At 41.2% G+C, this 72089-nt stretch overlaps 2 protein-coding genes and 1 pseudogene across 8 annotated transcripts in view; 2 read left to right on the plus strand and 1 right to left on the minus strand.

Annotated features, from left to right (window-relative positions):
• The first annotated feature begins 35446 nt into the window (after positions 1-35446).
• Positions 35447-37264, plus strand: LOC148878119 (stress-response A/B barrel domain-containing protein UP3 pseudogene; annotated as a pseudogene).
• A 15165-nt stretch (positions 37265-52429) lies between these two features.
• Positions 52430-56560, plus strand: LOC148878120 (cysteine-rich receptor-like protein kinase 10). The gene is made up of 7 exons (XM_088949119.1): positions 52430-53842; positions 54214-54342; positions 54537-54658; positions 54795-55005; positions 55240-55477; positions 55722-55872; positions 55991-56560. The coding sequence occupies exons 1-7, from the start codon at positions 53014-53016 to the stop codon at positions 56336-56338; spliced, it is 2028 nt and encodes a 675-aa protein (XP_088805245.1). The 5' UTR covers positions 52430-53013; the 3' UTR covers positions 56339-56560.
• Positions 56561-63426: 6866 nt separating this feature from the next.
• The window catches only part of LOC148878121 (phosphoenolpyruvate carboxykinase (ATP) 1-like), a 23161-nt gene continuing 14498 nt past the window's right edge, over positions 63427-72089 (minus strand). For 4 of the 7 annotated variants that reach the window (XR_016100599.1, XR_016100604.1, XR_016100600.1 and 1 more), the window contains one exon: positions 71145-71754. Coding sequence is in view for 1 of the 7 variants with exons in the window: in XM_088949131.1 (XP_088805257.1) it covers positions 64196-64220; positions 65985-66141; positions 66579-66757; positions 66839-66867 (390 nt within the window). In the remaining 6 variants the exon portion in view is untranslated. Of the gene's footprint in view, positions 64221-65984; positions 66142-66578; positions 66758-66838; positions 66998-71144; positions 71755-72089 lie in introns of those variants that run through there. The other 3 variants (XR_016100601.1, XR_016100603.1, XM_088949131.1) reach the window with 2 other exon arrangements.

The following is a 72089-nucleotide window of genomic DNA, read 5'->3' on the forward strand; positions in this document are numbered from 1 at the left end:
AAGGTATGTTTAAGTAAATATGTAAAACCATAAGATGTGTTCTAGTAAATGACCCTAGTAAAATCACATAAAATATACAATTGTTTTATATTTTTAACTTTTTAAATAATTAATAATTTTTCATATTTTATATACTATTTTTGAAAATACAAAAATAATAATAATTAATTTCAGTTAGGTTTATTCATCAAACTGATTAAACTAACTATTTTCTAGTATTTTAGGTCGTCTTTGGTTCAAAATTTTCCTAATTCGATCAAATTGGATCAATTTAACTTTTGCCATTTGTAAACCAACCAAAATCGAACGACCTAACCATGGATATATATTAACATTTAGTATTTTAAATATAAATTTTAATATGGAAAAGTGGAAAATTTCCCATACTTCTTAATCTAAAATGTTTTATACCATATATCTAATTTTTAAATTTATTTTTTAATAATTGCACTATAATTTTTAAAATTAAATTAAATTTTAAAGTTTAAATCTTTTGAACCAATTAACAAAATAAAAAAATGACCCAAACCGATACAACGAAAAGCTCTATTGATGCGCTGATAAGAAGATGAGAAGAAACGACAACAAAACCAATGAAAAACTCTACTGATGCACTGATGAGAAGATGAAAAGAAACGACGGTAGCAATGGATAGAGAGGGAGAGGGACAACGGATTTGACTTTGAGTTCAAAGGTTGCTTTGAACTATGAGTTCAAAGGTTGCTTTGAATTTCAGAGTTAGGTTTCGATTCTGGCTTTGAATCAAATCTGTAGGATTTGAAATTTGGCGAGATGGTGATTCAACAGATTTTGGTTTTAGACCTACTCTACAGTGTATTATTAGGAACATCTTCGGTAGGAATGTGCCGTGGGAGGCTGATTTGAACTTTTTAACCGCTACTCTTTGAAGCGACCACCTTACACATAAAGAGGCTAAAGGCTAAAAGCGTGCGCCCTAGCGAACATGGTTGAGGCTACTGAGGCCAAGCGTTTTTGAACCGCCTCGCATCGAGGTGTACGCCTTTAGCCTCGCCTCAGTTCAGTTGCCTATTAAAACTATGATATTGCTGCTCCAAATCCTCGTTTCAACTAGACTAGTGTCAAATTCGGGGGAGGGACGAAAGGATTCTGCCCATTGGCTCGTTTCAAATAAAATGTAAAAATGTTAGTAAATTTTTTTGATAAAAGTTTCTATCATTTTCTTAATCTTAAATTAATAAAAGATTTTCAAAAAATTATAATTTCCATAATTTTCTTTAAAAACGGCAGAATTGGATTTTGGCCAAAAAATGTTAATTTGGTCAGCAAAGCGTTCAAACCGTTCAACGGTTTTGACTGTTTTTATTTATTTTTTTATTTTTTTATTTTCTTTGTCAGAACAGGCTGACTAATCGGTTCGGACAATTGGACCGTTCTACTCGGGAACTGGACCTCTGATCGGTTCGTTCCCCGGGTCAATTTTAAAAACCTTGTTTTAACTAGATCTACTGCAATCTTTACAATGGATTTGTTTGACGAACTCAGATCTGTCTTCACAAAAGAAGACAATAAAGGCTTGAACCAAATCTAGTGCGACCTCTACCGTGGATCTATTTTGTGAACCCAAATCTATTTTCAAATAGGAAGATGATGAAGATTTGAACCAGACCTAGTGTGACCTCTGTCATGGGCCTATGCGAATCCAAATTTGTCTTCATAGAGGAACACAATGAGGTTTGAACCAGATCTAGTGTGATCTCTTCAGTAGATCTATGTTTGTGAACTCAGATCTAGTGCGATCTCTTTAGACAATGAACACAAATAGACCTGTTCATGGGCCGGGCTGGGCCTTTACATCAATAGAATGTGCTCAAGTCTAAAGCCTGAGCCCAGTCCAACCATCGACCCTATGTCTTGAGCCCGAGCCCAACTCGACCATCGGGCCTAGGTCTTGAGCCCGAGCCCAACCTGACCATCAAGCCTAGGTCTTGAGCCTGAGCCTGAGCCTCATATGAAGCCCAAAGGGAAGAATAATAATGAAAGATCTCACTATTATTTGAAAAAAGAGAAGAATAATAAAGAAAAAATGTTATATATAATATATTTTTCTTATATAATACATTATCAAGTCCGGCTCGAATTGGGCTTTTTTGAGAAAGCATAAGGTTGGCCCGATGTTTTAAGCCCAAACCCGAGCCCGAGCCTGCGGGCCTGAAATCCTGTCCAAGCTTGACTTAGATCAAGTCAGGCCGGGCCGGGGTATCAGGCTACCCAGCCCGTGAACAAGTCTAAACACAGATCTGGGCTTGAACCAGATCTAATGAACCTTTGCCGCTTGCTCTGTCATGGTGGAAAGAGCAGACATACAAACCCTAGAAGGAGAAGGAGAAGAAGGAGAAGGAGAAGAAGAAGAAAAGGAAGAAAGAAAAACAAAGGCCAAGAGAGAGAGAGAGAATCATTGATCGTGGGCATTGAGAACAGCGGCCTAACTTTCTCCCCTCAACCTAGTCATTTGTAGAATACTCCACCCTAAATCCTGATTCTTTTTTACCCTTCCCTCAACCCAACTGACCCTACCCTCCACCCAACCCCATTCTGACCCTCTTCCCCTGACCTAAATGAGTGATTCGACCCATTATGACCCTCATCTTAATAGGTGGGTATGAGTGGATCAGATGGGTTGGGATCAACATTGCCACCCCTACTTTTGGGAGATGGGATTAGCTGAATTTCATATATGTTTTACTGCCTGTGAGAACATAAATTCATCTTCTAGTCTGTACCCTCCCCCTCTACCCCTGCACACACGCACAAAAGAAGAAAAGAGAGAAAGAAATTCATCTTCCCACTCACGTTTAATAAATTTGGGTATGGTTTTGGAAACATTTTTCAAAATTTGAGATTTTAGTTGACTTATTTATTCAAACACTGTGGATATAGCATCCTCGTTAATAAAAATACATAATTGAAGTTCAATAAAAACAGTGAAATAAAATATCAATTATCATCACCATCATCATCCAAACCTTATATCTACCTGCAGGTCAAGCTGGGTTCGGTGTATTTGTTAGAGATCACAATCGAAGTGTTTTAGCTGCTCATTTTGGATCTTTGTTTGGCTAACTCACCTATCCAAGCCGAAGCCCTAGCGATCTCAAAGAGACTGGATTTGAAGATATTACATTTCTCCCAAGTTATTTTGGAATATGACTGTGTGTTAGTCTGATCAGTGTTGTGACAAGTGGAAATCTGGAGCTGTTGAAGGATGCTTTCTTTCTCAGTCAAGATATTGTGGAGTCGTGTAAAAATTTACCAGTCAACTTTGTTTTTGTAAAAAGACTTGTAAATGGAGTAGCTAACATGTCACATGCTGGCTAGAGGGGTCTAACAGAGAGTCTGGCCTTTTTGTTTGGAATTGCCCGGAGTGGCTTGATTCCTTTGCGAGGCAAGATTTGAATAGACCTCTAGTTTGTGCCGATTGCCTTTGTTTTCTCCTTTTATGTTTGCTGTTCTATGTCATCTTTGTTTGAAAACATAAAGTTTCGAAAATTGAAACTTTGATCTTGCAAGGACGAATAATTTTCTTCACTCTTGTACGATTGTTCCAATCGTTTTTATCCTACTACATAGTAGACATAACATGGTGGCTGCACATTCAAAACAATTGAACATATCTGTTCATACATGCTGACTCTCTCCTTTTCTTTTTCACATATTTTCTTCAGACAATGACAGTTCAGCCCAGGTCACAATTTTTAGGCCTAAAGTACAGCTTTGGTGGGTGCCAAGAATTAATGCTAATTTATGGGCGGGCATTGGTGTATAGATTACTGACGGTTTTTGACATTTTGAATGTTTATAGTATGGTTTTCAAAACCAGACCGGATCGGATGATTGGACTAGAAAAACCGGGAACTGGTCCGTTTTTCCCCAAAACCAGATATTTGCAAAAACAAAAAACGTTGATTTGGTCAACAAACTGCTGACCTGGGCAGTTGAACCATTCAATAATTTTGACCGTTTTTTATTTTTTCATTTTTTTGTTAAAACTAGCTGATCGTTCTATTCAAATGGTCAGACTGTTTGGCCCAAGAACGAGACCCCTGACCGATTTATTCTCCGAATCAATTTTAAAAACCTTAGTTTATAGTTTTGCAGTGGAATTCAAAATTCTACATTAGGCTTGTCCTTACTTTTCCATATTTTCTTCCACCCAACGTGAAAGGTGATGATACTTAGGAAACTAAGTGTTAGTACCTAATAAAAAGACTTATATATTAGAAAAGTAAACAAGAGGCTTTAGGCGTGGATCATGGGTGTAGTTAAGTCAAGTCAATCCATTCACTTTCTTCGACTCATCTATCAGTTTGGCGTATGAAAAAAGGAGTTTGTATAAGTGGAATCTAGATCTGAACTTGATTACAAAATCATGGGTGTGGGGCAGAAGAATATTTACAGCCAATATTTCGCTGGCCACTTCCAACATGACTGCAACCGCAATACATTTCAAGTGGAGTTTTATTTTGCTCTTATCATGGTGCTAATTACTTCCATTTTTTCATGGTGGATGTTAAAAAGCCATTTCATCTAACAATCAAAGTTTAAAATAACTACATTAGGAGCCAAAATTTTACTCTCAAATATTACCCCATCAATAGGGGTGTTCATTTTATGGTCCACACTGCCAAATTAAATTGAAGCAAACTGATATCAGTGGTTTGGTTTGGTTCAATTTGGACATAAAATGGTTTCATTGGTTGGGGACTTTAAAAATTTTGGTTTATGGTTTTGGTTTGATTTTTTAATTTTAGAAATCAAACCGTAAACCAAACTTTTGAAATTATATTTGATGATTAATGAAATTGACCTTAAGGTATTAAAAATATGTTTTTCTAATCAGATTTGATGCTTATTGTTAAAAAAGACTATATGACTCAATGATTTTATGGTGAAAAAAAGACAATAATTGTTTCTTATGCATCAGGCATACATGCATATATGCATCGTCTATTTTTTTTGTGACAATTATTAAAACTGGTCATTTACTAAAACACTTCCCTCTCCTACCTTGTAGTTTGTCTTTTAAAAGACCTCGTATAGTTTGCAACCGATTTATTTACTTAATTGACCTTCCATTAGGTTGAAGTGGAAAATGATAATTTTGATGAATCTGTTTGGACCAATTTAATCTATAAAAAATATAAAAGGATATGTCACTCATACCCCAAGTAAAATATGGGCAACAATATTTTCTATTCTTCATTCTTCTTAAATCAAACATTGTGTGATAGATCTGAAAGTATGATGTATTAAAAGAATTTTTTAAATAAAATAGCATAGGTTCATGCCCTTGAACATTTTCCACGTCAAATTACAATTTAAAACAATATAAAAGATTTGTGATAGAAGGTTGATTAAATAAATCGATTACAAATAATAGAGGAATTTTATTAAAACGTAAACTATAAGTTAGGTTTTAATAAATCTGTATAAGAGATGCTTTATTAAATGATCCTTTGAATTCAAAGGTGGTCGAAGGCTCGTAATGGCAACAAAAATCTTGCAATGACCAAGTAAAAAAGTCAAGTCTGTTTTGAATTTAAAATAAAATTTGATGTGTGACTTGAAGGGATAAGATATCCATCACATGGACGCCCAAAGATTGCGGACTAAGGGGGTGAATTTCAAAAATTTTTCTCTCCCTTCAACTGGGAATCGAATTCCCTATTTAGAAAATCATATTTTCAAGGATCATTCTTCAACCATAAACTGAACCAGAGCTGAACCAAAAGGAGTAGGGATGGATTATACCTGATACGGAGAAACAATATCTCCCAATGGAGGTGTTCACACCCAAGGAAGGATCCAAAATCTGCTCCTACTGAAGATGACGCAGTGCAGGATAGAGCAGAATCAGCAGTGTTCTTCAAAAAGAACTTGACCCTTCGCAAGAATCAATTGGATGGCTTGTGAATACAGCTCCAAAAGATTGGTTTCAAGATCGAATCTTGATTACTCCTATAGAGAGGAGGAGATCGAACTGTTGGAGACGGCGGCTGCAGGAAGGAGGCGGCAAGAGAGTATTATCAGGGAGCAGAATTCTCTCTACTTGTGATCTCAGATCTGAAGACAAGAATGTGTTGGTTGCTTGCATGTCTAAAGGCTGCCGCCCCCTCCTCCTTTTTATAATTTTAAAGGGATCAGCTCCTAATCCCATTAGGAGTTGTTGATCCAAATCATATTTGAATTAGAAGTCCCTTTAAGTGATAAGGGATAACCCTTATCTTATCTACAAATCAGATCAACCATCTCCTAATCTAATTAGGAGGCTTCTAGATCTAAATCTTATTTAGATCTTGGACTCTTTAAGTGGATAGGGTCTGGGCCCAATCTTATCGGCTGATCAATCTTAGAATCGCCTCTTTAAGTGACCAATCAAATTAGCCCAGTTCGAAATGGGCTTAAGGCTCATTTAAGGTTATGTACTCACTTAGCCTTCCAAACTGTTGCCCAGTTGGGTTTCCTTGTATGGCGTGGGACCCAAACATTGATCTACACATCAGCCACATGGGTTCAGCCCAGCCTTTGTTACAAGGCCTGGCCGAATACACTGTTATGGACAGTGCACCCCCTGAAACCCATCTCATGGGCTCTATGGGCCCAACACTTATCCTAAGTGGTCCCTATGCCATGCCACCTTGTAACACCCAGGGACTGTGGGCAGATGCAAGATTAGCCCATCAGGTATTATCCTCAATGGTCTTACACTTAACCTCTCAGCCCATAATGATCATACATTGCCCGACAAGAGAGAACCTCTCCCTCGGCTGCAAGGAACAATATTGCACTCTCTGCTTATATGGATCATGGGAATTAAAACCTTTTGCAAATCATTTCAAAACCATAACATATATAATTTTATATCTCATATAATATATTTTGCAAAACAAATCTCAACGATTGAAATCGGCTACCGGCAGTCTTGGTTTCCATCAGTGAGTGTGCATCCCTCATCATTACCTTTGTCCGACAAAGGGCTGATCCTGTCACTATGATCACCCACTCAGATGAATTCTCAAACTGTCCCAACATGCCCAGGTTTTGACCCCTGCTAAGGGATCTCACTGATTCGTACATCAAATACAGCCAAATCCGACACCTAGTGCAGTATCATAATCGAGTCTAGGGGTCGGATGTAACTTTTCAGTTTTGCCCACCAATCTCCAAGGTCTAGGGCAATATTGGAAATCCGGTCCAGTTCAAAGATTCAATTAATCCTACACTGTATGTGCCTAGGGTCTCACCATAGTGTCAGCCTTGTCAAGACAGGTCTCCCCAGACCGACCCACTGGCTGTTAACGTTCTAAACTAACATTAGTCTCATTAAGTGTCCAGTTTAAGGGTATTACATAGAAACATACCAAGGGAACATGAATCAAATATGCACTTTTATTCATTTACAATAAACTCATAAAGTACATCATCTTGATTGAAGCTAAGTGCATACAAAACTGTCTAACAGCTCCCACTTGCACTTAGGTCCAATCAGGTACTAGCCAGAGTCCTATGCTTTCCACGTGTTTCTCAAACACTTTCTGTGATAGTGGCATCGTCAGTGGGTCTACTACATTTTCCGCTGACGCTACCTTCTGAATCAGGACGTCCCCTCTACCAACAATTTCCCGCAGTACATGGTACTTCCTCTCGATGTGCTTCGACTTCGAGTGGGCTCGTGGCTCCTTAGCTTGAGCAATAGCTCCATTGTTGTCACACAACAATGGGATGGGTGATGTGCTAGACGGAACTACTCCCAACTCATGAACGAACTTCTTCATCCACACAGCTTCTTTGGCAGCCTCACTTGCGGCAATGTATTCGGCCTCGGTCGTGGAGCCTGTAGTGGACCCCTGTTTGCTGCTTTTCCAGCAAACAGCACACGATCCTATCATGAAAACATATCCAAATGTAGACTTTCTATCATCTTATCCGACTGGAAATCGGCATCTGTAAACCATTGGATCTGTAGTGAGTTACCATCGAATACTAGACAAAACTCTTTTGTCCTTCGGAGGTACTTAAGCATGTTATTCACAGCAGTCTAGTGCTCCTGCCCTGGGTTGGCCTGAAATCTGTTTACTACACTCACTGCCTGAGCAATGTCAGAACGAGTGCACAACATGGCATACATGATGCTTCCTACGGCAGAGGCATAGGGAACATCTTTCATGCCATCAATCTCCTTAGAAGTCTTGGGAGACATCTTCTTGGAGAGAGTGACTCCGTGCCAGAAAGGAACATTTCCTTTCTTGGAGTTCTCCATGATGTATCTTTTGACTATTTTGTCAATGTAAGCAAATTGGGATAATCCTATTATCTGCTTCGATCTATCTCTATAGACTCGAAGACCCAGTATATAGGAGGCTTCTCCAAGATCTTTCATGGAGAATTGCTATGAAAGCCATACTTTCACCGTAGTTAACATTCCTACATCATTCCCAATGAGTAGAATGTCATCTACATACAGAACCAATAAGGTAACCTTATCTCCACTATACTTCCTATAAACACAGGGTTCATCCGGATTCTGTTGAAATCAAACGATTTGACAACTGAGTCAAAACGGATGTTCCAACTTCTAGAAGCTTGCTTAAGTCCATAAATGGATCTATTAAGTTTACATACCATGTTTTCCGGACCTGCAGCAATGAAGCCTTGCGGCTGCTGCATATAGATATCTTCAATAAGATCTCCATTCAAGAATGTCGTTTTAACATCCATATGCCAAATCTCATAGTCATGGTATGCTACTACAGCTAGCAGGATCCTAATGGGTTTAAGCATGGCCACTGGCGAAAAGGTTTCCTCATAATCGATGCCCTCTTTCTGCTCTCATGGCCTCCACCCACTTCTGGGAATCTATGTCCAACATAGCTTCTGCGTAAGTCACGGGATCCTCCTCACTAGTCAAGGTTTCCACCAGGTAACTATCCTGGTCATAACCATAACGGATTGGTGGCCTGGATACCCGAGTGGATCTTCTAGGTTGGTCACTACCTGGAACTTGTGGGACATCTCCCACTGCTCCTGAGCTCTCCTCATCAAGAACAACTTCCTGACGATGGGTGTCTAGGATGAAATGGGTCTCCAAGAATTGTGCATTTCGACTGCAGAACACTTTTTGCTCACTTTGGTCATAGAATAGGTAACCTACAGAGCCTTTTGGGTAGCCTACAAATAGGCAACGACTGGTCTTGGATTCCAACTTGTCTGCACTTGTTCTTTTAACGTGTGCTGGACAACCCCAAATCTTCAAGTGCCTGACACTTGGTTTTTTTCGGTCCAAAGTTCATATGGAGTATTCGGAACCGATTTGGTTGGAATCCGATTCAGCACGTAAATCGCAGTCTCTAATGCGTAACCCCAAAAGGATGTGGGTAACTCTGAGTGTATGAGAAGCAACCGGACCATATCCAATAAGATCCTATTCCTCCTCTCTGAAACACCGTTAAGTTGAGATGTTGCAGGAGGAGCTAATTGTGATACTATCCCATTGTCCTTTAAGTAGTCCCTGAATTCATCAGAGAGATACTCGCCACCTCGATCTGATCGAAGAGCCTTAATTTCTTTCCCTAACTGTTTCTCGACCTCTTGTCTAAACTCTTTGAACTTTTCAAAGGATTCAGACTTGTATCTCATTAGGTACACATAACCATATCGTGAATAATCATCTGTGAAGGTGATGAAATACACGTGTTGATTCTGTGTCTTAACACTCAGGGGACCACATACATCAGTATGTATTAGGTCAAGTGTGCCTGTACATCTTTCAGGCTTACCATTAAATGGCTGTTTTGTCATTTTGCCTTGTAGGCAAGGCTCACAGGTGGGAAGATCTTCTACAGTAAGAAAATCCAAAGGACTTTCCTTTACCAACCTTGTGATTCGGTCAACACCGATGTGGCCAAGTCGGTAATGCTACAGACATGTGGGATTAACTGTATCACGGGCTCTTTTCTTGGGGATTTCAGCCGACGTAGTTTCGGTTATGTTAGAGAAGGATGTAGAACATAGAGACCGTTCTCCAGTTCCCCGTATGCGATGAATCTATTATTTCTTTTAATAGTAATCGTATTACTAAAGAAGATAGAATAACCATATGCATACAGTTTTGAGACAGAAAACAAATTTCTCCTTAAATTTTGTACATGAAGACAATCTTTCAGTACAATTGTTCCTTATCTAAAAATTAACTCCACGGTTCGTATGGCCGCGGCTGCAACAGTTGCAGTAGACCCCAAGTAGAGTGTGACTTCTCCTTCACTCAGCCTTCTGCTTACCTTGAACCCCTGTAGTGAGTTACATGCATGAGTTGAAGCCCCAGAGTCAAAACACCAGGGCACAGAGGCTACCAATAAATTGGTTTCTATAACACAAGTTTCAAAATTACCTTTCTTGGATTCCAGGTAGGCAAGACAGTTCCTTTTCCAATGGCCGGTCTTCTTGTAGAAGTGACAGGCATCCGATGCTTTGCCTTCCTTTTTTTGCCCGATTTGCCAATTTCAACAAGCATGGCAATTTTCTCATCCTTTTTAATCAATTCTTCGGCCCTCTGCAACATATTGTTGAGTTCCTGCAAGTTGACGTTCAGCTTGTTCATGTTGTAATTCATGATGAATGGATTAAAGGATGAAGGCAGAGTGTTGAGAATAGCATCGATCTGTGTTACCAGATCTAACCCGGATCCAAGAGCCTCCAATTCGTTGATATAACCCATCATTTGGAGACAATGGTCATGAACTTGTTGGCTCTTGGACATCTGCGCGGTCATGAACTGTTTCAAGACCTTCTGCCGAGTAGAACGATTATGCTCTTCGTACATTGTCTTGAGACTATCCAATACGTCCTTGGCAAATTCGATCTGATTGAACTGCCTCTGAATTGGATTGTCCAAGAAGGCAATGATATAGCAGCGGGTAAGGGAGTTTTTCTCCTCCCATTCTTGGTATTCTCTTCTACAGACCTCAGAAGCCCTATCTCCCAGACGATCCAGGGAAGGATTCTTGGCTACCTTATCCAACTTTTCAGAGGTTAAGACCAACATAAGGTTCTTGTACCAGTCGGCATAGTTTGGGCCCTTAAGCTTGTTGTCGTCAAGAAGCTTTGCAAAAGATCCATTTGCCATTTTTTGATAAAAGAGCAAACATCAGTTCACAACCTAATTTGATTCATGTTAATTTCATAGATATAGATTTTAATCTACGATCCATTTCCATTTATTCATCTCTGAAATTTCCCTCCTTTCTCAGTGACGGAGACTACGGGTTGTCTCAGAAAATGTGGGAAACCACATAGGGTGCATGGAGCCAACTGTTTCAGCTGCATAACCCCACCACCTTTCTGTGAAGGATCATATCCACTCATCATATGAGTTTCCTTTTGGCCTCTGTTAGACAGGGTTCAGAGCCGTTTTCAAGTAAACCTTTCTGTCCAGTGAGTACTTACCCATCATATTCGTGAATGCCAAGGTACTGTGAGAGAATTCCGATTTTTTGGTGAAGCCCCTCCCACATCGGTATATGACGCCCCTATCATCTTATGAAACACTCAGACAAGCCCAACAGCAAATGGATAGCCCATTTTCTTGTGTGTTTCCTCATTACTAAAGGACCCATCCTCATGCTAATGATGGAAGGCCTTTAGAGAGTTCATCATATGAATCTCCCTATCACTTGCACTCAAATTAGCTAGAGGGAACAATTATTACGCCCTAGTTTGATTTAGGTCAAACCAAAGTGGCTCCCACTAACTTTCATAAAGTCAGATTTCAGTGGGCCTTAAATCGGCTAGGGTTCTGCACGTAACCTCTTAATGAGGTGTGGGGCCCACCACTGAGGGAGGTCATCCAATGACCAAAAGGGACACCATGGCAATGATGTGCATTCAGCCATGGTGTGCGCAAGAGCCACTGTCGATTGAGCATGGGCCAAGCACTTATGGCTCATGTACGTAGCACATCACACATCCATACATCTCATGCAGGGATAAATTGATCCAATCAATTAATCATCTGCAAGGCCCATTGGAAATCCGTTTTAAATCCATAATATTAACCATTAATATTATCTAGGTATATGGGCTGAATTAGTGTTACCTAGTTCGGCCCATATAGCTTTATCCTTTGAAATGGGCTTTTAGCAGTTTTAACTATTTAAAACTGGGCCTTTACATGTTAGGCCGAATTAACCATTTAATTAAATATCAATCCTCAGGCCTATTAGTGGGAAAATTAGGGCTGACTTTCAGCTTTGATTAAACCCTAGATTTGGTCCAAACAGTTTGAACCAATCTTGGTTCGAATGGGTCTAGGGTTTGATCTTTAATTAAATCTGTAATTCAAGAAAATAATCTGAAATTAAAGAACTGAAAAAAGAAAATCAAGAATCAGTCAATCAGGGTTGTTCGCACAATCCATCCTGCAAAACAGAGGTTAGATCACAGTTTGCAGTTTCATAAACTGTAAATCACAGATTGTAGTTCTCCCATCTGCGAAATCTTCTTCTCTATGATATCTCCTTTTCTGCGCCGCCATCTTCGACCCAAAAATAAAAATAAATAGAAATCCTATTTCTATTAATGATTACATCAGATCGAATACCTATACATTGAGTCTAAAAAAAATTATTTATAGACCAAATGCAATAAATGAATCAAGAAACTGCAAATCTTGCAGGTTCCCTACGCAAACCAAGAAATCGATCTCCTCTTGTACGAACAGCCCATAAATCAAGAAAATCATAAAGAACTATTCTAAACAATAATAAGATTTATGTAAAATTAATTTCAGATTATTTGCCCATTAATTTTGGGAACAAATTTCCCAAAACCCATGTCCGTGCAAATTGGGTAGAACGCCTTCTGCCCATTTGCACTGGTTCAGATCTGAAACAAAATGGTTCAAGATTTGAACCATGGCTCTGATACCACTAAAGGGATAGGATATCCATCATATGGATGCCCAAAGATTGTGGAATAAAGGGGCGAATTTCAAAAATTTTTCTCTCCCTTCAACTGGGAATCGAATTCCCTATTTAGAAAATCATATTTTCAAAGATCATTCTTGAACCATAAAATGAACTAGAGCTGAACCAAAAGGACTAGGAAGGGATTATACCTGATATGGAGAAACAGTATCTCCCAATGGAGTTGTTCACGCCCAAGGAAGGATCCAAAATCTGCTCCCACTGAAAATGGTGCAATGCAGGATAGAGCAGAATCAGTAGTGTTCTTCCAAAAGAACTTGACCCTTCGCAAGAATCAACTGGATGGCTTGTGAATATAGCTCCAACCAATCTTTTCTCCAAAAGATTGGTATCAAGATCGAATCTTGATTACTCCTGTAGAGAGGAGGAGATCGAACTGCTGGAGGCGACGACTACAGGAAGGAGGCGGCAAGAGAGTATTATCAGGGAGCAGAATTCTCTCTTCTTGTGATTTCAGCTTTGAAGACAAGAATGTGTTGGTTGTTTGCATGTCTAAAGGCTGCCACCCCCTCCTCCTTTTTATAATCTTAAAGGGACCAGCTCCTAATCCCATTAGGAGTTGGTGATCCAAATCATATTTGGATTAGAAGTCCCTTTAAGTGATAAGGTATAACCCTTATCTTATCTGCAGATCAGATCATCCATCTCCTAATCTAATTAGGAGGCTTCCAGATCTAAATCTTATTTAGATATTGGACTCTTTAAGTAGATAGGGTCTGGGCCCAATCCTACCAGCTGATCCATCTCAGAATTCGCCTTTTTAAGTGACCAATCAAATTAGCCCAGTTCGAAATGGGCTTAAGGCCCATTTAAGGTTATGTACTCACTTAGCCTTCCACACTACTGCCAGTTGGGCTTTCTTGTATGGCATTGGACCCAAACATTGATCTACACATCAGCCACATGGGTTCTGCCCATCCTTTGCTACAAGGCCTAGCCGAATACACTATTATGCATAGTGCGCCCCCTAAAACCCATCTCATGGGCTCTATGGGCCCAACACTTACCCTAAGTGGTCCCTGGGCCAAGCCACCTTGTAACACCCAGGGACTGTGGGCAGATGCAAGATTACCCATCAGGTATTATCCTCAATGGTCTTACACTTAACCTCTCAGCCCATAATGATCATACCTCTCCCTTGGTTGCAAGAAATAGTGTTGCACTCTCTGCTTATATGGATCCCAGGAATTAAGACCTCTTGCAAATCATTTCGGAACCATAATATATATAATTTTATATCTCAAATAATATATTTTGCAAAACAAATCTCAACTATTGAAATCAACTGCCGATAGTCTTGGTTTCCATCAGTGAGAGTGCATCCCTGATCATTACCTTTGTCTGACAAAGGGGCTGATCCTGTCACTATGATCACCCACTCAGATGAATTCTCAAACTGTCCTAACATACCCAGGTTTTGACCCCCGCTAAGGATCTCACTGATTGATACATCAAAGACAGCCAAATCTGACACCTAGTGTAGTATCATAATCGAGTCTAGGGCTCGGGTGTAACTTTCCAGTTTTGCCCATCAATCTCCAAGGTCCAGGGCAATTCTGAAAATCTGGTCCAGTTTAAAGATTCAATTAATCTTACACTGTATGTGCCTAGGGTCTCACCATGGCAGCTGAGACAGGCCACCCCAACCGACTTGGTGGCATCACTGTCAGCCTTGTTAGGACAGGTCTCCCCAGACTAACCCACTAGCTGTGAACGTTCTAAATTAACACGAGTCTCATTAAGTGTCTAGTTTAAGGGTATTACACAGAAACATACCAAGGGAACATGAATCAAATATGCACTTTTATTCATTTACAATAAACTCATAGAGTACATCATCTTGATTGAAGCTAAGGGCATACAAAATTGTCTAACAGCATGGTTATATGAACTGTGCGCTCGACCTTCAAACTAGGCAATGGATCTCTTCTCACTTTCGGATCAACAAAACATAGCTCGTTATACACGTTTGAGTTCGCACAGAAAAGTTGGAGGATTGACTTCAAGTCTTCAATTAGTGTACATTTCCGCCGAGGTCCCCTTTTGTTTAGACAATTAGACTTCCTAGCCTAGAGAGTTGATTTAATGGGAATGTTCCTAATTTCCTCGAGTAAGGAGTGGCCACAGAGTATCTAACAGTCCTACTTTCACTTGCTTAAATTTGATTCTTGGTGCTTAGTGATGGAGTGCAATTCGGTCGATCCTAGTTGTCAACGATCTTGCCTCTGACTGGAGCAAAAGGTGCCTGAAATGGGGAAGAAAGCGAGTAGTCTCCGGGGAGGAACCTAGTGAGAGTGCTCTGAAGCTCAAGTTAGTATTTTCTCAAAGGCAAGATAAAAATCCAGATGGCGCAAAGTTATCACGTACCTCCATTCTTGGGGGGAAGAGGGCCTTTTATAACCACTTCGTGCACTCACTCCCAAGCTCCTATCAGGTTGGGTATCATTACCTCTGCACTTCTGCCAGTTTGGGTGTCATCACCTCTACTGGGGCAGACAACCGCCACTGCTCTGCTCTCTTTGTCGGAGCCGTCTCTGTAACTGGAGGTGGCGGTGGCAGGTGGCCGTTAAAGTGCGGCTGTCAAGTGTCAGATCCTAAGTCAGTCAAGCGCGCCGCCTCAGGATACGAACTCCTTTGGTGTCAGGTACGGTTGTTCAGTTCGGCGGCCTGGAGACGAAGTGCCAGAGTGGTGTGCGAGGTGAAGTCTTGAGTTCGGATAGAAGTGTGGCCTGAACTGCCCTGGGGTGGGCCAGTTCGGGTTGTTGCCCTTTGTGCTCCTCATAAGGCTCGGGATCAAAGAGAGAGTTCAGGCGCCTTTTGGGGAGCTCGGACCATGGGTTCCTCTTCTCGGAGCTCGTTCCTTGAGCGTTCTACCGTGCCGAGTTGTTGCTCCTGCTAGGTCACACTCGGTTGCTTCCACGTGTTGGGTGGACAAGAGGTCAGGCCAAATCTTCCTCCATCAATTTCCCCCACTCCTCGCGCTAAGGGTCTTGCCCAAGTGCGGGGAGTTCGCGAGGTGACGGGTGGATTTGACCCGTACTTCAAACTGGTTGGCTGATGGCGTGAAGTGTGCATATGTCAAGAGATTTCCAGATTCCTCGAGCGCCAAAAAGTCAGAAAATGCGCCAATTCGTCTTTAAATGCTAGGAAACGTGATGATGGGCGTTAATTCAAATTCAAAAACACGTTAATGCTGCCTTCAATGCTGGGAGACATGCATCGGTGCCGCTTCAGTTTCCAAAGATGTGCGGCCAGTCACATCTCAGTCTTTGGAGGTGTGCAGTCAGCTTGATCGTGAGCCGTTGGATTTGCCTCGATCAGAGCCATCGATTTTCGGTCACTGTGGGTATAAATAGTATGGGACCCCCAGTCGCTTTCCATCGCCATTTTCCTGCGTTCGCTTCTTGAGCTCGCGTCCAAGTTTTTAGCTCGCGTCAACCTTCCGTAGTCCGTTAGCTTTTTCCGGGTGAGTCAGTACTTTCTTCCTGGTTTTCCTTTCCTCCCGATGTCTAGCTTGGGAAGCTTAGACAACTTCTCGAGGGGGTCAGATGCAGGTTCCACGAACCGAGCTGTGGCCATCGATAGCCTTAGTGAGCCCGAGGCAGAGCCTGAGGTAGAGCTCGAGGGAGAGCTCGAGGAAGAGTTCAAACCCTAGGCCTAGTTGCCTCGGGTAGTTTGGCATCCTCCTCCCATCGAGGTTGGACGTTAGACAAGTTCGGGTTCTCAACCATGACGCCTGAGGGGCTTTACTCCCATATCACCTAGTTCATCCTGCCCGGGGAGTATACTTACTTTATACCCTCGAGCGACTTTCCTTGGGAACATGGTCTGGATGAGATCATGATATTCCGAGAGCAGCTCGTCGCAGGGCTGCGCCTACCTTTACACCCTCTTATCGTCGAGGTTATGAACCACTTCGACGTCATCGTCGATCAGCTCCACCCGAACTCTATCCGCAACTTAGTTTGGACTATCTCCCTCTTTTGCGAACACATTCTGCCTTTTGACCTAGAGATCTTCTCTTCTATTCTCATGCTTAAAAAGCAAGTAGGTCCCCTTCCCAGGCGTAGGCGGGTGTACTACCTGTCTCCTCGCCCAGGGTTCAAGCTTTTACACGATCTTCCCAACAAGGTTCCAGTGTGGAAACGGGACTACTTCGTGGTACGAAGTGCAATGGGGTGGCCGTTCCAAACCGAGGGGGGGGGGGGTTGGCGGTCCCTGACCCCGGTGTTACGCTAGATAGGGAGACGGCGAAGGGCCTCCGGGACTGGGCCTGACTCGGGCTAAAATGCCACCATTATTTGACGGAGGCCAAGCTCATCCAAGCCAGCCTGAGTTCGGGTAGGTTCCTTGCTCAGAGGCTTGCCTTTGTTTTGCTTTCCATTTATTCGTTTTCCTGATGTCGAACTCTTTTTGTAGGTGTGATGGATGCAGAAAAGACTCGCAATGGGAACCTATTTCATGTCTTGAAGAGGAGGAAGCAGTTGCTAAACGGGCTCGTGCCGAACCACCCCGAGATGCAGAGCCCGAGGTACCAAGCTCTCCACCAATGGAGCCGCCCAGGGAGCTCGAGATGGGCCCTCCATTACAAGAAGCGGCAGGGGCCCCTTACGCCGATGCTGCTTATATGGGGGCTCCTTACGCTGAGGCTGCTTATACTCGAGCTGGGCCTTTAGGCTCGGGAGGCCAAGGCGGGTTTAGGAGCGTGTTGTCGCCGAACCACGCTCTTCAAAAAAGTAAGGAAGCCGTTTACCCTGAGGAGGTCGCGGCGTGGGCCGAGCTTCCTTTGAACCACGTAGCCGGACGTGCTGCCTCTTATGCCATGGTGGTAAGTCAACGACTTCTTGTCGGGCTCCTTGTCATTACCCTTCTCGTTATTACTCTTTTAACATTGTCGTTATTTTTCTTTTTGGCAGGTGAACTCCTCCATCCATGCTTTAATGGTCCAAGCAGAAAGGAGCTCGAGGCGAGCATGAACTGCTGAAGAGGCTTCCTGCGCTACTGAAGCAACTTCTCACGCTGCACAGGCCAGGCTGGCGAGGTCTCAGAGAGACACCGAGGCCTTGGGAGTGGTGGTGAAGCACATGGCGGACCTGAGACTGGACTTGCAGCATCAAGTCGAATACCTTCAGGAGGATATTAGAAAGAGGACTGAGATCTTTTCTCAGGGCATCGAGGATGCTAAGAAGAAGGCCGTCGATGACTATATCGCCTCGCCGTTCTTTGACGACCTGATGGTGAACTCGTACAGGAGGGGTTTTAAACTAAGCCGGTGGATGATCAGGAACACGTACCCCGAGCTCGATATCAGCGCCATAACCACTTCACGTATTACTCAGGAGATGGCCAATGCGACTAACGGTGAATTGGATTCTGAAGACGAGGCAGAAGCCTCAGGTATCGTTGAAGGGCCTTCCGAGGGTGAGGAAGATGTACCTTCAGGCCTGTGAGCTCACTTTTGTTGTTTTTTTTTTTTTTTGGAATGTAAACAGAGTATGCTATAATGAAATGTCCTCCTTTTGGTTAAGTGTTGTTCTGTCACCCTCTCTTTTTTCCGAACTGACTATATTGCTGAACTGACTATATGCCCGATTCATTTTCCGCATGGGTTACTGTACTCGTGCGGCCTGTTTTGGTGTTAACACTTGGCCTCTGATGATGAGATGTTGAGGTCCTTATCAGCTCATTGTTAGCACTTTGCCTGTCAGCTTGGTGTTAGCATTTTGCCTTTGCTTGCCCATGCCGAAGAGGTGACTAAGTCTTATGGTGCCGAGGTCCTTGTTAGCTCGGCATTCTAGCCCTTTGGCTTTGGTAATGACTCCTAGTCCACTTCGCTTGGTGATTTATAGGTAGTATGGTCTCAAGTTAATGACGTTCCACGCTCGGGGTATTTGTTTGCCCTCTAAGGTTTCGAGCTTGTATGCTCCCCCGAGCGTTCTCTTTACTCGGTAGGGCCCTTCCAATTCAGTCCAAGTTTGCCAACGCCGGGCTCGAGTGCCATGATCTTACGGAGGACTCGGTCGCCGATGCAGAAGTTCCACTTTTTTACTCTGGCATTGTAGTACCGAGCTACTCTTTGCTGGTAAGCTGCGGTCCAGATGCACGCGAGGTCTCTTACCTCGTCGAGTAGATCGAGGTTGGTACGTAGCTCGTCTCCGTTTGTCTAATCATCGTATGCTTCTAGTCATAGTGTGGGTACTTCGATCTCTGCCGATATTACTGCTTCGGTGACGTAGGTGAGGTTAAAGGGGGTCTCTCCCGTGGAGGTTTTTTCCGTAGTTCGGTGAGCCCATAGAACACTTGGTAGCTCATCCGCCCACAACCCTTTAGCTCGGTCTAGTCACGCTTTCAGCCTGCGGAGGATAGCTCTGTTCATAATTTTTGCTTGACTGTTTGCCTATGGGTGCATGACCGATGTGAAGTTCTGCCGAATCCCCATATCTTGGCACCATTCCTGAAATTTGATGTCCTCGAACTGCTTGCCATTGTCGGAAATCAGTACCCGAGGTAACCCAAAGCGACATACTATGTTCTTCCAAAAGAAGTTCTGGACGTTTCGAGATGTGATTGTCGTGAGAGGTTCGGCTTCTACCCACTTTGTGAAGTAATCCACCGCCACTACTAGGAACTTCTTCCCACCTGTTGCTGGCAAGAATGGTTCTAGTAGGTTGATGCCCCATTGTGCAAAGGGCCACGGACTAGTGAGGTACTTGAGGTCGGCGGCAGGCTGATGGTGGATATTGGCGTGACTCTGGCACTTTTCGCATTTTCTAACGAGCTCGATGGCTTCTACCTTCATCATTGGCTAGTAGTACCCTTGTCAAAGCGCCTTCTGGGCGAGAGCCCTGCCCCCAAGTGTCTGCCGCACAGACCCTCATGAGTGTCGTGTAGTACGAGCTTGGCCTCGGTAGGTCGCAAGCAACACAGAGAGGGGAGCGTGTAGGATTGTCAGTACAACCGTCCGTCTATTATGACATACTTGGCTGCTTGGCGCTGCACCCTTCTGGCTGCGTTGCGATTTGCAGTGAGGGTTCCATGTAGCAGGAAGCTCGTGAGTGGGTCAACCCAGCTCGGCTCTGCTCCAAGGATGGGAGCGACCTCCTCTGCCCCCTGAGAATACTACACCGAGGTAAGTCCTCTATATACACGGTTCTCATGGTGTTGTCACTAGTGCTGGCTAGCCGGGACAGGGCATCGGCCTCAGTGTTCTCTGATCTCGGGATCTGCCTGATGAAGTGTGACTGGAAGTTGAGCAGAGTCTCCTTTACCTTTGCTGAGTAGGCGATCATGGTTGACTCGCGAGCTTCATATTCACCGGTGACGTGGTTGACAACGAGTTGGGAATCGCTGCAGACGACTATGTGCTTCGCTCTTACTTCTTGCGCTAGGGCTAGCCTGGCCATCAATGCTTCGTATTCCGCCTCATTGTTGGATGCCGTGAACTCAAAGCGTAGTGCGTACTCCAGTTTTATGCCACTCAGGCCGTGAAGAACTACACCGGCTCTGCTGCCCTGTTGATTTGAGGAGCCAGCTACGTGAAGGATCCAGGGCTCCTCATCCCAGTTCGCGCTTGGCCTAACCAGGAGAGATACCGAATTGGGTGCGACCTCACGGTGCTCGGAATCAACCTGCCTAGGAGCACCGAGCTCAACCAAACTGGAAGCCTCGTGCTCGATCAGGCTAGGGATCTCGGAGCTTAATGTGCATTCTACAACAAATTCTACCAAGGCTTGTGCTTTGATGGCAGTTCGGAGCTTGTACTGGAGGTCATACTCGCTGAGCTCGATGGCCCACTTCGTCATTCGACCGAAGGCCTCAGGCTTGAGTAAGACTTGCCTCAGAGGTTTGTTAGTCAAGACAATGACAGTGTGAGCCTGGAAATATGGGCGGAGTTTCCGAGCTGCAATTATCAGTGCGTATGCCAACTTTTCTATCTGCGGGTATCTCGTCTATGCTCCCTGCAAAACTTTACTAACATAATAGATGGGTTGTTGGACCCGATCTACTTCTTTTATTAGTACCGAACTAACCACCTCATCGCTTGCTGAGAGGTACAGTTCTGAGACATCACCCTCCTCGGGCCTGGTTAAGACCGGCACACTAGCGAGGTATTTCTTGAGCTCGTCGAACATGAGTTGGCAGTCGGGGATCCATTCGAACCCTTTGCCTTTAATTGCCTTAAAGAAAGGTAGGCAGCGGTTTGCCGACTTGGACATAAAGCATCCCAGGGTGGCTATGTGGCCATTTAACCTTTGGACCTCCTTCAATTTCTGGGGCGGTCTCATGTTTATGATTGCCTTAATCTTGTCCGGGTTGGCCTCAATGTCGTGCCGATTAACGATGTGCCCTAGGAACTTGCTCGAGGTGACACCGTAGATACATTTGTTCAGATTTATTCTCATGTTGAATTGTTTCAGGATTTGAAACACATAACACAAATCGTGTATTAATTCAGGCGAGAACTGTCTTGACAACCATGTCGTCTACATAGCACTCTATCTTTGTGCAAATTAAGGGTTGAAACAGCTTATTCACAAGTCTTTGAAAGGTTACCCCAACATTATTTAATCCGAAGGGCATAACCTTGTAATAGAATAGGCCGAACTCTGTGATGAACGAGGTCTTTTCCTCGTCGGTCAAATCCATTCTGATTTGGTTGTATCCCGAATAGGCATCTAAGAAGCTCAGCAACTCGTGCCCCGAGGTCGCGTCTACCAAGCGTTCAATTTTGGGCAATGGGAAGCAGTCTTTTGGCCAGGCCCAATTTAGGTCGGTGTAGTCGACGCACATGCGCCACTTGCGGTTGGCCTTCTTTACCAGAATGGGGTTGACTACCCAGCTTGGGTAATGGACTTCTCTCACGAAGTCGGCTGTGAGAAGCTTCGCGACCTCCTCATTGACTGCTTTCCATCGCTCTGGGGCTAGGTTGCGTTTCTTCTGTCTAACGGGCCTAACTTTAGGATCGGTATTAAGTTTGTGAGTTATAAGGCTAGGGTCAATACTGGACATATCGGCTACGAACCATGCAAATATATCTAAATTTTGAAATAAGAAACTTACCAGTTCGGATCGTAGAGGTTCCTGAAAGGATAGGATATCCATCACATGGATGCCCAAAGATTGCGGAATAAGGGGGAGAATTTCAAAAATTTTTCTCTCCCTTCAGCTGGAAATCGAATTCCCTATTTAGAAAATCATAATTTCAAAGATCATTCTTGAACCATAAACTGAACCAGATCTGAACCAAAAGGAATAGGGAGGGATTATACCTGATACGGAGAAATAGTATCTCCCAATGGAGGTGTTCACGCCCAAGGAAGGATCCAAAAACTGCACCCACTGAAGATGGTGCAGTGCAGGGTGGAGTAGAATCAATAGTGTTCTTCCAAAAGAACTTGACCCTTTGCAAGAATCAACTAGATGGCTTGTGAATACAGCTCCCAAAAGATTGGTATCAAGATCGAATCTTGATTACTCCTATAGAGAGGAGGAGATCGAACTGCTGGAGGCGGCAGATGTAGGAAGGAGGCAGCAAGAGAGTATTCGCAGGGAGCATAATTCTCTCTTCTAGTTATTTCAGCTCTGAAGACAAGAGTTGTGTATTGCATGTATAAAGGCTGCCGCCCCCTCCTCCTTTTTATAATCTTAAAGGGATCAGCTCCTAATCCCATTAGGAGTTGGTAATCATATTTGGATAAGAAGTCCCTTTAAATGATAAGGGATAACCCTTATCTTATCTATATATCAGATCAGCCATCTCCTAATCTAATTAGGAGGCTTCTAGATCTAAATCTTATTTAGATCTTGGACTCTCTAAGTGGATACGGTCTGAGCCCAATCCTATCAGCTGATCCATCTCAGAATTTGCCCCTTTAAATGACTAATCAAATCAGCCCAGTTCGAAATGGGCTTAAGGCCCATTTAAGTTTATGTATTCATTTAGCCTTCCAAACTGTTGCCAAGTTGGGCTTCCTTGTATAGTGTGGGACCCAAACATTGATCTACACATCAGCCACATGGGTTCAGACCAGCCTTTGTTACAAGGCCTGGCCGAATACACTATTATGGACAGTGCACCCCCTGAAACCTATCTCATGGGCTCTATGGGCCCAACACTTACCCTAAGTGGTCCCTGGGCCAAGCCACCTTGTAACACCCAGGGACTATGGGCAGATACAAGATTAGCCCATCATGTATTATCCTCAATGGTCTTACACTTAACCTCTCAGCCCATAATGATCATACACTGCCCGATAAGAGAGGACCTCTCCCTCGGCTGCGAGGAATAGCGCTGCACTCTCTGCTTATATGGATCCCGGGAATTAAAACCTTTTGCAAATCATTTCGAAACCATAATATATATACTTTTATATCTCATATAAATACCTTTTGCAAAACAAATCTCAACGATTGAAATCGGCTGCCAGCAGTCTTGGTTTCCATCAGTGAGAGTGCATCCCCGATCATTACCTTTGTCTGACAAATGGGCTGATCCTGTCACTATGATCACCCACTTAGATGAATTCTCAGACTGTCCCAACATGCACAGGTTTTGACCCCCACTAAGGGATATCACTGAATGGTACATCAAAGACAGCCTAATCTGACACCTAGTGTAGTATCATAATCGAGTCTAGGGGTCGTGTGTAACTTTCCAGTTTTGCCCATCAATCTCCAAGGTCCAGGGCAATACTGGAAATCTGGTCCAATTCAAAGATTCAATTAATCCTACACTATATGTGCCTAGGGTCTCACCCCGGTAGCTGAGACAAGCCACCCCAACCGACTTGGTGGCACCACATTGTCAGCCTTGTCAGGATAGGTCTCCCTAGACCGACCCACCGGCTGTGAACATTCTAAACTAACATGAGTCTCATTAAGTGTCCAGTTTAAGGGTATTACATAGAAACATACCAAGGGAACATGAATCAAATATGCACTTTTATTCATTTACAATAAACTCATAAAGTACGTCAATTTGGTTGAAGCTAAGGGCATACAAAACTGTCTAACAGAAAGCCAGTAGTCTACGGGGAGGAACCCGGTGAGAGTGCTCCAAAGCTCAAGTTTCAGATGGCACAAAGTTATCACGTACCTCCATTCTTGGGGGGAAGATGGCCTTTTATAACCACTTCGTGCACTCACTCCCAAGCTCCTGTTAGGTCGGGTATCATTACCTCTGTACTTCTGCCAGTTCAGGTGTCATCACCTCTTCTAGGGCAAACAACTGCCACTGCTCTCTTTGTCGGAGCCATCTCTATAACTAGAGGTGGTGGTGGCAGGTGGCCATTGAAGTGCGGTTGTCAAGCGTTAGATCCTAAGTCAGTCAGGTGCGATTGTTCAGTTCGGCGGCCTGGAGGCGAAGTGCCGGAGTGGTGTGCGAGGTGAAGTCTTGAGTTCGGATAGAAGTGTGGCCCGAACTGCCCTGGGGTGGGCCAGTTCGGGTTGTTGCCCTTTGCGCTCCTCATAAGGTTCGAGATCAAAGGGGGAGTTCGGGCTCCTTTTGGGGAGCTCAGACCATGGGTTCCTCTCCTCAGAGCTCGGGTATCATTACCTCTGTACTTTTTTCAAGAAACTGTTTCTTGTTAAGGGCGATTGATCTGAAATTAATTTTTATTAAATCCAAAATTTATTTAGAATTGTTCTTTATTTATTTTGATTTAATGGACTGTTCGAACCTGGAGATCGCAGTGCAGATTTGGCGCAGATAGTCTACGCACCCTTTTTCTTTCTGTTTATTTTTTTCATTTAATTCGGTTTGTAAATTTTTTTTTATTTTTAGACTGAATGTATAGGATTTGATCAAGAATGTAATTAATAGAAATATGATTTTTGTTATTTTTCTTGATTAAAGAAGAAGGAAGAAGAAGGCGGCGCTGGAGATTTGCAGTTGGAGAAATCGCTTTCTGCGATTTGCAGTTTGTGAAACTGCAACCCTTGTGATTAACCTCTGTTTTGTAGGTGGTGCGAACAGTCCATAGTTTGATTTGTGATTGTTTGAAATCAAAATTATTAATTTCAGATCTTTCATGAATTAATTCTTGAATTGAAAATCAGTTTTGGATCCTCTCGGACTAGATTGGACCAAACTGTTTGGACCGAATCTGGGGTTCGATAGGGACTGTTTTTCAGTTTGTATTTCTCACACTTGCTGTTCCAAATATGATGTTCAATTACAGGGATTAATTCGGCCCACCTGTAAAGCCCAGTTTTAAAGGGTTAAATCTGCAAAAGGCCCATTACTGTGAGATAAGCTGTATGGGCCGAACTGCTATCTGCGATTCAGCCCATACACCTAGTAGTCATTAATTGTTAATGACTTAGATTTTAAATGGGCTATTCAATGGGCTTTACAGCAGTTAATTGATTGGATCAATTCCTCCTTTACATGTGATGTTTGGATGTTTGATGTGCTGCGACCATGGGCCATATGTACTTGGCCCATGAAGACTCGTTAGTGGCTCTTGCGCACACCTTGGCTGAATGCACATCATTGCCATGGTGTCCTTCAAGGTCATTGGATGACCCCTCTTTTCTTGGTGGGCCCCACAACCCTGAAAAGGGATGCGTACGGAACCCCTAGCCGATTAAGGCCCACCAGAAATCTGACTTTATGAAAGTCAGTGGGAGCCACTCTAGTTTGACCTAAATTAAAACTAGGGCGTTTTTTTTTGTTCCCTCCAGCAAATATGAATGCATGTGATAGAGAGACCCATATGATGGACTCTCTAAAGGCCTTCCGTCATTAGCACAATGATGGGTCCTTCAGTAATGAGGAAACACACCATAAAATTGGGCTATCCATTTGATGTTGGATCTATTAGAGTGTTTCATAAGATGATAGGGGCGTCATAGACCGATGTGGGAGGGGCTTCACCAGAAAATGGGAACTCTCTCACGGTACCTTGGCGTAACCTGAATATGATGGGTAAGCACTCACTGGATAGAAAGGTTTACCTGAAAACGGCTCTGAACCTTGTCTGACAAAGGCCAAAGGGAAACTCATTTGATGAGTGGATATGATCCGTCACAGAAAGGTGGTGAGGTTATGCAGCTGAAACAGTTGGCTTCACACACCCCATGTGATTTCCCACATTTCCAGAGACATTTCGTCGTCTCCGTCACTGAGAAAGGAGGAAAATCTCAGAGATGAACAAATGGGAATGGAACATAGATTAAAAACCATATCTATGTAGGTAACATGAATCAAACTAAGGTTGTGGAATAATGATTTTGCTATTTTATCAGAAAATGGCAAACGGTCAATTTGCAAAGCTTCTAGACGATAACAAGCTTAAGGGCCCAAACTATGCCGACTGGTACAGAAATCTTATGCTGGTCCTAACTTCCGAAAAGTTAGACAAGGTGGTGAAAAATCCTGCCCCGGAACGTCCGGGTGATAGGGCTTCTGAGGCCCGTAGGAGGGACTACCAAGAGTGGGAGGATAAGAACTCCCTAGCCCGCTGCTTTGCATTGCATCATTAGACAACTCAATACAGAGGCAGTTCGATCAGATCGAACTAGCCAAAGACATATTGGACAGTCTAAGAACAATGTATGAAGAGCAGAACCATTCTACTCGACAGAAGGTCCTGAAATTGTTCATGACTGCGCAGATGACCAAAGGGCAGAAAGTTCATGACCATTGTCTTCGGATGATGGGATACATTAACGAACTTGAAGCTCTTGGATCCGGACTAGATCTTGGCACGCAAGTGGATGCCATCCTCAATTCTTTGCCCTCTTCCTTCAATACGTTCACAATGAACTACAATATGAATAAGCTGAATGTCAGCGTCCAGGAACTCAGCAATATGTTGCAAAGAGCCGAGGATCTACTCAAGAAGGATGAGCCTGTGGTTATGCTTGCTGAAGCTAACAAATCGGGCAAGAAAAAGAGAAAGGCAAAGAAGCCTCAGAAGAAGGCTGCCAAACCTAAGAAGCAGAAGAAGAACAAGGCATCTGATGTCTGTCACTTCTACAAACAGACCGGCCACTGGAAGAGGAATTGTCCTGCCTACCTGGAATCTAAGAAAGGTAACATCGAAACTTGTGTCATAGAAACTAACATGTTAGTTACTTTTGTGTCCTGGTGTGTTGACTCCGAGGCTTCAACTCATGCGTGTAACTCACTGCAGGGGTTCAAAGTTAGCAGAAGGTTGAGTGAAGGTGAAGTGACACTATTCTTGGGAACAACTGCGAGTGTTGCAGCGGCGGCGATAGGAACAGTAGAATTGGTTTTTAAAGAAGGAATACTTGTACTTAAAGATTGTCTTTTTGTACAGAACTTGAGAAGAAATTTAATTTCTGTTTCAAAACTGTGTGCTGATGGATATATTGTTTATTTTAGTAATATGATTACTGTTAAACGGAATAATAAATTCATCGCATGCAGGGAACTAGAGAACGGTCTCTATGTTCTACATCCTTCTCTGGAAACTAACTTAACCGAAACTACGTCGGTCGAAAATCCCAAGAAAAGGAATCGTGATACAGTAAGTCCCACGTGCCTCTGGCATTACCGACTTGGCCATATCGGTATTGACCGAATCACAAGGCTGGTAAAGGATGGTCCTTTGGATTTTCTAACCGTAGAAAATCTTTCCACTTGTGAACCTTGCCTTCAAGGTAAGATGTCTAAGCGGCCATTTGACGGTAAGCCTGAAAGATCTGAAGGCACACTTGACCTGATACATACTGATGTATGTGGTCCCCTGAGTGTTAGGACACGGAATCAACACGTGTACTTCATCACCTTTACAGATGATTTTTCACGATATGGTTACGTGTACCTAATGAGACATAAGTCTGAATCATTTGAAAAGTTCAAAGAGTTCAGATAGGAAGTCGAGAAACAGTTAGGGAGAGAAATTAAGGCCCTTCAATCAGATCGAGGTGGCGAGTATCTCTCTGACGAATTCAGGGACTACTTAAAGGCCAATGGGATAGTGTCACAATTATCTCCTCCTGCTACACCTCAACTCAACGGTGTTTCAGAGAGGAGGAATAGGACCTTGTTGGACATGGTCCGATCGCTTCTCGTACGCTCACAATTACTCACATCCTTTTGGGGATACGCATTAGAGACTGCTATCTACATGCTGAATCGGGTTCCAACCAAATCAGTTCCGAAAATTCTATATGAACTTTGGATCGGAAGGAAGCCAATTATAAGACACTTGAAGATTTGGGGTTGTCCTGCACACGTTAAAAGAAAAAGTGCGAACAAGTTGGAATCTAAAACCAGCCGTTGCCTGTTTATAGGCTACCCAAAGGATTTGGTGGGTTATCTATTCTATGACCCGAGTGAGCAGAAAGTGTTCTGCAGTCGAAACACCCAATTCTTAGAATCCGATTACATCCTGGACACCCATCGTCAGGAAATAGTTCTTGATGAGGAGAGCTCAGGAGTAGTGGGAGATGTCCCACAAATTCCAGGTAATGACCAACCTAGAAGAACCACCCGGGTATCCAGACCACCAGTCTAATATGGTTATGACTAGGATAGTTACCTGGTGGAAACCTTGACTAGTGAAGAGGATCCCGTGACTTACGCGGAAGCTATGTTAGACATAGACTCCCAGAAGTGGGTGGAGGTCATGAGAGCTGAAATGGACTCAATGGAGACCAATGGAGTCTGGACTCTAGTGGATCCGCCCTCCGGGGTAAAAACAATTGGTTGCAAATGGATCTACAAGAGGAAGAAGGGCCCCGATGGCAGGATTGAGACCTTTGAAGCTCGTTTGGTGGCGAAAGGGTATACTCAAAAAGAAGGCATCGACTATGAGGAAACCTTTTCGCCCGTGGCCATGCTTAAATCCATTAGGATCCTGCTAGCTGTAGCAGCGTACCATGACTACGAGATTTGGCAAATGGATGTCAAAACCGCGTTTCTGAATGGAGATGTTAGTGAAGATATCTACATGCAGTAGCCGCAAGGCTTCATTGCTGCTGGTCAGGAACACATGGTATGTAAACTTAATAGATCCATATATGGACTTAAGCAGACTTCTAGGAATTGGAACATCCGTTTTGATTCTGCAGTCAAAACGTTTGACTTTGAGCAGAATCCAGATGAGCCTTGTGTTTACAGGAAGTCCAGTGGGGATAAGATCACCTTTTTGGTGTTGTACGTGGACGATATCCTACTCATTGGGAATGATGTAGGAATGTTGACTTCGGTCAAGGTATGGCTATCACAGCAGTTCTCCATGAAAGATCTTGGAGAAGCTTCATACATACTGAGTCTTCGACTCTATAGAGATAGATCGAAGCAGATAATTGGATTATCCCAGGCTGCTTATATTGACAAAATTGTCAAGAGGTACAGCATGGAGAACTCCAAGAAAGGAAACATTCCTTTCAGGCACGGAATCACTCTCTCCAAAAAAATGTCTCCCAAGACTTCTGAGGAGATTGAGAGCATGAGAGACGTTCCCTATGGCTCAGCCGTAGGGAGCATCATGTATGCCATGCTGTGCACTCGCCCGGACATTGCTCAGGTGGTGAGTGTGGTAAGCAGATTCCAAGCAAACCCAGGGCAGGAGCATTGGACTGCTGTGAAGAACATACTCAAATACCTTCGAAGGACAAAAGAGTTTTGTCTGGTATTCGATGGTAGTTCACTGCAAGTTCTAGGGTATACCGATGCCGATTTCCAGTCGGATCCAAATGATAGAAAGTCTACAGGGGTCCACTACAGACTCCACAACCGAGGCCGAGTACATTGCCGCAAGTGAAGATGCCAAGGAAGCCGTGTGGATGAAGAAGTTCATACACGAATTGGGAGCGATTCCATCCAGCACATCTCCCATCCCGTTGTTGTGTGACAACAATGGAGCGATCGCCCAGGCTAAAGAGCCTCGGGCTCACTCGAAGTCAAAGCACATCGAGAGAAAGTACCATGTACTGCGGGAGATTGTTGGTAGAAGGGATGTCCTGATTCAGAAGGTAGCATCAGCGGATAATGTGGCAGACCCATTGACTAAGCCACTGATACAGAAGGTGTTTGAGAAACACGTGGAAAGTATGGGACTCCGGCTTGTACCAGATTGGACCTAAGTGCAAGTGGGAGCTGTTAGACAGTTTTTGTATGCCCTTAATTTCAATCTGATTTGATGTGCTTTTGTTATTTAGTGGAAATAAATAAAGTGCATGTTTGATTCATGTTGTTTGGTTTAATTCTGTGTAAAACCCTAAAACTGGACATTTATAGAGACTCATGTTAGTTTTAAATGTTCACAGCCGTTGGATAAGTCTGGCGAGATTTATCCTGCCAAGGCTGATGCTGGTGTGCCACCAAGTGTTGGGATGGCCTGTCTCAGCCATCAGGGTAAGACTCGAGGCACATGCAGTATGGGATTACTTGAATCCTTGAACCGGACCAGATTTTCAGTATTGCCCTGGACCTTGGAGATAGATGGGCAAAACTAGAAAGTTACACCTGACCCCTAGACTCGATTATGACACTTCACTAGGTGTTGGATCAGGCTGCCTTTGATATGCCAATCAGTGAGATCCTTAGCGGGGATCAAAACCTGGGTATGTTGGGGCAGTTTGAGAATTCATCTGAGTGGGTGATCATAGTGACAGAATCAGCCACTTTGTCGGACAAAGGGTAATGATCGGGAATGCACTCTCTCTGATGGAAACCAAACTGCCGGCAGTTGATTTCAATCGTTGGAATTTTGTTTTGCAAAATTAATATATTTATATATATATGTACGGTTTCAAATTGTTTGCAAATGGTTTTAATTCCCGGGATCCATGTGAGAGGAGAGTGCGGCACTGTTCCTTGCAGCCGAGGGAGAGGTCCTCTCTTGTCGGGCAGTGCTTGATCATTAAGGGCTGAGAGGTTAAGTGTAAGACCATTGAGGATAATAATACCTGATGGGCTAATTTTGCACCTGCCCACAGTCCCTGGGTTTTTATAAGATGGCTTGGCCCAGGGACCACTTAATGTAAGTGTTGGGCCCATAGGGTCCATATGATGGACTCAAGGGGTTCATTGAGTTTTTCAGTGAATTCGGCTGGGCCTTGTATTAAAGGCTGGGCCGAACCCATGTGGCTGGTGTGTAGATCAATCCTTGGGTCCCACGCCATACAAAGAAGCCCAACTGGGCAGTAGATTGGAAAGTAATTAGACACTGAACACTTAATGGGCCAGAAGCCCATTTCGAGGTGGGCTGATATGATCACCCATCCTTGGGGCGAATCTGAGATTAATGTTAGTAAAAGGATTGGGCCTTTAGCCTTATCCACTCTTGGAGACCAAATTCAAATTAGATTTGAATCTGGTAACCTCCTGATAAGATCAGGAGTAAGCTAACTTTATCTGCAGATAGGATTAAGATTATCCCCTATCCAAATACTGATTTGGATTGGGATAACTCCTAATTAGGAGGTTTCTTAATCAAGAAGATAGGAAGAGAAACCCTAACCAAAAAAGGAGAGAAATACAACAGTTTTCGAATCAAGAAAAATCGCAAGAAAGATTCCTACGAATTGAGATAAGATCTCATACTCCAGAAAAAGAAAAAAGGCAGTTCAGCCTTTTCGCCTTTAGAGTTCTCCTCCTGCCGCCGCCATGTCCTTTGTAAGATTAGATCTTTGCAGAAAAGAAAGTCAAGAAATATGTTCTTGACATCAGTCTTGCAAGAAAGACTGAAATAAATTCAGTATTTAGTGCTTCCAGAGGATACTTGCGAAGGATCCAGTGTGTAGGACGCACCCTGCTGGTTCTATTCCATCCACAGCTCTGTCATCTTTAGCAGGAACGGATCTTGGAGCATTCTTTGGGCGTAAACACCAACTTTGGGAGATAGTGCTTCTCCGGATCAGGTATATTCCTCCCATTTGTCTTTTGGTACAGATCTGGTTTGATTATGGTTCAAGTAGGATCCTTGAATATTGTATTCTAAATTTAGGGAATATGATTCCCAGTTGGGAGAAGGTAGGAAAATTTTTGAAATTCGCCCACCCATTCCGCAACCTTTATGGCGTCCATTAGATGGATCCTACCATTCTTTCAAAGTTGTCCAGATGGACCATTAAGCATTTATAAGGACCAAATTACCCCTTAATGTTGTGGAGGCGGAGCTCTACTGTTCATCTTCCCCTGAACACCAACCATATAGAAGAGCAACTGCTGCAGATGAACCAGTCCGGCAGTCTCCCTCCTCTATTTCCCTTCTCTTTCTTTCCCTCTTCCCCCTCCGAACGAAAAGGATTAAAACATACCCAACACTTTTACACTAAACCACTTTTGAAAGTAAGTTGTTTCCATTCTAACGATCTTGAGCTCCACTTATGGGCAGCTCAAAATCTACCTTGCCTCGGACATCAAGACCGTAAGAGTCGACTTGGAAGAGAATCTTGGATTCGGAATCGTAGACAAAGAAGTCGACGGTGGCGAAGAAAAGAGAAATCTTGAGCACCGTAAGCTGGGTTTCCTCTTGATAGCAAAAACTCTTTCAAACCAGAATTCCTCTTCTCATGTTCATTAACAACTGCAATCACTGAACCACATGTTTCATTCAAATCTCTTATACCCACCAATAATTAACTCAATCTTCTACAATGGAAGAATAAGATAAACTGAAGAAGAAAAGATTGAAACCTGGGACTGGGAGTTGAGGGAGTGCAACTGCTGACTGCAACTTATGTAGGGATTATCACTTGTAGCCTTGTATTAATACTCGATGTTCATTAAGCTGGGTTTCCTCTTGGTAGCAAAAACTCTTTCAAACCAGAATTCCTCTTCTCATGTTCATTAACAACTGCAATCACTGAACCACATGTTTCATTCAAATCTCTTATACCCACCAATAATTAACTCAATCTTCTACAATGGAAGAATAAGATGAACTGAAGAAGAAAAGATTGAAACCTGGGACTGGGAGTTGAGGGAGTGCAACTGCTGACTGCAACTTATGTAGGGATCACCACTTGTAGCCTTATATTAATACTCGATGTTCACGCAACACTCCCAGCTCTTTGACAAACCTCTCTGCCTCTATCTCTCTCCCCCTCCTATGTTTCAACTCAAATATCCAAGGCTACTTTACACTTCGTCTGGAAAAGACAGAACTGTCCATCAAATCGGGACCTACTCATTTCCATAAAAAATTCCTCCTCACTAGAACTGGTTCAACTGACTACTGAGTAGTAAAATCAGTATTCTAGATAAAACGGGTAAGGGAGTGAACTGATTTTCTCATGCAATTCGATTCGTTACATTACCTGCTTGCTGCTTTGTTTAGAACAAACACTCACATTCATAAACTCATTATCACATTGATGGGATAATCCATTGTCTAGGATAAACCAAGTGGAAAAACGAGAATTTAACTTAATGAAAAAGTGCAAATTCCTTGTTTTCTATTTGCCATTGTTAAAGTTAGAAGTGGAATCCCAAGTTTAATTTAATGGAAAATCAAAAGGGTGAAAAACAGGGGTTTTAACAGATTTGAAATACTTGCTGCGGATGAGGGATGAAATCGATCAACAATCCTCCTTTTTGAGTTTTGAGCAGAATACAAATATTTGTGGATGAGCTTTTTTTTTTCAACTTTTCATTTGGGCAGCTTGATCCAAAATTACAGTTCATACTGTTTACTCTCTACATGGGAATCTTGTTGAAATTCCTCCTACGGCGGAATGCACCACCACCCCTTTACCTTTTTCGTCTGAAAGTGAAAACCATAGTATAGCAACAATTACCGACGAACACCAGGACAATTGGAGCAATCTATGTTCTGTCTTTGCAAGGGAAAAACTTGAACTCGACTAACTGGTATGCAATAAAGGGCCCATGAGTCCCAACTACCCCACCCATCCTCACAAATCGGAGGTAAGCCAGGTTTGGGAGCTGCAAAAGCGGATTTGTGAACCGGTAGCAACCATTTTGGTCACAGGTGACAAGTGGCAGGATTGAGGTGTTTACAAGAAGATTTTTTTTGTCGATTTTCGTATAGGGGTATTTCAATAAAAATATATGTATATTAATTTACAAAAGTGTAAAATGGGTATTTAAAAGAAATTGATGTATTGGTCTAACCTTTTCCATCTACGTCAGTGCCCAAAGGAAGGTTTTTGTATTTTACCCTAAGTAATAATAATAATAATGATGTTGATGATGATGATGAAATCTACAATAATACAAAACATTAACTGATTAATTAAATAATTATCCATTCATTTATTTATTCAAGATATTCATAATGAATTATTATTAAATTAAATAACTAATCAAAATTAATTATATGATATTTATTGTTCAATTAATTAATAACCAAATGACTAATTATTAATATTAATCAATTAAATATTTCATTAATAAAATAATACAAAACATTCATATTTTTGCCCAATTCAATTTAGATAGGGTTTAGTTTTGGGTTGATGTGCCCTATCAAATTAGAGTTAGGGGGTGCAACCCTAGGCAAGTTACATCTAGGAATAGCAATGGGGTAGGTTTGGGGTAGGGATCATATTCCCCGTCCCCTGTCCCAATTCTGATCCCCATCAGAGATAAAAGTTGTCCTCCATCTCTGATACTCAACAAGGATGGATTCCCACAGGGACCCAAATCCCCAAAACTGTTTAGTTAACAATATTTTTTTGAAAAAATTAAATTTACTTAGAATAAATAAAAAATTTAAAATATAAATAATATCATATATATAATAATATACATTTAATAAAAATAATATTTAATATATATAATTGGGGTTGGGGCAATGTGGGGACCTCATTCACCATCCTTGACCCCCACCCCAATTGGGGATCCCTATTAATCCCCTTCCCTATCCCAACCCCGCCATCCGGGAAGTTGGGTACCCATCGGGGATGGGGAAAATTGTCATCCCTAATTATATCAAGTTGAGGTCAATCCTTAATCGACATGAGATGTTGAAACCATTAATACTTACCTTAACCCTAACTTGGGTTGATATTGAGCTAGGCTGGAGTTTGCTTCAAGTTCCCCAACTATTTTTATGGGTCCACTTGGTTCACATTCAAGATTGGGATTCGAATCAAAACTAAAATCCCTTGGAATTAAAATTGGGTGACTTATTCCTAGCACATGGTATTTGGTTTCATAGGAGTTATAGTGGAATATTAATTGTTGTTGTTTGGTTCATTTTGAATTAGAATTAGAATCAACTGAAAATTTTTCAATTTTGTATTAATTTATTAATATTTTTTTATTATTATTTTATGGATAAATCTCTTAAACTATCCCTATTGTTCACAAAATTGACAAATTATACCCTTAAATTTTCTAACAATTGACTAGCTATGCCCCTATTGTTAATATCCATTAACGTTTGGTCGAAATTCATACACATGTGACCACATAATGTATAAATTTTCTTCAAAATCTAATTTTGCCCTTCATCCCTCTCCCTTCCTCTTCACTCTCTCTCCCTGGCGGCAGCTACAACGTACCAACGCGGTTCCAGCGATGAAGGTTGGAAGCAACGGTTCCAGTGGCAAAGGTTGGAAGCGGAGGAAACCCTCTGATTGTAGAGGGAATTGAAAGCCCATCTCCAGATATCATTTGCATGTCTAATTGAAGGAAACTAACAAAGCTGGTGTCCTTGCTTTTAATTTGGTTAAGTGACACAGCCCCGAAGAGGCCTGTGTTCCTCACCTTACTTCATCTATTTATATTCTTTATGTTTATAATTTGATGTTCCTTTAAAGGTATCAAGAAATATACTATTTCTCACCAAAGGTCCACCGTTTAGAAATTGCAACGATTGTCGTTCCAGGCAATGGCGATGGTGCTCAGTCTGACCCGAGGGTTTGGGCCCCAAATCCGGTCACACCATTGTTAAAAGTCGTCTGACCCGAGGGTTTGGGCGCGTGAGGGCACCCTTTGAGAACTGGGGGAGGATGGAATGGAATGGAGGAAAAAACAGAGTTTCGCCGAGTGCACGGATCCACCCAGTTGGCCAGAGATATAACAGAAAGTAACGTCCTTTTTTATGAAGGCGGCAGGGAAAGGGAGAGAACCGGAAGGGAGAAGTGAGAAAAACCAATCCTGCAACGACCAACTATTCAGCGCCCACTAGGATTGCAAGATTTGTACTTATCCATTTTACAGTAATCCAACAATCGCCAAATTTGCCATCACCATCAGGAGCGGACCCTAACCTCGCTCCTGCGAGTTGTGATTCACTGAGTTGAGTTGTGGCGTTCGGACTAAAGTAAAGTAAAGAGAGATGCTTTGTGGTGCGAGAACTCTACGGTCACTCTCCTCCACTACTCCCTCCTCCTTGTTCTTCAAGCCCAAGCCCCTTCCCTCTTTCCTGTCAAAACCATCTGTTGTTCGTCTACAATTCTTCCCGCCAAAATGACCATTGATCACATAGTTCTCTTCAAAGTCAAGGACGACACCGAGCCTTCCAAGATTAACGCCATGATCGGTGGTTTGAATGCCCTCACCTCTCTCGACCAGGTTCTTCACCTGTCCGCCGGACCCATCTATAGAAACCGATCTTCGGCCCTTAACTCCATCCATATGTTGCACAGTAGGTAAAGAACCAAGGAGGATCTCACCGGCTATTCTGCGCATCCCAAGCATTTGAGCGTCGTTAAAGACTCCGTTTTGCCCATATGCGAAGACGTCATGGCCGTTAATTGGGTGGCCGATGATCTCGATGGCCCGATTGTTCCCTCGCCTGGCGCTGCCATGCGGGTGACTTTTCTAAAGTTGAAGGAGGGCTTAGGAGACGGAGTGAAGGGAGAGGTTTTGGGAGCTGTTGGAGCTGTTAAGGACTACGTTGGTTCGATTGACCAATTTAGTTTCGGCGAGAATTTCTCCCCTGCGAGGGCAAAGGGGTTTTTGATTGCTTCACTTTCTATTTTTCATGGATCAAGTGAATTGGATGCTCTGTTTGGGTCGTCAAGAAGACGATGAACAGAGATGAAGATGGATGAAGGAGAAGCAGAGCATACCGGAGGAGGAGAAAGAGAAAAAGAGGGGATGAAATTTGAGGAATAATGGAGATCAAATTTGACATTTTGTTCTTTTCATCAACAATCACTTGAGGGGATGTCAATTGTCAAAAAAATTAAGGGTACCGCAAGACAATATTTAAACAATAAGAGTACAGCTTGTAAATTTTATGAACATTAGGAATCGTTTAAGAAATTTATCCTTGCTTTATTATTACATTATTATTAAGTAATTGATAATGTATTTACATTTTATTAATATATTATTATCATTATTATTTTGTTATTATCATTAAATTATTAATTATTAATGTACAATTATTTTCTTATTAATTTATTAATGTTTTCTATTTTAGTTACCTTTTATTAATATTGATGTTTTCCATTAAGAGTTATTTACCTTTTTAGAAAAAGTCTACAATTTAAAATTACATAGGGAGGATTTGTGCATAAATATTAAACTTGATGTCTCAATACAACTTTCCTTGCAGCACAAATAAGTCTGCACAAATTGTATTTTTTAACATTAAAAGTTTCACTTAATGAAAATAATTTAAATATTTAATTATTTAAAATATTCATTAATATAAATATTTTATGAAGTATAATCATTTTCAATTTAACTATAACTTAACTTTATAATTAATTCATTTCATAACCAATTGATAAAAGTTTTAAAGTTAAATAAAAAAGGGAAAATTCCCGATTCATACCCTATACTTTGGGCCTAATGCCACTTTAGCCCCAAAACCTTAAAATGCAACAATTCAGTATCCAAAATTTTAAAACGTGACAATTCAGTACTTACTGTTAAATAGTTGTTAACCAATCATTAAGTGGCATTTGAAAAAAAACATAAATGCCCTACAAGTGTTATTTAGTTTTCTTTATCAACCATCTAAATGTTGACAAAAAATTAGCAGTTCCAAATCATTGCTTTTTTCATTCAAAAAAGTTAGTGTCACATTTGAGTGGGCATTCTGGTGACCCCAACTTTCTTGAATAGAAGAGGCAAGGATTTGAGAGTATTAATTTTTTGTCAATGTTTGGATGGTTGATAAAGAAAATTAGATAACACTCGAAGGGCATTTGTGTCTTTTTCAAATGCCACTTAACGGCTGATTAACCGCTAGTTAACAACAGCCAGCAAGTACTAAATTGCCATTTTTAAAAATTCGAATACTAAATTGTTGCACTTTAAAGTTTGGGGACCTAAGTGTCACTAGGCCCAAAGTACAAGGTATTAATTGGGATTTTTTTCCTAAAATTAATAATAAACTAATGCCATTGAAAGAGAAAAAGGCGGAATTGAACAACAGTTGTTTGTAACCGTTGCAAAACTCAATTTTTTGCGACAAATAAATGTTATTAACATCACGAAAAAGAAAACTTCAAAACGTTGCAAAAGTAATGTCACAAAAGGCTCGTTTTAGGTAAATTACATGTTACTACTACCTTATACTTGAGGGGTAGTACAATTAACTCTTTTGATTCTTCTCCTACCTTCGTGTAGGGTTCTCTCCCCTATCTCTTTCTATCTCTCTTTCCCCCTCCCCCAATATCTCTTTCCCATTTTATTTTCTTCTCTCTCCCTCTGAGAATGTTTTGTTGATTTCTTGTCTGCTCTACTATGGATGAGGATGATCTTTTAAAAGATCTGTCACGTATCTTGGTCCCTAGAATAGAGAAACCAGTGGAGGCTATTATGGATGACACTCTCCAAAATAGAGACTAGCAAAGAACTCTGATATTCACTGTACTTACAGACCGGCCAGTCAAGGTTGTGGGCCTATAAGAAATGCTTTCGAAATCCTGGAAACTAGATGCTTCTAAAATACTTGATTTTAGAAATGATCTGTTCCACGTTGATTTTCCAAGCTGCTTTGAACGTGATAGGGTCTTTGATCGAGGCCCTTGGTTGTTCGATGGGGATATGATTCTTCTGCATAAAGGGGAGCCAAACCTTCGTCCTGAAGAATACTTTATGAACAAAGCGGATTTCTGGGTACACATGGTTGGTTTACCCTTAGCCTATCTAAACTCTAATGCTGTGAAAAAATTGGCATCAGAGATTGGAAGCCCATTCGAGCCGGATCCAAAGGATGCTTCAAAGTGGAGCCAATATGCTCATATCGGAATATCCATTGATGTGACTGAACCAATTAAACAAGAAGTTCCTTTAAGCTGTTGAACGGGAAAACTATTCTGGTGGATGTTCAGTATGAGAGACTTCCTAGGTTTTGCAAGTTTTGTGCAAAAATTGGGCATGAAGCTGAGAGTTGCAAAACTAAACATCATCTCCTTTAGGCAATTAAGGATAATAAAAGTCAAGAAATGAAAGGAAGATTAAAGGCACTCTTAGTAGATCGAATTACCAAGGAGATCCGAGCCAATACAGTCCAGCGTCCATCGTCTATTAAAAAGAATTTGAACCTGAACTGTGACCGACCGGATCCTTCTCCGTCGGCCATTCAATAGGGATCTAGGATGGATGTGAACTTTGACGATTGCACTATCCAAAAGGAAGGCGGAATTATACCAGAAAACCAGGGTGTTAATTCCGCCAAATCAGGCAAGTGTTCGCCACTACCTTCTTCGTCGGTTACAATTCTTCATGTTGATGACACATTTCCAATTGCTAATTCACCAACTGATCTGTCAACATTGCACTATCCAAAAGGAAGGCGGAATTATACCAGAAAATCAGGGTGTTAATTCCGCCAAATCAGGCAAGTGTTCACCACTACCTTCTTCGTCGGTTACAATTCTTCATGTTGAGGACACATTTCCAATTGCTAATTCACCAACTGATCTGTCAACTTCGTCCCCTATGGCGGAAAGAATGGAGATTGATGCGAATCACATCCAGACTGGACCAGTGACAAATTACCTCACTCCTTGCAAGCATATTCAACAGATAGATGTTGCTAATACCATTACATCAGCACTCCACTTAGGCGAGTTCTCTACTTATTCGTTTGTTATGAAGTTTAACATTTGAAAGTGCAATACTTACATTAAGAGGTATATTGGTATTGGTGAACTTTTATTTCCTTCGAACTCTGAATGCAGAGAATGTTGTTCTGAATTCTGAAAATTATTAAAAATCTATTTAGACCCCATATATTATAGTTTTGTTTGTCTTTTTAGGGGTATTATTGGAAAACAAAAATGTGTATGATTACACTTTAAGAGATAAGGGATAAGAGATAAGAGGAAAATAACAACAATTTTTCTCTTAAAGTTAAAAGATTTCTCTTAAGAGATAATAGTTAAAAGGAAACAAATAGGCCCTAAGGCTTATTCAACTATCTTTTCAAGTGATCCCACTGAAGCCTCTTCGACTCAAGGCAATAACAGGAAGAGATGTGGTGATTCTCTAAACTCTGAAATGATTATGCAAAAGGCCTAGAGAATTGAAATAAATGACACAATGACTACATGAATCAAAAGGAAACTGAAGAGTATTGCTCGAGGACAAGAAAAGAGCGATAAAGTACTCTCTTTCTCTCATCAATTATGGGTGGAAGAGGCGCACCCCAAAACTGCCCCCAATCAATCATGAAAATTCTTGCTTGGAATTGTTAAGGGATTGGGAGCCCTCGGGCAATTCGTCACTTGTCAAGGCTCCTAAGTAGTACTTTACCAGAAATCATATTCTTGTTAGAGACTAAAGCTTCAAGTTCTAAAATTAGAAAAATTCTACATCAGTTAAACTGGAACTGTTTTTACTGCGTCGATGTTGTTGGTCTCTCTGGTGGCTTGTGCCTAATCTGGGCTAATCATATTAATGTACAAATTGTTAGTTCAGATAAAAACCTTATTGTTGCAAATGTAGGGGATCAGGCTGAGAGAGGTATTTGGAAATTACTTTATGCCTATGATTTTCCCCAAAGAGAAGACCAACAAAAACTGTGGCAATCAATAAGAGATTTCCATTCTCAATCCAATAGTCCATGGGCAATTCTGGGAGATCTAAGTGCTATAACAAATAGCAAAGAAAAATCAGGTGGTCAGGCTATTAGTGACAGAGACACAAGAGCGTTTAATTCTTTCATAAATGATTGCGAACTCTTGGATGTGGGCTTCCGTGGCCTGGCTTATACCTGGACAAATAGAAGATCGGCACACCTGCTCATTAAGGAGCGTTCGAACAGACTCTTAGCCCACCTGTCTTGGCTGCAATTGTACCCAAAGATCATGGTAAAACATTTGCTGGCAATTCGAAGTGATCACAATCTCATTCTTTGTAACTTAGTAGGTTTTAAGAGACGAGAGAAACCTGTAAAGAGATTTGAAGCTCTTTGGACTTCTTGTGATGGATATGCTAATATTCTCTCATCAGTTTGCTCCACTCAATCTATCTCATTTCCTTAGAAGTGCCTGAATTGTAAGTCCTTTTTATGGATTGGGTTTCATTCCTAGTTACAATTTCCCTTAAAAATTCAAGAAATCAAAAAGATCATTGAGCATATCCAAATGGGAGACATGTTAAACACTTCATCAGTAGAAGAGCTTTCTTTGAGAGCCAATTTAGAAAAGTGTTATGGCATTGAAGAAATGTACTGGAAGCAGAGATCCAGATGTGATTGGTTAAATCACGAGGACAGAAACTCTCGCTATTTTCATATTGTTGCTTCAAAGAGGAGGAAGAATAGTATCTACTAATTGAAAGACAATAATGGGGATTGGATTTCTGACCCCAAATTAATCGAAGATACTATTTGTTGCTATTTGAGATCTTTGTTTACCTCTTCCCATATGGATCTAAATTCAGTGGCTGCAAATTTCTTCAGTAGTTGTATCTTAATTGATGATAACCGGTCTCTTTGTGAAACTCCTTCTAGTGATGAAATCAAAGGCTACCCTCTTTAGTATGGCATCCCTCAAAGCTCTAGGCCCAGACAGACTTCATGCCTTGTTATTTTAAAATGACTAGAATACAGTAGGTGAAAACCTTTGTCAATTTATCCAATCCATCTTTAATGATCCTACAGTCATCTCTACAATTAATGACACTGTTATTGTCCTAATCCTGAAAAAGGATGATGTTTCTTTGCCTAGCAACTTTAGACCAACCGGTCTAGCAAACATTACTTACAAAATTGTTGCTAAGATTTTAGCAAAAAGATTGAAACCTCTTCTTGGGAAGTTGGTATCTCCTTTTCAAAATGCTTTTACACCATGTAGACAAATTGTTGATAATATCATTCTGTCTAGAGAAATAATACATTCAATGAACAAAAGATCTTGTACTCCAAGTCAATTTTTTCTCAAAAGTGATATTTCTAAAGCTTACGACCATGTTGAGTGGCATTTTCTTCTTCACTGTATGGAGCTCTTGGGTTTCTCTAAGGATTTCATCACTCTTGTAAGTAACTGTTTAGCTTCTTGATCCATGCGCATCATTGTTAATGGTACTCCCAGTAAACCATTCAAGCCAACTAGAGGGCTTAGACAGGGGTGTCCCCTCTCCTCGTACTTATTTATAATTTATCTGGAGTTGTTATCTAGAATGCTCTCTGATGATCTCAGTATTGGTGAGTTTAAAGGATTTAAATTTGGAAGAACCAATTTAAAGATAAATTATCTTCTTTTTGCGAATGATTAATTGATTTTTGGGGAAGCAACCATTTCAGAAGTTCAAAAGCTAAGATTGATACTGAATCTATTTTGTTCTTGTTCTAGACAAGTGGTGAATTATGATAAATCTTCAATCTCCTTTAGTAAATGCTCACCTCTTTCATCAATAATTGAAATTATGGAAATGTTGGGAGTAAAAGAGATGGAGTTGGAGGATATGTACTTGGGTGGGCCTCTTCTTAATACCTCAAAGAAGCACTCAACCTGGAAACTTATTGTAGATAAAACAAGGTCAAAGCTTAAGAATTGGAAATCAGGAATCCTCTCTCGTGTAGGTAGAACTGCTCTCATAAAATCTACTCTATCTTTCCTCCCCCTTTACCATATGGAAACCTATGCTCTTCCATCCTCCATCTGCAAAGAGCTAAGATCAATCAGTCATAATTTTTGGTGGGGGAAGGCATCAAAGGAAAGACTCATCTATCTAAAAGAATGGAAGTCATTTTTACTCCCTTTGGAGAAAGGGGGTCTTGGCTTTAGAGACCCAGGTTTGATGAATAGAGCTCTTTTACTTAAACTGGCTTGGAGTTTTCTCACAGAAACTAATTTTTTATGGGTTAAAATGCTTAAAGAAAAGTATCTCACCTCATCAAATTTCTAGGAACAAAATCATAAAACTTCACACTCATTGTTGTGGTCTAGCTTATTAGTCTGCTGGGAGAATCTCATTCAGGGTTCCAGATGGTTAATCTCAAATGGTTAGGATGTAGATATTTTCAAGGATCCGTGGATTCCTAAGGGACTAATTGAAAAGCCGATTAATTGGGAATTTTCTTGCAGTAAAGTAGCCATGCTCATTAATCAGAATTCATAGACGTAGAACATCCAACTCTTAAATTTGCTCTTTGATGAGGACATTATTAACCAGATTACAAAGATTGATATCCCTCAGGTGGATCTGTTAACTAAAGACAAGCTGATTTGGTCTTTTACTCCCCATGGATGGTACTCCAGCAACTCTGGATATAAACTATTGTGTCAAGATGTTTCAGAATCTTCTCATGCTTCCTGGGTTTGTGAAAATCTTAGTTGGAAAGAATTGTGGAAAATGAAAACTTTAATTCCCCGTGTCAAGATGTTCTTATGGAGATGTAGTGAGGGAGAGGTCTTTTAGTTAACGTAAAGCTAGTAAAAAGATCAACTAAGATTGAAGCAACTTGCTGCTTGTGTAGAGTTTCGGACGAGACTGTGGATCACATCTTATTTCATTGTCCAACCGTTCAACCTATATGGTTTGCTTCCTTGGGCATCCGAACTATGAATATTCAAAGCAATAATTTATGTTATTGGTTACAGCATTAGAGACATATTGACAAAATAAGGGATCAACATTCTTGCTTTCCAATGTTTGCTCGAGGGTTGGTTGTAATGTGGTTCATTTGGAAGCGTAGAAACAAAGTGATATTTGAGCAACACTCTATTAATCCATTATAGACGCTTGCAGCCATTGAAGCTCATTGTGCCTTACTTTCCAGAACTATTGTTTTAGATTCAAACACTAACAATGTTCACTCTCAAATCAGCATAGGTCCTCAGCCGTTTCAGAGGTGGATCAAACCTCCTATTAGAGTCATTAAAATTAATACGGATGGGGCGTGGAGTGCTTCTCACTCAATTTTTGGAATTGTTATCAAAGATTACAATGGCAATTTCATACTGGGAAGATGTGTTCCATCCAATGTTCTTCCCCAAGATGAAGTCTGAGGTGTGCCATTGCAATGGACTTTGTTGCTCTCATCATTGAAAGTGATACAAAGCACATTATTGACATTCTCTCTTTGGGTGTAGACCCTCCCTGGAAATTACATTCTATCATTCTAGAATGTAGGCATCTTGCTTCTGACTTTGTGTCAACCAACTTTATTCATACATCTCGATCTTGTAGTCGCTTAGCCCACAGGCTAGCTAATCATGCTATCAGATACAATCATGCTATTCATACATCTTGATCTTGTAACCTATTGTTTTTAAATAAATTTATTGCCTTTGGCTTAAGAAAAAAAGGCTCATTTTTTTGTAGTATTTGTTATTCCACGGTAGACATGGAGACTACTCTTAAAAAGATACTTGCAAGTAGAATCTTTTAAGTTTGAAGATTCAAATAGTAACCACCATTTTTGAAACCAATAGATGCTTAAGTATTACCAACAATTGCCACTTGTTGGTTCTTGTCACCATCGGTGTTCGGTTGTGCTTAGAAATCATCGGTGGTTTCCTACTCCAAAGGCTAGGGCTTGATTGAAAAAAGATGGATGAAGAATTTGAATGATTCAAAATGAGAGTTTTGGATTATGTTTGTCTTTTTTTATGATCAGGTTAATCGTATTCACCTACTTAATGGGAAGACCATTGATGAACTTACAATTTATCTATAATTTTTGAGGACTTTAGCATGGATTTTTATGTCGGTTTTATTAATTTTTGCCTTAATTTAGCTTAATGCTAAGAATAAGTTCAGGGATAATTAATCCAAGAAAAGTAAAGAAAAAGGCAAGAAAAGAAGGTTCAAAAAGACCAATTTCAGTCCAGCCCAGTCATGGAAGCAAGAGAGAGCACTTCGGCCCAAGAAGAGCAAGTGAATTTCTTGAGAAAACCCAAGAAAAGAAAGCCTACCTATGAGTAGAATTCGGCCCAGCAAGGAAAGCCCATTCTCAGCCCAAAAGAGTAGCTCAATGTATAGCTATCATGTGCTAAGAGAGAGCCTAAGTGCAGCCCAAATAGCAGCCCTTAGAAGGCTTTCAAGAAAGCTCTAGAAAGTTCAAGAAATGGGTGTAATACACCCCATTCTAGAGGCTTCAAGAAGGGGCAAGAGCCCCCTTGAAAAACTATATAAGGAGGCCTCTAGGAGGGGGGAGAGGTATTCAATTGCTTGAGAGGAAGACTCTCCCACTCTTAGAGGTTCAGCCACCTTGAGAGAAGAGAAGAGAAAAAGGCTAGGCGCAAAGAAGAAGAAGAAGAAGGGCTGAAGGAAGTTCAAGACAAGCAAGCTAGAAGAGAAGGTGAGTTCGAATTGAGGGTTTGTGATTCAAAGATCTTTTGTAATAAATCAATTGTAGTTTCATTCTCTTTTGATTCGAATTCAGTTTCTTTGTTATATTTTATTTCTTCTTTCTCCTTTTTTTCCATTCTTCCTTGATGTATTTGAGCTTGTAAAATTTCAGTTCAGCAATCTAATTCTTTTTTATTCATTCAAATGGTCATGAATTGTACTTGAAGTTTCTTGAATAAGGGTGTTATTGTAGATTAATTCGGCCAACTAACCTTCAAGACTCAGATCTGAATTCTCAGATCTGAGATTGCAAGATCTGAATTGATTGAAAGAGAATTCAGATCTACAATTTTCAGATTGGCCGAATTAATCTACAGCTTGGAATTCCTAGAGTGCTTGAGAGAGACTCTAGGAATTCAGATCTACTATTCAAGAACTGAATTGAGTGCAAGGTTAGAGATAACTTGCACAATTCAGTTGGTGATCAATTCAGATTTGAATTGATGCCTTAGAAGTGTTTGAAGAAATGCATGCATGGGGATTAGATTCTTGCTAGAGATAGAAGAACCGTCACTCATGCATAGGATGAACATGCGCTTGAGAGAGGCTGTTCATGACCTTGGGGTTTCACCAAACCAAGGCTCAATCATGATTTATTCGACTGATCCAATTTGATAGATTGCTGAATTCTGAGATTGACATTTACTGCTTACTCTTCTAACCTGATTTGAAGGCAATTGGGCCAATGATTTAGATAGATTTTAATTTAGGATTTTTTTAGCTTTCATTAAAGTTTTGATTTATTTGTTGATCAGATAAGAAGTGTTCAATTTAGTATTGGTAATTATTTCCTAAATCCTCGTGGGAACGATACTTCACTCACTACTTTATTACTTGAACGGCTAGTGCACTTGCTAGTGTCACAATGAGCCACACATCAACCATGGTTTTTAAAACCGACCCGGTGATCGAATCGGTCAGGGGTCCAGTTATCGGTTCGAACGCTCCAACTGTTCAACCTGAATGGTCGACCCATTCTGACAAAAAAATAAAAAAAAATGAAAAATGGTCAAAGCCGTTTGAACGATTCAAACAATTAACCGGCTGATTCAGTAGTTTGTTGACCAAAATCAATGGTTTTAGGGAAAAAAAGTGGTTTTGGGGAAAAATGGAATTGATTAGTCAGGTGGCCGGTTCTCGGTTTTTCAGATTTGACCATCCGGTCCGATCCGGTTTTGAAAACCATGGGGAAGACAACGTTAATGAGAGTGACTTCATTAGAACAGATGACATGTACGCCTCCTATCTGACTTGAGCTGCAACATTCTTATGTTGAATTATGTTTAACCTAAAATAAAAAAGCATTATAGTAGTGGTTGAAGTCGTTCAGAAGTTCCTTCACTTTCAGTTCACATTGTAGAAACGGATAAAGGATAAAATTAAGACAAATAGTCGAGGTTCCACCATATCCCATTGAAATTAATACTTTGAGCTCATTCACTTTAAACAACAATGGCTTCTATCTCTTTGGACATGGGACATGGTCGTGGCCTATATATGTTATTTTGTTCTTCACCTTTACTCCCTTTCATAGTCATAAATTTCATTGTGCAAGTAGAGTTGCTCGATTTGGTGATTTTCAACCATATCGGTTTGGGGTCAAGATTTGAGTAGGGGTGGCAAATGGGTGGGTTGGGTAGGATTGGGTGTGGATTGAGTATTAATCCAACTATATTGACCCACTAACCCATTTGCTACCCCTAATAGTGGGTCAAAGAGGGTCGCCACCCATTTGACCCTGACACCCTAACCCACCCCTTTGACCCTCTAATTCATTTATTCAAATTAGACTCTTTTTTTACATTTTCTTTATTCTAATTGCATAAAAGCATACGACTGCATATTTAAACCACAAAACCCAGAAAACATAAAAAATAAAAAATTTTAAAATGTAAATAGTTGCATAAAAACACCATAAATGGTAAATATATATATATATATATATATCCTGTAAAATATCAGAAAGTGTAGAAAAAACAAATGCAAAAAAAACAAAGAATTTGCAGGAAAATTCCAAAAATTGTAGAAAATGAAAAAATGGATAGAAATTAATGAAAAATATGAATGATAAAAAATTTCAGAAAATATATATTTTCACACAAAAAAATAAAAAACTTTAGAATAATAAATAAAACAATAAAAATTCAAAATTTTATATATTTCAAATAAAAACAGTAATCATAGGAAAAAGATGCAGAAAATGATAACAAAGATTTCTAAAAATTATATACCTCAGGTAAAAAATAGAAAAATTATATATAAAAGACATAAAATGATTTTTTTTTCAAAAAATATGTTTTATCCAAAGATTAGAATTAGAATAAAAGAAAAATTATAGAAAATAAAAATAATTCTGTAAAACATATAAAAATCTCAAAAAAATTGGCTATGGTGGTGCTTCCTGAATCAGATGGCCTCGCCTCTATTCCTCCTCCTTCGTTCAATCACCATTATAGTCTATTATGTTCAATTGCAGGCACCCTCACATTTGTTCAAGAGCTAGTGATCATTGATTCAAAGCATGGGGAGTAGCTTTGTAACAGCTCTAAAACCTTCATCTGCCACTTATGTGAGACCATTGTTGGTGGTGACAAGAATGGCAGCAACAAGAATCATGGCAGCGACTTGAGAGAGCCCTAAACGGCAACAACCAGAACTATAGTAGCAACTTGAGAGAGCCCTAAACGGCAACAGCGAGAATAGTGGCAACAAGAATCGTTGGTCATTTTGAAGTTTAGAAGTTCAACAACCCCAAATAGAGGAGAAAATAAAATAACCCTAATTGAAATAGAGGAGAAGAAGAAATGTCGAAGTATAAAAAAAATTTCGAATAGGCATATAAAATGGAGGGTCAATGGGTAACCTTTAACCCAACCCCACCTTGATCCTAATGGTTCGAATGATCCATCTTGACCCGCCATAAGAATGGGTGGGTATGGATGGGTTTTGAAGTGGGTGGGTCAACTGGGTTGGTGTCAAAATTCTAGCCCTAGACTTGAGCTCAAACCCATTGAAAAACTAACAATTTATGGACAAAACAAGTGATATAGTACTTACGAGTTAGGGAAAATTCCCGATTAGTACCCTTTACTTTGGGGCTAGTGCCACTTTGGTCTCTGAACTTTAAAATGTAACAATTCAATGCCCAAACTTTCAAAATGTGCCAATTTGGTACCTATTGTTAACCAGTCCATTAGCCAGCCATTCAATGGCATTTGAAAAGACACAAATGCCCTTCAAGTGTCATCTAATTTTTTTGTCAACCATCCAAACTTTGATAAGAAATGAATAGTCCCCAATCCTTACCTCTTTTATTCAAGAAAGCGGGGATCACTAGAATGCCCACTAAGACGTGATTCGAACTTTCTTGAATAGAAAAGACAAGAATTTGGGATTATTCATTTTTTATCAATGTGTGGATAGTTGATAAAGAAAATTAGATGATATTCAAAGGACATTTATGTCTTTTTAAATGCAACTTAATGGCTGATTAATGGGTCGATTAATAGCAGCTATTAGATTATCACATTTTAAAAGTTTTGATGCTGAATTATCCCATTTCTAAGTTCAAGGACCAAAATGGCACTAGGCCCAAATTACAGAGTAATAATCAGAAATTTTCCCTACAAGTTACAAACGAACACTAATTTAACAATAACTATACAATAACTATGGCACTGAACACAATAGAATGTGGCAAAACAAGATTCATGTTGCTAATCCGATATGGTTGGGACTTTTGATTTACAAACATCTCTAGCTGTATTAAAGATTTTTAGTATGCTCCTGTCCATGTGAAGGGTTGAGAGATCCATCACATGGACGCCCAAAGATTGCGGAATAAGGGCGAATTTCAAAAATTTTTCTCTCCCTTCAACTGGGAATCACATTCCCTATTTAGAAAATCACATTTTCAAGGATAAATCTTGAACATTAAAGTGAACCAGATCTGAACCAAAAGGAACGGGAGAGAAAGATACCTGATACGGAGAAGCAATATCTCCCAACGAAGGTGTTCACGCCCAAGGAAGGATCCAAAGACTGCTCCCACTGAAGATGGCGCAGTGCAGGATGGAGCAGAATCAGCAATGTTATTCCCCAAGAACTCTGTCCTTCGCAAGAAACAGCAGGATGGAACGTGAGCACAGCTTCCTTTTCAATCCTTTCTCAAAGAATTGATGTCAAGATCCAATCTTGACTTCTCCCACAGCTGGAGATCGAACTGGCAAACAGGGCGGCAAGAGCAGGGAGGCGGCAAGAGAGTATTCGCAGGGTGCAGAATTCTCTCTTCTTGATTTCAGCACTAAAGAGGATCTGATGTGTTTCTTGGTCTCTCTCAAGGCTGCCGCCCCCTCCTTCTTTTGTTAACTTGAAAAGATCAGCTCCTAATCCCATTAGGAGTTGCTTATCCAAATCATATTTGGATCAGCCTTCTCTTCTAGTGATAAGGATAAACCCTTATCTTATCTGCAGATTAGATTAACTTTATCCTAATCTTATTATGAGGTTTCTAGATCTGAATCACATTCAGATCTGGACTCTCTGAGTGGATAGGGTAACTGCTAATCCATCTCAGAATTCGCCCCTTTAATTTAATAAATTAATAGCCCAGTTCGAAATGGGCTTTAGGCCCATTAAGCTTATGTGCTCACTTAACCTTCCTAACTACTGCCCAGTTGGGCTTCCTTGTATGGTGTGGGACCCAAGCATTGATCTACACATCAACCACATGGGTTCGGCCCAGCCTTTGTTACAAGGCCTAGTCGAATACACTGTTAAAGACAGTGCACCCCCTGAAACCCATCGAATGGGCTCTATGGGCCCAACACTTACCCTAAGTGGTCCCTGGGCCAAGCCACCTTGTAACACCCAGGGACTGTGGGCAGATGCAAGATTAGCCCATCAGGTATTATCCTCAATGGTCTTACACTTAACCTCTCAGCCCATAATGATCATACACTGCCCGACAAGAGAGGACGTCTCCCTCGGCTGCAAGGAACAGTGTTGCACTCTCCACTTATATGGATCCCGGGAATTAAACCATTTGCAAACATTTTAGAAACCATAATATATATACTTTTATATCTCATATAAAATATATTTTGCAAAACAAATTTCAACGGTTGAAATCGGCTGCCGGCAATCTTGGTTTACAACAGTGAGAGTGCATCCCCGATCATTACCTTTGTCCGACAAAGGGGCTGATCCTGTCACTATGATCACCCACTCAGATGAATTCTCGGATTGTCCCAACATACCCAGGTTTTGACCCCCGCTAAGGATCTCACTGATTGGTACATCAAAGACAGCCCGATCCGACACCTAGTGCAGTATCATAATCAAGTCTAGGGGTCGGGTGTAACTTTCCAGTTTTGCCCATCAATCTCCAAGGTCTAGGGCAATACTGGAAATTTGGTCCAGTTCAAAGATTCAATTAATCCCACACTGTATGTGCCTAGGGTCTCACCCCGGTAGCTGAGACAAGTCACCCCAACCGACTTGGTGGCACCACAGTGTCAGCCTTGTCAGGATAGGTCTCCCCAGACCGACCCACTGGCTGTGAACATTCTAAACTAATACGAGTCTCAATAAGTGTCCAGTTTAAGGGTATTACACAGAAACATACCAAGGGAACATGAATCAAATATGTACTTTTATTCATTTACAATAAACTCATAAAGTACATCAATTTTGATTGAAGCTAAGGGCATACAAAACTGTCTAACAGCTTGGGAACAGGAGGTAAAGACAAAACGGTAATTGAAGGAATTCTGATTGGATGCATGGCTATACACTTGGGCGAAATTTCAGAAAGCTTAATAAAATTCATCTTCTGTAGCAATTACCACTTGGGCTAAATTCATCTTCTGGATTTAGGGAATGTTTTTCAAAATTCGGGGTTTTAATTGAATTAATTTGTTCCAAGATTGTGGATATAGCCTCCTCGTTAATAAAATTAATTTGATCAAGCAAAGGGACTCTTGCAAGAAGGAGGAATAATTTTCTTTGTTTTTATGCGACTCTTTCCAATCCTTTGTCCTAACTACGAAGTTGCAAATTGAACAGAATTTGAATATATGTGTTTACAACACATGAATTTCTCCTTGTCCTTTTCATGAATTCCTTCCAACCGACGCCGACGGGAAAGGTGATCTCACTTTAAAACAAAATGTTATCTGCCTGCCAAAAAGTCTAATTAATATCTAAAAAAATATTTCAAACATTAGAAAGGACCTAAGAGTTTAGGTGGGTGTAGACGCGTAGTTAAGTCAATCCATTCGCTTTCGTCCACTTATCTTTGGGTCTTCCGTGGACATTAGCGTTCAAGTCACATTGATGTTTAGGCTTAGACAATTGTTAAAAACATGTCGAAAGAAGACCAACTCTAGTAGAACAGCAGTTGTGAAGTCTAGAAAAAGAGAAGAATCTTATGAACATACTGAAAAAAAAAATCAAGCAACAATCAAATAAAAAAGCAGACGAGCAAGGTTTTTGAATTTAAAATAAATGGGGATTGTATCAGTATTTTATTTTTGAAACCAATATCCGTGTTTTATTAATTGATCAGAAAATTTACTTTGACCATGGTTACATCAAATGTGAGCTCAAAGTATACATTATTGGGAGGCTTCCATACTTGAGCATTTGATCTATGCTTTCCCTTGGATAATCAAAAATCACCCTCTATGATTTTTCATTTTTCTGAACAAATGGACGGACTACACATCAAGATTCAAAGACCAAGTGAAAGTTAGGTTGTTGAATACCCGGATTTTTTTTTTTTTTTAATGCTCAGATTACAAGTAAGATTACACAATCAACAATGAACCAAACCCAAACGCCGGGCACAAATACGGAAGAGAGAAAACAATAGAAACAACACTCAGACACAAATCAAATTGTTGAGAAAACAATAGAAACAAAGTTCAGCTGCTGCGATCATCTCCATTTATTTCCCTCCACTCAGACACAAACACGCCTTCAATGCAAATAAAAATAGCAATTTACGTCATCTTCTGCATTTATTTCCATCGCTACCGTGTTCGAATTTCATTGGACGAGTGGCAAGAGAAGTTGCAGATATGAATTCAGATGGCTAAATCCAAACATCTCGATCCTCCGGGTCCTTGTATGATACCAAAACGAGATATCCCCCTCCGAGTCCGATATCCAGTTCCATCAATTTCTTCTTCTGGTATTGCAGTATGATACTACGATCAATAACAAGTCTTCTACGCATGTAAAACTCCCCTTCCTTCGCTTCCATCTTTTCTTCTTACAAAATTTCGACCTTTTTCTGTGGATAGAACTGCTCAGGCAGAGGGAGGGGATGACATGAACCCTGACAAAACCATGGAGCCTGGTCTCAGCTGGGAGAAAGTCTTCTGCTACTACATCTTCTCCGTTCTCTTCCTTAGCCTTCTCTGCCGTGCCGACTTCCTGTACAACGTTTGTCCGAATACAACGACTTACACCACTAATAGCACTTTCCAAACCAACCTCAACTTCCTCCTCTCCTCTCTTTCCTCCAACGCCACACCCACTAACAATGGTTTCTACAATACTACCGCCGGTCGCATTCCCGATAGGGTCTACGGCCTCTTCCTTTGCAGAGGCGACATCACCGACGATGTCTGCCAGAGTTGCGTTGAGACCGCCACTCAAGACATCATTCAGCGATGCCCCAACAGAAAAGTGGCAACCATTTGGTACGATGATTGCATGTTACGCTATTCCGACCTATCTTTCTTTTCCGTCGCGTCTGGCGTGTCTTTCTACATGTGGAACACGCAGAATATCACAGATCGAAACAAGTTCGATCAGATCTTGGATGATACGATGAACCAGATAGCCAACCGGGCAGCTTTCAATTCTTCTCCCAAAAAGTTCTCTACCCAAGAAGCTAATTTCTCGAGTTTTCAGACCCTCTACTCTCTTGTTCAGTGCACACCAGATTTATCAGGAAACAGCTGTTACAACTGTCTTCTAGGCGCCATTAGTAATATCCCCACTTGCTGCGACGGGAAACAAGGTGGACGAGTTCTTGGGCCCAGCTGTAATTTGAGGTATGAGATATACCCTTTCTACCGGATTACGGCTAATGCTTCCCCTCCGTCACCTCTCAGTCCTTCACCTCCAACTAATAGTGTTATTCCTTCTTCAGGTAAACCTTTTGAATTTTTATTTCAATAGTTTTTTTTTTTTTTTTTGAAGTTTGGAATTCAACCAAATATCCCAAACAGGGGATTCGTTACTCTGTTACGAAAAGGGGGAGATTGTCGACCTCCAAAGCACAGTGTTGGGTTTCAACGTGATTATTATGTAAAAGTTACTGAAGAAAACACAGTGTCACAGTTGCAAAAAGCAACCTTGAAAACTGAAAACATTGAATTTCAAGAAATGTCCTGCATAACCATACAGAAATCCTTTGGTCTGTTCAAGATATTAAAATCATCATTAAGCGCTATCAGCAATTTCGTTCTGAGGCCAGAATTTACTAACATGGAACTTTTTCTTGGTTTCCCCTCTACACAGTGAAAAGGAAAAAGACGTCAGCTGGAACAATTGTTGCTATTGTTGTTCCAGCTGTTATCGCAGTGCTCCTCATCTCTATCCTCTGCTGTTGTTGTCTACGCAGGAAAAAAATGGACATAATCAGTCAAGGTAATCATGGCTCCATAAGTTTGATGGGCATCAGAACTTTATTGTCTGGGATAACTAGCCATGAAAACAAGATTTGGATTTAATAATCAGTGTGTCACTTCAGATTCTTGCAGAAATATAGAACATTTTTTCCTTGTGTATTATTTATGTATTCCTTTCAGATTCTTACCAATTTCCACTTTACTTGTTTCTAGTTGGCAATGAAATTGGAGATGTGGAGTCATTGCAATTTAATTTGAGCACAATCATTGAGGTTACAAACAACTTCTCTGATGAAAATAAGATTGGTGAAGGTGGATTCGGAAGTGTTTACAAGGTATGGAGTTACTGATAAACTGGAATCCACGTATGTCAAATATATTTTAATCAGAAATTTTGACTTCTTGAAGTTGATTTCATTCACCCACAGAATTAGAGAAGTTCAATAGCTGTTTACATTAATGAATTCTCAGGGTAAACTTTCTGGTGGACAAGAAATTGCTGTGAAAAGGCTCTCTAGAAGCTCTGGGCAAGGTGCAGTGGAATTCAAGAATGAGGTCATATTGGTTGCCAAGCTTCAACACCGGAATCTTGTCAGGCTCTTGGGGTTTTGCTTGGAAGGCGAAGAGAAGATACTTGTCTATGAATTTGTCCCCAACAAAAGCCTTGACTTCTTCCTGTTTGGTTTGGCCTTAACTCATCTCCCCCACTCACCCACACACAACACTCACACAAATACATCATTAATTTAGACTTCTTTTTCTTTAGTTTTATTTCAAAAGCTAGGTTGACTATGAATTGTAATTTATATTATTCTATAATAGAAAATTAAAAAGTAGAAGCAAAGCCTATGAGATTTCAACACATTCAGAATTTATCCATATTCTATATCCTTACTGTATGTGGATGAATGCACAGATCCTAATGAATGTGCCCGTTTGGATTGGCCGACACGTTACAAGATTATAGGAGGGATTGCTCGAGGACTCCTCTATCTCCATGAAGATTCTCGGCTCAGGATTATTCATCGTGATCTTAAACCTAGCAATATCCTGCTGGATGGTAATATGAACCCTAAAATATCTGATTTTGGGATGGCTAGAATTTTTGGTGCAGAACAGAGTCAAGCAAATACAAACAGAATTGTTGGAACATAGTAAGTCTTGATTCTTGAATCTCTTGCAATTGAAATATTTACAAATACCCCCTAAAGCAGGGCTGGCATTTTGTAATGGTGACAAAAATTTGCCAACCTCAACCCCTACCTATGCCAGATTTTTTTATTAAAATTAAGTAGGTAATGGGGACAGACAAATACCTACCTAAAAGGCTAAAACCTCAGATAATAAATACTCTACTGTCATCACTGAATTTTTTTTCTTGTTAATAACTGCTTACAGTGGTTACATGTCTCCGGAATATGCAATGCATGGACAATTCTCAGTCAAATCAGATGTATTTAGCTTTGGTGTTTTACTTTTGGAGATTATAACTGGCAAGAAAAACAGCCCTTTCTATCAATCAGAATATGGGGAGGATCTTCTAAGCAGTGTAAGTATAAGTATGAATATACTTTCAAGTAGTTTTTTTTTTAAACTTGATCTTCAATTTACATTAATGCATCATGGATAATTAAACTAAATAGTTAAGTACCGATGAATTGTGATAGGTCTGGCGCCATTGGAATGAGGGAACAGCTTTGGATCTGCTGGATCCAATTCTAAGAGACCATTATTCGAGGGATGAAGTAACGAGATGCTTTCACATTGGATTATTGTGTGTTCAGGAGTCTGTAGCTGACAGACCCACTATGGGAACAGTGGTTCTCATGCTCAACAGTTATTCTGTCACTCTTGAAATGCCTTTACAACCAGCATTCGTTGCACCCAGAAAAATGCAGTCAGGCACCACCACAGGAGACAGCCAAGGAGAGGCATCTAAATCGGATCAATCTACAAGTAAGTCAGCACAATGGTCTATCAATGATGTGTCAATTACTGAGCTACACCCCAGGTAATTGGAATTCTATACAAGTGGATAGGGGAAGGTACATGAAAAGCCTTGTCCCAAAAATTGTTGAATAAGATGAAGTTTGTTGGTGTGTTTGTGTTCCCTGAACCACTATTACATGATAGAGGAAAGAAATTAATTGGTGTTCAGAAGAAATAAAGGAGGGTGAGCTTGATGGTAGGAAGAACAATAAATCAGTAAACCAAAAAGAGAAAAATGTTGAAATTAAGGCTATGTTTCCCTACCTTTCCCCTCCTTCCATATCTTTTCCTTCAAACCAAACACGGCCTAAAGAGGTATGACCTACAAATACAAAGAAAATGACATGAAATAGAGCTGAAGGTGCTTCAAAGAAATTATGGGTGTTTTCTTCTTTGGCTACGGTAGATTAGTTTTGGGATTTATCCTCTGTTGGAGGCATTTGTTTCCTCCTATTTGGCGCATGTGGATCTTCATCACCGTGTGCAAAGGGCTCATAAGTAATCTTATCCCGGAGCTCAGGGTATCTTCCTTTAGTCAGCAGGTAGGTTTGTTTTTCCTGAATGTTTGATTGTCCCTTCTTGGCGAGTGTTTTTGATATGTGCCTTAACAGAATTCACCCCTAAAAGCTAATTGTTAGAGGGAGGGAATCCAAGCACATATATACCCCACAACAGCATTCCATGTTACAGATGTGGCCATGTGGGATACTTCACATTAGCATCCCATACTACCAACATGGGACAAATGGATCGCAACAGTTATTCTGAGCATTATTGACGGGATGCCTGTTCAGGCTTGAAAATAAAAAATGTTGGTACAAAGACTAAATTGATAGATGCCTAGAGAGAGAGAGAGAGAGAGTTGTAGGACGAGAAGTTGCTGCTAAAAACCTTTATGTTTCATATAATAATATTACTTGTACGAGCTATGACTTATCATCTTCATACAAAATTTTCTAATTCACAACCAGCTTTTCATAAACCCGAGTTGTTAATAAAGGCAATTAACAGCAACACCATGGCTGTTTCTTCCTTCCAAATTCTCCACGCTTGGAACAAATCATTCAGTTGCAAGTTATTGGTAGTTTTCCTTTGTCAGGGTGTATAGTAAACTGATTCTCTAAACATTTTAACTTGATGAAAGAGGAAAATCACATTCATTAGTATACTCGTAAAGAAAATCACATTCTCTAAAAATTTAAACTGAAAGATTGATAAGTTAAGAAGGCCTCCTAGGGTGCCCAGGAGGAATCCGAGGTTTGTGGAGTGATGAACTAGACATGCTCCTACTTCTGTCTTTACTTCTGTTAGAATGGGTCAATAACTGGTTGGAGAATATCTCAGCCAATTTAGTTAGTTGTTACTGTGTTAGTTGGTTATTGTTGCTATAGTATAGGATCAGCCAATTAGTTTATTATTGTTAGTTTGTTAGTTTGTTATTTTTCTAAGGCTTAGGGGTCGGCCAGTTAGTTAGAAGGCTAATCCCTTAATTAAAGGCTATCCTAGTGGTACGCAGTTAAGAATTTCTTATATTTAAACACCATCCAACCAGCTGGGAAGCGTAGTGAAAATTTGAATGAAATTTTTGGTTTGTTCTCACCCTAAGAAGAGCACTTGTCACGTAGCTACTAACTGAGACCTATCATTGGTATCAGAGCTAGGTTTTCATGGCAATTAATAAAGAGAGGATCGAGAATTTGGAAGCGGATCTTGGGGGGTTCCAAAATAGCTTTAGTCAAATGGAGGAGAGTATGGCAGACAGATTCCACTGATTGGAGGATACCATTAATAAGTTATCGGAAGTTATACTCTCTAGTAAGGGGATGAGAGTTAGCATCAACCCCGAGTTATTGTTTTCAAAGCTTCGCAGCCGCACCATTAGAGAGGAGGTTCACGATAACTTAGATGAAGACCAGCCTCTGTTTGCAGCGAAACCAGTCAAAGTTGAATTTCTTCGATTTTCAAGTGAGGATCCAATGGTTTAGACTACAAGAGCTGAACAATATTTTGATTTTCAGGGCACACCGGATCTGCAGAAGGTTCCCTTAGCCTCCTTTCATCTAGAGGGCGAGGCTAATGAATGGTGGCAATGGCTGAAATGGGTTTATCGAGAAGAGGGCAAGGTGGTGACGTTGGAGAAATTTATAGAGGAGTATGGGTTCGATTTGGTCCTACTAACTCCGAGGACTTCGACGAAGCATTGTCGAAGATCAAGCAAACGAGATCCTTACGTGATTACCAGAAAGAATTTGAAAGGTTGGACAACCGTGTGCAAGGCTGGACTCAGAAAGCTCTAGTGGGAACATTCATTGGAGGACTAAGGGCCAATATACCAGATGGAATTTGTATGTTTAAACCTCGTTGCTTAAAGGACGCTATCAGCTTAGCACGCATGAGAGATGAGCAGCTAGCTCATTACCAGAAGCTACCCAAGCCAATCAATCAGTCCATCACTGAGGTATCATCATTTGTAAAAACCAAGCAGCCTTTACCTACTAAGAGGCTTTCTTGGGAGGAAATGCAAAAACGACGATTTCGTGGCTTGTGTTTTAAGTGTGATGAAAGGTTTACACCGGGGCATAAATGCCAGGGGCCAAAACTGTTGTTACTTGAAGCAGGATCGAGTGATACGAATGAGGACAAGAAGGACGACTTTAACTTCCAAGAGGAGGAGGCACCAGATATTTCTCTACATGCTCTCACGGGATGCTGCAAATCGGACCATGAGGGTTAAAGCCAAGATAGGATCGCAGGAGCTAATAGTTCTCATAGATAGTGGATCCACGCATAATTTTATCAATGATAAGGTGGCGAGATTTTTACAATTGCCAGTTGTTCACACTAAGTCGTTTACAGTAAAGATAGCTAATGGGAAGACGTTAACATGCCAGGGCAGATTCGAGAACGTGAAAATTCTCCTACAAGGTATACCCTTCACCTTGACTCTTTATGCATTGCCACTAATGGGTTTGGATGTGGTCCTAGGAGTCCAATGGCTAGAGCTCTTGTGCATGGTGGTTTGCGACAGGAGAAAGATGTCCATGGAGTTTCAATGGAAGGGAAATTACCACCAATTACATGGGATGGATGCCCCTCCAATTCAAGCCATGTCATTTAAATCCATCTCGAAGCAGTCCCGCCAAGGATGTTCCATGTTCGCAATCTGCTTTTAGCTCTCAACCGATACATAGGCACCTGAGATGCAAACGGACATGTAGCAGTTGCTGGATACGTATGAAGATATTTTCCAAGAGCCAAAACAGCTACCGCCAGCAAGAGAGATTGAACATCGCATCACCCTCAAGGAAGGTACCAAACCCATTAATGTTCAACCTTACAAGTATGCCTATTTTCAAAAAGCCGAAATTGAAAAACAAGTTCATGACATGCTAAGATTGGAGCTAATTAGACCTAGTACAAGTCCATTTTCATCTCCTGTTTTGTTAGTTAAAAAGAAAGATGGTTCTTGGCGCTTTTGTACTAATTGCAAGGCTCTCAATACGGTGACCATAAAAGACTGATTTCCCATCTCCACCATTGATGACATGTTAGATGAACTACATGGGGCGACCTTCTTCACCAAATTGGATTTATGGTCTGGTTATCATTAGGTACGAGTGCACCCATCCGGCATTCATAAAACCGCATTTCGTACTCACAATGGCCATTTTGAATATCTAGTTATGCCTTTTGGCTTATGCAATGCGCCCTCAACTTTTCAAGCTCTCATGAATCCTATTTTTCGCCTATACCTAAGAAAATTCATTTTAGTCTTTTTTGATGACATATTAATTTATAGCCCCAATTGGACCATGCATCTTGAACATGTTAAAACGGTTTTTGAGATATTAAAGCATCATCAATTCTTCATTAAGCTTCGCAAGTGTGCATTTGGCCAATAAGAAATTGAGTATTTGGGTCATATTGTCACTCCACATGGCGTCAAGGTGGACCAGGAAAAAATCCAAGCCATGTTGAAGTTGCCAATTCCTACTAATGTTTCTGAGTTGGGTGGTTTTCTAAGCCTCACAGGTTATTACAAAAAGTTCGTTTGCAACTACGGAATCATTGTTCGGCCATTGACAAATCTCTTAAAAAAAGGAAAATTCAACTAGACACCAGAGGCAGAGGTAGCGTTTAACAATCTGAAGCTGGCCATGACGACAACACCTACGCTTGCTATGCCCAATTTTGACCAGCCATTCGTGATTGAAGAAGATGCCTCAAGTGGAGGAATTGGGGCAATCCTAATGAAAAAAACAAGCCAATTGCTTTAATGAGTCGAGCCCTCGGGGTTTCCAAACAATCATGGTCCATTTATGCAAAAGAGATGCTCGTCATTCTTGAAGCTATTAGAACTTGGCGTCCTTACCTTCTTGGTCGCAGGTTCTATATCCATATAGACCAGAAAAGTCTCAATTATCTCTTGGAATAACGAATAGCCACTTCGGAGCAGTAAAATGGGTGACTAAGCTATTGGGCTATGATTATGAAATTGTCTATAAGTCGGGTCGTGAAAATTCAGCTACAGATGCATTGTCCAGAGTAGAAGGAAGTCCTGTCTTGACACCTTGTTCGTGCCTCATACCTCTTTGTGGGAAGCTATCAAAAGCGAGGCCATGGATCATCCTTACATGATCAAAATTGGCAAGCGTGCGAATGAAAATCCTGGGGAACCTTATAAATGGCAAAATGAAGTAGTGTGCTACAAAGGCAGAGTTGTAATCCCTCCAAATTCGAACCTCATCTCTCAGCTCTTATATGAATTTCATGACTCACCCTTGGGTGGGCATTCGGGTACCTAGCGAACATTCAAGCGGCTGGCTCAACAGTTTTATTGGCCATCGATGCATAAAATTATCAAGGAGTATGTGGCTTCATGTGACATTTGCCAAAGAAATAAAGCAACCACACAATCACCAGCTGGTCTCCTTCAACCCCTATCCGTTCCATGCCAAGTTTGGGAGGATATCACAATGGATTTCATAGAGGGTTTGCCGACTTCTAATGGATTCAATACCATTATGGTTGTCATCGATCGTTTGTCAAAGTATGCGCATTTCTTGCCTTTAGCGCATCCCTTCACGGCCAAAGTAATAGCTACAAAATTTGTTGAATGAGTGATCAAGCTGCATGGAATGCCAAGGACGATCATCAGTGACTGTGACCCCATCTTCATAAGCAACTTTTGGAAGGAATTCTTCAAACTATCAGGAACTCAACTCAACATGAGCTCCTCCTACCACCCACAAACCGACGGACAATATGAGGTATTAAACCATTGTCTCGAGCAATATCTTAGATGTTTCACATCTCAACAGCCACGCAAGTGGGCTACCTTCCTTCCTTGGGTAGAATATTGGTATAATACCACCTACCACATATCCACTGGAATGACACCCTTCCAAGCCCTTTATGGAAGATTGCCACCCAACATTCCCCACTATGAAATCAGGTCTTCAGCAGGTATCCTCCAACAACTCAAGACCAATATACACGTAATTGTGAACAGAATGAAACAGGTAACTGATTCAAAGAGATGTGATATTGAGTTCTAGGTTGGTCATTCTGTCTTCCTTAAATTACAGCCATACCACCAACAAACGGTGTTCCAAAGAACTTGCCAAAAGTTGGCCAACAAATTCTATGGCCCATATAGCATAGAAGAGAAGGTGGGAAAAGTTGCCTATAAGCTTAAGTTACCAGAAGATTCCTGGATTCATCCTGTCTTTCACGTGTCTTCATTAAAGAAACATGTTGGTGATCACGTCGCTACAAGCACAACTTTGCTGCCTATAACAAATGATGGGGAAATAATTGTTGAACCAAAAGCTATTATAGACACAATGTGGGTGAAAAAAGGGAAGCTCTTCATTGAGGAAAGCCTGGTCTAATGGAAGAAATTACCTATCGAAGAAGCTACTTGGGAAAACACACAGGAACTACTGGACCAGTTTCCCACTTTGAACTTTGAGGACAAGGTTCCACTTAATGGGGGGGGGGGGGGGGGCAATGATAAGTTAAGAAGGTTCGCTAGGGTGCCTAGGAGGAATCCGAGGTTCGTGGAGTGATGAACTGAACATGCTCTTACTTCTGTCTTTACTTCTATTAGAATGGGTCAATAACTGGTTGGAGAATATCTCGACCAAATTAGCTAATTGTTAGTGTGTTAGTTGGTTATTGTTGCTATAGCATAGGGATCAGCCAGTTAGTTTATTATTGTTAGTTTGTTATTATTGTTAATTTGTTAATTTGTTATTTTGCTAAGGCTTAGGGGTCGGCCAGCTAGTTAAAGGCTAATCCCTTAATTAAAGGCTATCCTAGTGGTAGGCAATTAAGAATTTCTTGTATTTAAACACCACCCAACCATCTGGGAAGTATAGTGAAAATTTGAATGAAATTCTGTGGTTTGTTCTCACCCTAAGAAGAGCACTTATCATGTAACTGCTGATTGGATTAGGGTGAGAACAAACCACAGAATTTCATTCAAATTTTCACTGCACCTCCCAGCTAGTTGGGTGGTGTTTAAATACAAGAAATTCTTAGCTGTCTACCATTAGGATAGCCTTTGATTAAGGGATTAGCCTTCTAACTACTTAGCCGGCCCCTAAGCCTTTGAAAAAGAACAAACTAACAAATTAACAATAATAACAAACTAGCAATAATAAACTAATTGGCCGATCCCTATGCTATAGCAACAATAACCAACTAACACACTAACAACTAACTAATTTGGCCGAGATATTCTCCAACCAGTTATTGATCCATTCTAACAGAAGTAAAGACAGAAGTAGGAGCCTGTCCAGTTCATCACTCCATGAACCTCGGATTCCTCCTAGGCACCCTAGCAGACCTTCTTAACTTATCAAAGATTAAACTGATTCTCTAAAGCCAGACATGCATGATTACCAACTCCTCTGTAAACGTGAAAGGGGTTTATTTCTCTAGTTTCTTAAAAGAAAACAACTTGAAAAACAAGAAGAAATAGCCCATTTCAAATTTTAGCGGATGATGGCGATGTACTGATGTCTAACATAAGTTATTGAAGTTCAAAGACGATCCCTTAAAACGTTTGCGTCACACCTAATTTCCATCTACAGTCTCGTCAACAGTATATCAAAAAGGCTAAATTTTCCAATTAAGAGCTGAATGTATAGACGTTCAAAAATCCAAACATAGAGGGATCATGGTTGGTCTGATCACCATCTGAGTTAAGTGATCAAGGCCGTTAGAGAGAGAAATTCAACTTTAGTTGCTACTTGCAATTCAAGAGGACGTACAAATAATTAGATGCTTCAGAGAAAATCAAAGTCAGAGAAATTAGCATCAAACTCAGAAATGGGTGCGTCATCTTCTTCAAAGCCGTCGACATAATCATCTTCAAAACAGAAAAAAGCATCGCCATAATCTTCGCTTCTGTAGGGGTAATGATGGCTTATGTATCGAGATGCAGTCCCGAAGAAATCCAGATTGTTGTCCAACAAACTAAGGCGTTCCACCTCACCACTCAAGAAATCGTAGTCGATTTCTTCTTCTTCATGGTCATTATCATCTCTGGCATCATTATCATCGTTATCGTCATAGTCATCTGCATCACTATAGCAATCATATTCGTATTCAAAGTAGTCATTGTTATAGCTACTGCTGCTGCTGTAGGGCGAATCGTTGTCTTCCAATTCCGACGTGAGTACTGAGAAGCTCCAATTGAGTAGTAGAGCAAATGATAAGGCGTTTTTATTTTCTGCCTCAGCGGGTTGGTATTTTATTGAACTGGGATGGGAATCTTGTGCTTATGCATCGTCAAATTGGAATTAATTCATGGAGAGGATTCCCGAAGCCACGATCCGCATTCCACATCCTACTCCCGGGGCCCAACATCGCTACTACTGAACCGATCCAACTTCCTCTCTTAAACAAATTAAGTAATTCCCCACATCAGCCATAAACCATATAAAACCCACAACCACTCAATCTCTCAACTCGCGTAGCTGATACGAACCATTGATATTGGTTGTATAGCCCCTAATACAGTAATTACCTTCAGTTGATGCAAGTTGTACTTTTGGGTTACGGATGTATGGGGGCTTCAACTTGGGCTAAACTTGGGCAGCATTAGCCTGTATCTTCCTTGAAAAAAAGGTTGGGTTGAGGTTTGAATTAAATTTATGCTCTGTTCACTTTTTGGTAAGTTATTTATATAGGTAATACCCGGATAAGTGTTTTTTTGAAAAAACTTATTCAGGTAGGCGCATTTACTTATGCTTTTTTATTGCTCAGGTAAATATGGTAATGACTAGATTAACCATAATAATTCATTATTAAAAGGGGCATTTTTGTCCCATTCAAATGTTAGAGACATTTTCCTAAGTTATTTACCCTGTTTTAATTTGACAAAAACCTCCATTAACGATCATTTTCTAATGTTTTTGTCAAGTTAAAACAGGGTTATTTCAGTAATTTTATATGTAAAGTAATTTATAAAAGGGTAGAACGAGTATTTGAAAAAAACTGGTTCATCAAACTAATGTTTTCTGAATCAAAAAGTGACAATAGGGAGGTTTTGTTAAGTTTCTAAAAGTTCAGGGGATGTATTTGTTAAAATGAAACTATAGGGGAGGTTTTTATATTTTATCCTTTAAATTAATTTGAGTCCTTGATACTCCCCTCCTTGTAGGGGAAAAACTTTGTTTGTTTCAGTAAAATATGGATTTTTTTGCTCTCACAATCTTTCAACTTTACAAAAAAACTACTTTTGCCCTTTTTATAATTTGAGGGGCCAATTTAGACCTCAAATTAAATTGAAAAGGCCATCAATAGCCAAAAAAGTACAATATTAGTGATGTCATTTACAATTCGTTAAATAATAAATAAACTAATAGAAAATGATGATATGGCACTATTAATCTCAAAAACTGAAAAATTACAAATGGGTCATATTGAATAAAATAAAAAATATTTAATGTATAATCAATAAATGTTGAAAATAATATATAAGTGGGTCCCACTTAAAATTTCTTCTTTTAAGAAAAATATAATAGGTGGGACCCACTTTAAATTATAGGTGGATCCCAGTTAAAATTTCCTCCTTTAGGAGAAAATTAATAAGTGGATCCCACTTAAAGTTTCATCTAGAGAAAAATAATAGGTAGGACCTACTTATAATTTCAAGTGGGGCCCATGTATTAATTTTCTCTTAAAATGAGAAAATTTTAAACGATCCACCTATAATTTCAAGTGGGATCCACTTATATATTATTTTCAACATTTATTAATTATACACTAAGTGACTTTTTATTTTATTCAATGGGTCCCACTTGCAATTTTTCAATTTTTGGGTTTAACGGTACTTATCACCATTTTCTATTATTTTATTTAGGGAAAATTCCTGATAGATACCCTGTACTTTAGACCGAGTGCCAATTTAGTACCCGAACTTTAAAATACGATAATCTAATACCCAAACTTTCATTTTGCGACGATTTAGTACTCAACGTTAATAAATCGTTAAGTGGAATGTAAAAAGACAAAAATACCCTTCAAATATCATCTAATTTTCTTTAACAGAGTACCTATCAGCAATTTTCCCAAAATAAACAAAGTCGAGTACATCACAGAAATGGCTAAAATAGCTAGTAAATGGAAACCAGAAAGATAATAGAGCAACCAACTTACTTTCCCCACCAAAGCTCATAATCTTCTGTTGTTTCGTCCCTCACCAGACGCTTATCCCTGGGGGAGCGACCTGTCTTCGCTCTCGAGAGCGTGGCTAACGCTCCGCTAGACGTTATGAACGATCCATGCTCGTATTTTATAGCCTGTTCGTACAACTCTGTAGAGTAGAAGATAGAAGAAGAATGTCATCCAACGTCAGTAAATCTGGGGAAAAAGAAAAAAATATAAATGAAAAGCAGGCAAGATAGGTCGAGTCAAAAGCCTCCTTTCCACCATAGATATTAAAACCACGCAATCAGCTTTGGAAACCTGGGACACGTGGCTTTCCTATCCATCGTGAGAAGGTAGATTTCCTCCTTAAAACAAAGGGGAAAACATTTTCTCATAATCCCAGTGATATGAACAAGTCAAAAGAAGGCAAATTTGCGCCTTTGTTTACACTGTTTCTTGGCTTTATTTACTTAAAATGTCCTCAAGAATTAAATTGACAATGCAAATATATGCAATCTAGCTAGGTCCCTTTCTCCGGTAGTTGCTAGGAATCAAAAAGAAAAGGACGCGGGTTGGTTTGGGAGTTGACGATGAGTACTAAACCTGAAGGAGAAAGATTGTAGAGGACGTAGGTTAACTTCAATGCGCTGTCACTAACGCCGATGGTTGGTGTATGGTGATGTGAATGAGCAACCCTGGGCGTTTCGGATTTCCTGGCTGGGTCTCCTTTCGCCACTTTTGGCCCCGTCTCCCTCTTCAGTGACGCCAGAGATGCACTGTTTCTAAAGGAAAGAGGGAGGACAAAAGTTATAAACGTACTCTCATAAATGAATCGCAGGGTAATTTTGTGATGCCCCACATACACGTTCTTTGTGCTTTGATTCGCTAGCATTAAAACTAGACCGATAGATGATGATGGAAAACCATATTATATCATACTCCCTGGCCTTCTTCAACCCCTTGCATCCCGGATTCTCGCATTTCCTCGACCTGTAGCCGCAGCAGATCCCAACAGCGATCAATGACAGAATGAAGAAAACCAAAATCCCTGCAATGTAAGGGAACGGGGACTCTCGGAAGGAATCCGAATGAGAGACGGGAGGATTTGAGAGAGGGATTGGAAGATGTACGAGAGGCATGAGGTGACGAGGAAGGCACACGAGAAGAGAACAAGAATGAGGATAAGATCTGCTGTCATCGCAGCCGATCCGTTCTGTGCCTCTTGAAATCAAGAATGGACGTGAACATGGCGATGAATAGCACCAGGTGGTTCAGGGCGTCATTCTGTGCCTCTGCTCGGACCTTCACGAGTACATCCGGATGCGAGTCCAAGAGCGTCACAACCTAGAGCAACGATGACGTCGAAGCGTCTTGTGCGGAGAACAATAAGTCGAAAATATGCCCACTGATGGATCAATTTTTGGTGATGGCCAAATTTTTGTGCTAAGTTCCTTGTTATTTGGTCTGCTTCCAAGTGGCCGATGACTCAGGTCGAAGTGGAGCTACTTGGTGGCGAGCTGCCTAGGGGCGAGCTGCCTAGTGTCGAGCTATCTGGTGGTGAACTGCCTAGTGTCGAGCTGCCTATGAGATGCCGAGCTGCCTGGTGGCAAGTTGCCTATGAGGTGCCGAGCTGCCAGGTAGCGAGCTGCCTGGGAGGAGTCGAGCTGCCTGCGAGGTACCGAGTTGCCTAGTGGTGAGCTGGATTGATGAGCTTCGTTGCTCTTTAGAGACCTGCAAGGAACCAAATGTCAGAGGACCCAGGGTGGCTAACCCGGCGAGGTCGCTCCGATGCTTAAGTCAATACTCTCATAGTAGACTGCGAGCTAAAAATCACAAAGTATGAGAGCTAGGATTTGCTTACTTGCTTACTTGCCATTGAGGTTGGTGCCTTTATATAGGCATTGTTTTGCGTGGGATTCACGCACCATATCTGAGATTTCTGCGAGGTCGTCTAAGTGAATTGAGATTTCTGGAGGTAACCGCCATGCACATTGACCACCCTCCAGATCGTTCGGTATGTGGGCCAATTTCCAAGGATTATGGTAGTGTTAGGATATGCATGCCGAATTTGTCGGTGAGCACGTCTCGCATGTCGCCAGGTCGGCGCCTGTGCCAGGCTGCCAGCTCACGCCAAGGCTTGGCCGCGCTAGGGCCAGGCCACCAGGTCGTGCTAGTGCCAGGCTGCTAGCTCGTGCCTGTGCCAGGCTGCCAGCTCGTGCCTGTGCTAGGCTGCCAGCTCGCGCCAGGGCCAAGTCACGCCTATGCCAAGTCGCGCATATGCCAAGCCGCCAGGTGGGACACCATCAACTTGGCTAAGGCAAGTTGTTGCCAAAGTGATTTCGGGTGTCACCTAGTTGTTTTGAGGTGCCATGTGTCACAATATCATTGGAGGGCCAAATCCACCGTCATCAATTGCCCCCCACTCCCGGGCCGAAAGCAACTTGACGAAGGGAGTAGATTTCTCCTTTTGGCCAGGAATGAATAATTCGATGAGCTCGTAAGCGTCGATTCAATTCCTTAGGCTCTGGGAGCGACTTGCAGTCCGCTCCTTGATTTTGCCCATGCCAAATAGGCGACTGTGTCTTATGTTGTAAGGAGATCTTCGCTAGTTCGGTATTTCGACCCTTAGGCTCTGGGAGCGACTCGTAGTCCACTCTCCTTGATCTTGCCCATGCCGAAGAGGCGACTGGGTCTTTGTGGTATTTTAGCCCTTAGGCTCTAGGAGCAACTCGTAGTCCACTCTCCTTGATCTTTGATTTTGCCCATGCCGAAGAGGTGATTGGGTCTTATATGGTGAGGAAGTCTTTTATCAGTTTCCCAGTTCGCGCCTGGGCCAGGCTGCCAGGTCGGCACTTGGGCCAAACCGCCAGGTCGAGCCTGTGCCATGCTGCCAGCTCGTGCCAGGGCTAGGCTGCCAACTTGTGCCTGTGCCAGGTTGCGCCAGGCCACGTCTGGGCCGCTAGGTTGGCACCTTAGAGCTAAGACTGCGTTGCATGAGCCTCGTTAGTGACGTCAGTTACCCACTCCTACAAGAAGCTACTAGGAGCTCGACTTATAGGGGCAGCACTATTGACTTTAGGTCACTAGCTCGCACGGGAGCCTTGGAAGGCTCAACCGGCAGGGGCGTCCATGCAGTTTGTTGGCCACCTACTCCCACGGAAGCCACGTAGAGCTCATCTTTGTAGAGGGTACCTCACGAAGAGGACTGATGAGGTTTTATTTGAGTTGAAACAAAGTTGGTAGAGCTGCTTAGTCTATTGGCCATCAACTTCCTGCATAGTCTTTGAGTTCATAAAAAATGGAAACTATAAATCGAGAGCTTTAGTTTTTAGAAAGTGAGGACTTAGCCTTTTAGAGGATGAGAACTTAGCTTTTTGTAGCGTTTCCCACAGACGACGCCATTTGATGGATCAATTTTTTGTGATGGCCAATTTTTTGTGCTAAGTTCCTTGTCATTTGGTCTACTTCCAAGTGGCAGATGACTCAGGTCAAAGTGGAGTTGCCTGGTGGCGAATTGCCTAGGGGCGAGCTGCCTGGTGGTGAGCTGCTTAGTGTTGAGCTGCCTGGTGGCGACCTGGATTGATGAGCTTCGTTGCTCTTTAGAGACCTGCAAGGAACCAAATGTCAAAGGACTCAAGGTGGCTAACCCGGCGAGCTAAAAATCACAAAGTATGAGAGCTAGGATTTGCTTATTTGCTTACTTGCCATTGGGGTTGGAGCCTTTAAATAGGCATTGTTTGGCGTGGCCTTCATGCACCATATCCAAGATTTCTGCGAGGTCGTCTAAGTGGTTCAAGATTCCTGGAGGTAACTGCCATGCACGTTGACCACCCTCCGGATCATTCGGCACATGGGCCAACTTCCAAGGATCGTGGGAGTGTTAGGATATGCATGCCGAATTTGTCAGTGAGCACATCTTGCAGGTAGCTAGTTCGGCGCTTGTGCCAGCCTGCCAGGTCACGCCTAGGCTAGGCTGACGGGTCGCGCCTGGGCCAGGTCGTGCCTGTGTCTGGCTGCCAGCTCACACCAGGGCCAAGTCACGCCAATGCCAGGCTGCCAGCTCGTGCCTATGCCAGGCTGCCAACTCGTGCCAATGCCAGGCTGCCAGCTTGCGCTAGGGCCAGGTCGCGCCAGGTCCAGGCCACCAGGTCGTGCCTATGCCAGGCCGCACCTGTGCCAGGGCACGCCTGTGATAGGCCGCGCTTGTGCCAAGTCGCACCCGTGCCAGGCCGCTAGGTGGGACACCATCAACTTAGCTAAGGCAAGTTGTTGCCAAAGTGGTTCCAAGTGTCACCTAGTTGTTCTGAGGTGCCATGTGTCACAATATTACTGGAGGGCCAAATCCGCCCTCATCACCCTCCAATCTCGACGTCACTAGTATACAACGACGGAGAAGATTCCCCGGCTTTAAACACAGCGCCAATCTCCTTCATAGCCTCTTGCATCCAAAAATCGATCAAACAAGATGGTTCCTTTTTCGATTTCATGTTCAACTTGCTTTGGCCAGCGCACACGGTCAAGCTTTCCTCGTTGTCATCGTTGTTGCCATTTTCGCCTTGCTGTCCGGTGTTGGGAGGTCTCTAGAGCTTGAAGCAATGGTTTGCCTTTCTTTCATTTTCTTGAGAAAGAAGATGATGAATAGTGTTTGAGGGTAATTTTTACATTTTAAAGTCTTAAATCGCACATGAGGTCATGTAATATACATAACTGAAAGTCCATTAACGGTATGTTCTAGATTGTCGCAAAATGAAAGTTTGGGTACTAGATTGTCGCGTTTTAAAGTTAGGTACTAAATTGGCACTCAACCTAAAGTATAGGGTACCTATCGGGAATTTTCCCTTTTATTTATTATTTAACGAATTGTGAATGACATCAATAACACTGTACTTTTTTTGGCTATCGATGGCCATTTCAATTTAGTTGAAGGACTAAATTGGCCCCTTAAATTATAAAAAGGGAAAAAGTAGTTTTTCGTAAAGTTCAAAGATTGTCATAACCAAAAATCTATTTTTTGGGTATGGCATGTTAACCTATTCAGTTCTTTATTTACCTTTTTGAGTAAAAAAATGTTGAACTAAAAATTTTTGCTTCTAGAAAGTAGGATAATCATTTAGAGTTATAAGCCACTTCCAATGTCAATTATATCCCTTTTGATTTCATATACCAAAATTGAGCAATTTTTTTTTGGTAATACTCATAATTAATTAAAAACATAGTCGAATTACAAGCAGGAAGAAAAGTCCCGGCTAATGGGAGCAAATAACAAATTAGAAACAACATTACAAGACTTAAAACAAAGATCAAAGCTTAACTTGACTGGTTCATGAGCTATAGAATTCAAGTTCCTTGAACCCCAACTAAACCTGTAGTTCCTCTTGGAAGCAAAGAAATTGATGTCTTGACAACAAAACAAAATATCAAGGTGCACATCACAACTATTGGCATTAAGAGTATTAACTAAGCTGATATTATTCGATTCAAAAATAATATTGGATAGATCATTTTGGTCTGCGAAATGAACAACCTCCCAAACTACCTTTGCCATAGCAACAATAGGAGATATAGCCCTCTGAGGACCGTAGCTAAAACCCTAACACACTCCCTAATGATCCCTCAAAATAAATCCAAAAGAAGCTTTATCTGGGTTCACGAACCCTGCATCACAATTTGCCTTCAAAAACCTTCTTCAGGGGGCACCCACAAAAAATTGGCGACCAGCTTTTTATCATTGGAAAATCTTTCAATCTTCCGCCAGTGAATAGATCTCTCCATAATTGACCTGTGCAATTTGGCCAAAACAGCAAAGGGATTCACAATCTCCTTTTCTAAACAGAATAAGTTCTTGTCTTTCCAAAGCTCACACAAACAGCACAATACATTAGATAGCAAATCCAAATGACAATTCTTCAGTTCAAGAATAATGAATTTTAGCCAGTCGTTAAAGGAGTTAAAGTTTCTAGCCACCTTGGGGTTAATTCCTAAACCTGAGCCTAGCCAGATGCATCGTGCTTTCTCACAAAGCAAAAGGGCGTGAGAGGTAGATTCTACTTCTTTACCACATCTATCATAGACATCTATGTCACACAAACCTCTTTTCCTTAGACTTTCTTTAAC

This window comes from Nelumbo lutea, chromosome 1 (assembly GCF_056320005.1).
Source record: "Nelumbo lutea isolate HS-2025 chromosome 1, American lotus-T2T, whole genome shotgun sequence".
Taxonomy (NCBI): Eukaryota; Viridiplantae; Streptophyta; class Magnoliopsida; order Proteales; family Nelumbonaceae; genus Nelumbo; species Nelumbo lutea.

Excerpts from the sequence above, each read along its gene's own strand:
- LOC148878120 (XM_088949119.1), top strand. The coding sequence starts at position 53,014 with ATGAACCCTGACAAAACCATGGAGCCTGGTCTCAGCTGGGAGAAAGTC. Across the intron at positions 54,659-54,794 it reads GATTCGGAAGTGTTTACAAG|GGTAAACTTTCTGGTGGACA; the intron begins GTATGGAGTTAC and ends ATGAATTCTCAG. Across the intron at positions 55,006-55,239 it reads CCTTGACTTCTTCCTGTTTG|ATCCTAATGAATGTGCCCGT; the intron begins GTTTGGCCTTAA and ends ATGAATGCACAG.